At 43.5% G+C, this 72089-nt stretch overlaps 1 protein-coding gene across 1 annotated transcript; it reads right to left on the bottom strand.

The window, feature by feature from the left end:
• Window positions 1–20807: 20807 nt before the first annotated feature.
• On the bottom strand, window positions 20808–40221 carry LOC311230971 (myosin heavy chain, fast skeletal muscle-like). The gene is made up of 40 exons (XM_084317426.1): window positions 40189–40221; window positions 39070–39283; window positions 38447–38590; window positions 38203–38359; window positions 37955–37982; window positions 37741–37855; window positions 37570–37662; window positions 36155–36218; window positions 35968–36066; window positions 35773–35876; window positions 34879–35017; window positions 34367–34485; window positions 34110–34259; window positions 33409–33579; window positions 33014–33323; window positions 32471–32532; window positions 32017–32104; window positions 31797–31914; window positions 31483–31606; window positions 31066–31202; window positions 29849–30104; window positions 29502–29744; window positions 29231–29407; window positions 29013–29158; window positions 28783–28873; window positions 28126–28515; window positions 27750–27876; window positions 27260–27378; window positions 26949–27145; window positions 26663–26846; window positions 26414–26579; window positions 26110–26234; window positions 25610–25918; window positions 24833–25036; window positions 24614–24739; window positions 24218–24388; window positions 24019–24123; window positions 23247–23342; window positions 21645–21776; window positions 20808–20920 (listed from the first exon to the last, which is right to left on the bottom strand). The coding sequence occupies exons 2-40, from the start codon at window positions 39268–39270 to the stop codon at window positions 20900–20902; spliced, it is 5808 nt and encodes a 1935-aa protein (XP_084173552.1). The 5' UTR covers window positions 39271–39283; window positions 40189–40221; the 3' UTR covers window positions 20808–20899.
• Between the last annotated feature and the right edge of the window lie 31868 nt (window positions 40222–72089).

The raw sequence follows: 72089 nt of genomic DNA, 5'->3' as shown, positions 1-72089 counted from the left end.
TGAGGCACTAAGATGTTAGTAAAAAAAAAAAAACATATGCCAATGACAGGAAGTAACGGTATATGTATGTGTGTGTCTGTGTGTGTGTGTGTGCACTGTGCATGAGTGCACATCTAGGGGCGGTGTGTAGATTTGGTCTCCCTGATGTTGACTCCTTAGCCACAGCCTTGGGTTGTTTAATACTGGACAAGTGTTTCATAACGGCCGTTGTGTGGGCCGGTGCGTGGGCCGGTGTGTGGGCTGGTGCGTCTGAATGTCCCGGGCTGAATTTGTGTCCCAGTCCGCCACTGCCGGTCACTGTCAAAATGATGTGCTTTATGTCAAACTGCCTCATTCTTTTTTTTTTTTATCCACTTTTTCTCCCATTTTTTCTATATTTTCTCCCATCCCAATTTCGTATCATCCAATTCAACCCTCCCCTGTCACGAACGCTGTTTCTTGCCTCCCACAAGCCGGCTGCAATGTGGACTAAGTCATACATAGCACAAGTCCCCTCCGGTACTTGAGGTAACAGCAGTCGCATTTTTTCACCTGCGCAGCTCGATCTCTCAGTGTCGAGGAGTAACGCGTGGGAGGCTCACGCTGCCCCCGACACTTCCTGATTCTACTGCGCAGGCGCACCAACCGACTTGTAGGAGTCGCTTGTTCACAACGCCCGATCCCCACCCATCAGTTTCCCTCCCCGTAATACGGCCAATGTGTATTACTGCGGACGACCAGCTAAACTGAAAACAATGTGGAGAGCTGGATTCGAACACGCGAATCCTAGCGTCTCCACACTGGTGGCGAGTGCCTTGCCCACTACACCACCTAGCCGCCCTTCAAACTGCCTCATTCTTTCAGTTTTTGCATGACTACGTCCTTGAGAATAACTGAAAAGTTGGATTATTTTTAGGCAATGTATGGTATTTTTGGAGTGTTAAATAAAAAAATAAATAAAAAACAACATATACCGAACAGAACCGAAAACCATGACGCCAAGACCATGATACGAACCGAACCGTGAATTTTGTGAACCGTTCCACCCCTACAGTAGCTGCCAATGAACAGAATGATGATTTCAGGACTGTCACATCGCTAGCTGCGCTAACGTTAGATATGGTGCTGCTGCAGTACCGACGTTAGTGCTGTTTCCAAAGACAGGTGTGTGGTTTGAGTTTAGTGGGGAGAGGTGAGGGGTTGCTATAGCTGGACACACCTCAGGCTCTGGAGAAATTACATTAGATTAGATTAAAATGTATTGTCATTATACAGCACAAGTACAGTACAACTAAAAGATATTTGGCATCCAACCAGAGTACAAATGTAGCAGTAAAGTGCAACAGCAATATACAATGTACAGGTGATTAAACTGGGTATAAAATATACAAATTAGTACTACTGAGTGTAGTGTTAATCGGATGTATGTACAGAGTTGTAGTATAATATGTGATACAGTGATACAGGTGTAAAGACAATATGGTAGTTAGGGATGGGTACCGAACCGAATTAAGGGTACCGACCGAATCACGTCGGTACTACCGAGTACCACATTTCGGTACTTTGGTTTTGTCCAATGACGTCAATGTGTCGTTTACCGTGAAACTAAACCTTTTTTTTTGTATCCACTTTTTCGCCTCTTTTTCTATTTTTCTCCCATCCCAATTCCACTGTGCCAATTCTTCCCTCCTCTGTCTTGAACGTTGCTCGCATATGCCCCCCACTGGCCGGTTGTAGGGAGGATAGAATCCTTGCATCACGTGTCCCCTCCGATACACGAGGAGGCAGCCTGTCACATCTTTTCACCTGCCAGCGCGGACTCTCATTGGCAAGGTGTAACGTGTGGGAGGCTCACACTACCCCTGCCATTTCCTGTCTCTGCTGTGCAGGCGTCCCCAACCGACCTGTAGGAGTCGCTGTCCACAACGTCCAGATTACCACCCATCGACTTCCACCCGCTAACTCTGCCAATTGAGTTAGTATGACGGCTGGCCCAAGCCGGAGGCAACGCTGACAGCCAGAGTCGAACCCGGTGTCTCTTGCGTTGGTGACGAGCGCAATGTCCGCTGCGCCACCCAGCTGCCTATGTAAAACGAAACCTTATGAAGTGTGCCGCACGTTCACACGCACAATACACGCTTACCTAGGATTTTACTTGATTCAACAACAAAGCAGTCGGGGCAATGGAAAGCCGAAAACAGTCGCAAGTGTTGTTACTGTACACTTTACAAAGCTAGATACAGACAACGCTTGCTGCAATATTATATATTATATACAGTACATATTAACAAATTGTTCTAAATAAATAATAATGCTAATAAATTATTAGAATTTTGGATGGTAGTACTCATACTGGCCAGCAGTGTACTAGTAAGAGTAGCATATGTACAGATATACAGTAGAAACTATCTACATATATGTAAAAGGATACATTATAGTAATCCACAGTATAATAAATTACTATGTAGCTATACACACACAGATTAACTTTGTATTGCTTTGCAGTGACCCTTTGATCTAAGTGGACGCAAACGATGCCAAAAACAGTATGATGACTTGATATGACTTGATATGACTGACCATATCACTGTGGTTTTTGCATGACTAAACTCTCAAATGTTAAAATGTTCTGCAACCCTACTGATATCACTCTCTATGCAGTCTGATAGTGCCCTGCATTGACATTCACCTTAGGGAGTTGCTTTTCTGTTTTTCCTTATGTATAGCGCTAGCACGAGGATCACGGTCATCGACTGTGCGCTTCCGACCACAGTGTCTGACCCTGGTGGCTTAGGTAGAGGAACCTGACACTCTCCCTCTCCAGTGAGTCCACTTGCACATGCCTGAATTACCGCAATAGCCCCGGACCACCAGAGGCCCTGGGAGCCCCAGGTTTGTGTGCAGAGCATCTCTCAAATTTCATGCAAGCATGATTTTATTTGAAGAGGGCCTCAGTATACTCTAACGTACAGGGCCTCAGTATACTCTAACGTACAGGGCCTCAGTATACTATAACGTACAGGGACAGGGCCTCAGTATACTCTAACGTACAGGGACAGGGCCTCAGTATACTCTAATGTACAGGGACAGGGCCTCAGTATACTCTAACGTAAAGGGACAGGGCCTCAGTATACTCTAACGTACAGGGCCTCAGTATACTCTAACGTACAGGGCCTCAGTATACTCTAACGTACAGGGACAGGGCCTCAGTATACTCTAACATACAGGGCCTCAGTATACTCTAACATACAGGGCCTCAGTATACTCTAACATACAGGGCCTCAGTATACTCTAACATACAGGGCCTCAGTATACTCTAACATACAGGGCCTCAGTATACTCTAACATACAGGGCCTCAGTATACTCTAACATACAGGGCCTCAGTATACTCTAACGTACAGGGACAGGGCCTCAGTATACTCTAACGTACAGGGACAGGGCCTCAGTATACTCTAACGTACAGGGACAGGGCCTCAGTATACTCTAATGTACAGGGACAGGGCCTCAATATACTCTAACGTACAGGGACAGGGCCTCAGTATACTCTAACGTACAGGGACAGGGCCTCAGTATACTCTAATGTACAGGGACAGGGCCTCAGTATACTCTAACGTACAGGGACAGGGCCTCAGTATACTCTAACGTACAGGGACAGGGCCTCAGTATACTCTAACGTACAGGGCCTCAGTATACTCTAACATACAGGGACAGGGCCTCAGTATACTCTAACGTACAGGGACAGGGCCTCAGTATACTCTAACATACAGGGACAGGGCCTCAGTATACTCTAACGTACAGGGACAGGGCCTCAGTATACTCTAACATACAGGGACAGGGCCTCAGTATACTCTAACGTACAGGGACAGGGCCTCAGTATACTCTAATGTACAGGGCCTCAGTATACTCTAATGTACAGGGACAGGGCCTCAGTATACTCTAACGTACAGGGCCTCAGTATACTCTAACATACAGGGACAGGGCCTCAGTATACTCTAACATACAGGGACAGGGCCTCAGTATACTCTAACGTACAGGGGCAGGGCCTCAGTATACTCTAACATACAGGGCCTAAAGATCCGTTTAAGGTAGATAAATCTTTTTTTAAATGCGATTACTTTGCGATTAATCGCGAGTTAACTATGGACAATCATGCAATTAATCAGATTAATCGCGAGTTAACTATGGACAATCATGCAATTAATCAGATTCAATATTTTAATAGATTGACAGCACTAATAATAATACATTTAACATGTATAGCACTTTAGAATTGCAGCCAAACAGTGCACGGTGGTGTAGTGGTTAACACTGTCGCCTCACAGCTAGAAGGTCCTGGGTTCGACGATTCCTGCTTGGGGACCAGGTTGCCACGTTGCCAGGTACCAAGGTTTGCATGTTCTCCCTGTGCTCGCAAGGGCTTCCCCTCCCAATAAGATAAACCCAATGGAAAAACATGCCGAACAGATCGTCCCTGGCGAAGACAGACAGGAGCACTTGGATTGGTCCCCGGGCACGGCCCACGCCGCAGCCCATGTCTGCTCCCAGCTGCCCTTGGGGGGGGGGGGGGGGGGACTGGATGGGAATAGTGCAGAAAGACATTTCATCTGCCACTCAGTGCGTGTGTGTGTGTGTGTGTTGCCCATCTCGCATGTGTGTTAATCTGCATGACAATTAAAGACTTCTTCTTCTTCCAAAGTGCTTCACAGCAGTAAAATAGCATGAGCATAAAAAGGTTAAAAGCAGTGCAGGTAATAACAATAATCATCAAATATCATTACACCTGTGGACTAGATTAGCTGCGTCTTCACACCCAAGCCTGATGTGGTAAATGGTAAATGGACTGCATTTATATAGCGCTTTTATCCAAAGCGCTTTACGATTCATGCCTTGCATTCACCCATTCACTCACACATTCACACACCGACGGCAGAGGCAACCATGTGGTGCCAACCTGCTCATCAGGAGCTCTTAGGGATTAAGTGTCTTGCTCAAGGACACTTCGACACGCTGCAGGGAGGAGCCGGAATCGAACCAGGAACCTTCCGATTACCAGACAACCGCTCTACCTCCTGAGTCACTGTGTGACCCAATGTGGAATAATGAACTACCTGTCAATTTCATTACCTGTGGACTAGAGAAGCCACTTCTTAACACCCAAGCCTGATAATAAATGGTCAAAGGAGCTTGATTCTGAAACTGCTTCTGGTTTCATTTGAGTTCCAGCACATTGGAGCTTTTACTGTCGGTGCGGAAGTGGCTCAGAAGGTAGATTGGTCACGTGGTAGTCGGATGGTTCCCGGTTCAATTCCCGGGCAGGATGTCGATGTGTCCTTGAGCAAGACCATTAAATGAAAGTGAGAGGCTTGGATAAACGAGTTAACGAGTTTGAACTTGTCCTCTGAGGATTGCCTGTGAAATTACAAGGGTGAAAATGAGTCATACTATGTATGTATCTATCACAATGTGTATGTATTAATAATATATATAGCGAGTAAGTTGTTTTACATATTTTGTTGGCTATAATGATCAAAACAGAAATTCCCAATGGACTAAAGACCATGCACTCATACAGGACAGAATAGAGCTCTGATGTGTGAGATGACCTCTGAAGACTCGAACGCTGGTGTCAGTATGTGGTGTGGGTCTTTGCTGCGTCTATTTCCATTACAGACTGCCAGCTGTGCAACAATATAGCCCTACTGTTCGCTATGAAGCACACATACATGTAAACTGTGAGGTCACCAAAGACTGTCAGTATCATTATCACCGTTAATAGAAGATTTGCAGTTATGTTGACCTAGTCAACTGATATCAGTGAGAGGGGGTTTATGACATAACGACCATGAGTTATGAACATGGACGTTTTGAATGGGGAACCTACACAGTCGACTTGAAGTAAGTTGTTTACAACCCCTCCACCAAGTCTGGACCAAATCAGACGAGAAATGAGAGTTATATCACGGGTACAGACAAACACCAACAGAGTCGCTCACCCCCTTGCGCTTCACACTGGTGTCAAATCAACTTGGATTTTAAATGTGTGTTACACTGCCTAAATTGGGATGAATCATTCAAACTCATCACCATTAAATGTACTGTATGCAGTGAATCCCACAGCCCCTCCCCCTAACAAATACTTATACATACTGTATATTATAAAATAAAAGATGTTGACATAAAAAATGGGCTTGCAAGTTTATTTCTGGTTTCACACAACAGCTTGACAAAAGAAAATCATATTTTATGATTTGTTGATACTGTTTGTCATCTAGATCTGGATGCTCATTCTTCAACCGGCTTCCCCTTTAGTGTGAATACAAAAGAGACACAAGTCAGTGGTTGGACATACTGTATGCATCACCCATTGTATAGCAATAGATGGATATAGCAAGATAGCATAAGGATATATAGTATAACTGTATATTGTATATGTAGCAGGGTGGATTATCCCTGCTTAGTGGGAACGGTTGCTGGCAGTCACAAGGTAGCTGGACACAGTAGAACTCCATCTGACTGCACCCTCGTCTTTGGGCCTGGAGCGTCAAACTGGAACCCGGTAGTGGGAGTGAATGGGGCCCGGGGTTTACCAACCTGGTTTGGTACTCTGGTCTTCCTCGCCTCTCCGGGGCGGTCAGCAGTACTCCCCAACTCACTCTCACTTCCCTGTTTACCTCCGTGGACCCTCCCACACCTAGTGACTGATATGCATAAATAGATTCGCTCCCCCCGCAAGCAGTACCCTCCCTCGACGACCACTAGAGACCTTAATGACTGGGAGGAGAAAGGGTCAAATAATAATAATATCACCCGCATCCAAAGGGTTAGGGTTAGACTCAATAACGGACACGCACACACAACAATTCCCGTCTTAGTTCATTTAGTATTACTTATACAGGGCAGTGACAAGTACTACTGGCAATGAGTCAAATGGCATACACTATCATTACTCCTAATTACTAATAATTAGAGTAATAACATATATAGCACTTATACAATAATACCTTCGACCCCAAGAAGAAACAGTTTGAACGAGACGGGCAATTAAGAGGCATGGCCATACACGTTATTACGCTCAAAAGAAATGAAAAATGTGTGCCCACAGTACCTAACAGAAGTCCTAAACTAATGCCGGCATGTATCGTTTATGGGGTACCCCTGTGAACTGTAGTTAGCAACGTTAGCTTCGCCCGCAGGCTGCACCACACTGTGTACTGTGTAATAGATCCGGAGCATTGATGCTCGATTGTACTCAACCAAAATGGCGGCCTCGCCGTGCCACCACCGTCCAGGTAGCAAGATGGCGTCGAACGCTCTCATCGCGGGCGCTAGCAAGCGGGGCTGGAGCAGAGGGGCAGAAGCTGGCTGAGAGCGTGTGCTGGGTGATGGCGACCTCTGTTGAAGACAGCCGGTGCAGAGCCGACGTTGACGCCGGTGAAGACTGGTTGTGGAGTCGACGCACATCCATACCTTGCCCTCACTGACACTGCAGCTACACTCTGGGTCCCAAACAGCCCTCCTGCTAGCCGTGCTATATAATAATGCAGGGTGTCTCTAAACACCGGTCCTCTTCACGCCACGCTGGCGGGGCACCTCACTAGAGGGAATATCTTTAACTTAAGCCACACTTGACTATACCGCCTTTCTTCTAGGATAACTCGTTGTATATCACTAGGGTTATTCAGTGGGGAAAACATGCAATGCTCCACTACGATTACTTTTATAGGATAACCCGTCACATACTCAAGTTCAGTTCGTCCGCCCGTGTGCTTCACAACGGGGCTCTCCGAGACACGTCTGTTCACAATAAAGTCCCAACTCGAAGAGGCTCGTCTTTCCTCTTCCGCCTCCATTCACTTGCTTCCCCGGCTCCCTCGTACGCTCTCTGCCTGCCACCGCCCCCTGCTGGACGCCAACTAGCCACACAGGGAACCTGGATGAGTGAATATGGTCCAGTGATACTGTTCATAATCCATATTCCAGCGGATAGAACAAGGAGGAGCCTGCGTCATTGTTCGAGGGAATATTAATGGAAACTAATTAGTATGTCTTGGTGCACCAGGGGAGATAAAAAGGCAAGTCAGCACTTCTGAATAATAGCCATATTTTCAGGGTGCTACATATAGTATAGTATTGTATAGTAGTGTACATAAGACCCAGTGCCTCATCTGTAGCTTAACACTGTATTGCAGGACCTTAGCATGTCTTTTACCATGCATTTTAAACTTTATGTACATTATACCTGTTATGTCTTATTCTTATTACTTGTATTATTGCACAATCGCTGCGGGCATGACCACCCGCATTTCACTGTATGCCCTGTATGCCGTGACAAATAAAACTCTTGACTTGACTTGGGAGTAATGCAGTTTCCATACATACTACTGCACCTGCTAACATGCTATAGCTGTTATTATCCTATCATCATTATTATCAGCCTACCTTGACGCTTTCGCGACTCTTTGCCCTCAGCTTGTTGACCTGGGACTCGGCGATGTCGGCGCGCTCCTCTGCCTCCTCCAGCTCATGCTGCACCTTCCTGAACTTGGACAGGTGAGTGTTGGCGTCCTGTTCCTGTTCAGTGCAATTAAAGGACCATGTTTAACCTTCTGTTGTTTAACGTGCGAGAAGGAGAAGCACCAGAACCAGAAACCATGGTGTGCCATGTGGCCCGTCATTAGGCACCAATATTAATATAGTGTTTATTTAATATCTAATAACTCTTGTTACAAATGTCATACGTCTTCATGGCATGAACAATACTTACACAATCCTCAGCCTGTCTCTTGTAGGCTATCACTTTCAACTGAAGTTTGTCCACCAGATCCTGAAGTCTGGCGATGTTCTTTCTGTCCTCGGTCTGGAGACAGTAGACAGACATTATCTCTCAGAAACTGCTTCTGGTTTCATTTGAGTTCCAGCACATTGGAGCTTTTACTGTAGGTGCGGAAGTGGCTCAGAAGGTAGATTGATCATGTGGTAGTCGGATGGTTCCCGGTTCAATTCCCGGGCAGCATGTCGATGTGTCCTTGAGCAAGACACTTAACCCCTAATTGCTCCCGATGTGCAGGTCGGCACCTTGTATGGTTGCCTCCGCCATCGGTGTGTGAATGTGCGTGAATGGGTAAGATGTGAGGAACAAAGATTGTAAAGCGCTTTGGATAAAAGCGTTATATATAAATGCACCATTTACCATTTTATTTATTGCACCTATTCAAGAAATAAAAATAAAATAAAAAACATTTCCAGAAATCAATTGAATCCTTCAGAGGAAGAACCATATACATAATTGGGAGTGGTAAATTGGAGTGTTGTGTACATTTATCATTACAAACAGTAGAGGTTGAGTACTTTATGTTTCGCATTCATGCTCAAAATGATTTCGATTAACTTTAAAAACCTGCCATTTTTTCTTTTTTCTAAATGGACATATGGTTCTTCATCACAAGGGTTCAATTGTGTATTTGATTTGCAAAGAAGTGGAGCGTGTCTCCCCAGATTAGCGGGGGAGCAGCTGCTCAGAGAGGTGAATGTAGAGCACCGTATGTTGCTACACCGACTCTTGTCTTATAGATATTTCAAGCGCAGAGTTTAAAAAAGAACACCCTTTGTTAGATGTCAGATCCGTAGAGAAAACAGTGTGCCGTATAGCTTCATGGTATGTCTACAAGTAGTGAACGGGCCCCTTGTCTTGTCTCCAGGGTGAGATGTATTTTTAGTCCCAGTCTCTTTAATGGTGTTGTTCTCTTGTGCGGGTTGACAGATGAACCCGAAGACAAGCCTTCCAGCTTGACCTTCCCCAAGTCAAGTGTTTGTTTGTCTTCTAGGTGGTAAGGAGAGGATCGTGTTCTACGCGCCATAATAGATGGCATTCTTTCCTTCTTGAAAGATGACTCTGAACTGGCAAAGATGGAGTGAGGGGCATTAGCAACCGAATACTGGGGACTTTGCATGATATAAAATAGCCATAAATATTCAATAAAATGTGATACTGGATCTCTTATCGTTTGGTGTGTTCTTATTTGGCTGGGAGACAGATATAGCTCTCTCTGTCAGAGCTGAGCTCACATCTTATTGTGCAATTGCCTTTTATTCAAAACTGTCTCCTTCTCCACTGTGGCGTCTGTTTGACAAAGGGCTATGTTAGTCACAGATATAGATATAAATGTAGCAAATTATTATAAATGTATAATATAAATTAAATTAATTAATATGTCAGTTGAATTTGATAATTTCTAGAAACCAAATTTCTATATCGGCTTACTTTCTGAAGTTACAGTTAATAATTCTGCATTGCATCTGCCTATGGTAAGTTATAAGTTGACTTAGTTATTATTATTATTATTATTATTATTATTATTATTATTATTATTATTATTATTATTATTATTATTATTATTATTATTATTATTATTATTATTATTATTATTATTATTATTATTATTATTATTATTATTATTATTATTATTATTATTATTATTATTATTATTATTATTATTATTAGTATTAGTAGTATTAGTAGTAGTAGGCCTATCTGTAAGAAATGGCTTATTCATATGGCAGAGAAGGATAGTATTTCTTTGGTTGTCTTATAAGTCTTATGTCTAAAATAAAAGACTGAAATGAGGGATTGAATATACAGAGCAATGTGAGCATCATAGACCATATGAACAGTGAGCATCATAGACCATATGAACAGTGAGCATCATAGACCATATGAACAGTGAGCATCATAGACCATATGAACAGTGAGCATCATAGACCATATGAACAGTGAGCATCATAGACCATATGAACAGTGAGCATCATAGACCATATGAACAGTGAGCATCATAGACCATATGAACAGTGAGCATCATAGACCATATGAACAGTGAGCATCATAGACCATATGAACAGTGAGCATCATAGACAATATGAACAGTGAGCATCATAGACCATATGAACAGTGAGCATCATAGACCATATGAACTCAGCATCATAGACCATATGAACAGTGAGCATCATAGACCATATGAACAGTGAGCATCATAGACCATATGAACTGAGCATCAGACCATATGAACAGTGAGCATCAGACCATATGAACAGTGAGCATCATAGACCATATGAACTGAGCACCATAGACCATATGAACAGTGAGCATCATAATAATAATAATAATAATAATAATAGATCAAATTTATATAGCGCCTTTCATAGAACCCAAGGTCGCTTCACAATCGGGACAAAAAATAGGGCAAGGAAAAATAGGGGGGGGGGGGGGGAGAGGGGATGAGGGAAGGTAAGGGATAATGGACCTAATCTAAACTAACTGATGGGGAAAAGCCTTGGTGAAGAGGTGTGTTTTTAGAGCGGATTTGAAGGTGTCCAGGGTTGGGGCGTTGCGGATTTCGGGGGGGGGGAGAGTTCCAGAGGGTAGGGGACCATAGACCATATGAACTGAGCATCATAGACCATATGAACTGAGCATCATAGACCATATGAACTCAGCATCATAGACCATATGAACAGTGAGCATCATAGACCATATGAACTGAGCATCATAGACCATATGAACAGTGAGCATCATAGACCATATGAACAGTGAGCATCATAGACCATATGAACAGTGAGCATCATAGACCATATGAACTGAGCATCATAGACCATATGAACAGTGAACATCATAGACCATATGAACAGTGAGCATCATAGACCATATGAACAGTGAGCATCATAGACCATATGAACTCAGCATCATAGACCATATGAACAGTGAGCATCATAGACCATATGAACTGAGCATCATAGACCATATGAACAGTGAGCATCATAGACCATATGAACAGTGAGCATCATAGACCATATGAACAGTGAGCATCATAGACCATATGAACAGTGAGCATCATAGACCATATGAACAGTGAGCATCATAGACCATATGAACTGAGCATCATAGACCATATGAACAGTGAACATCATAGACCATATGAACAGTGAGCATCATAGACCATATGAACAGTGAGCATCATAGCATCTCATGAATAAGTGCTCATTTGCTTTTCCTAAGTCGACAGATTTGTATCTTAGAACTGAAAGTTGAACGTAGAGTATCAATACATTTAAAGGAACACTGCAATTTTTGGGGAAATTAGCTTATTGCCATCTACCCCAGAGTTAGACAAGCAGATACATACCCTTTTCTTCTCTGTGCATGCATTCAGAGTAGGCAACACCCGCACTGTTAGCCTACAGTAGCTTAGCATCATTCACTGGAAGTAGGGCTGCCCAGTTAGCCTAGTTCCCAACAGTCACGAAATACCCTCCAAATACAACTCGTTCCTGTAAACATGTTGTGACCTGTGTATTTACCACGTGGAAAAATTAAATAAAAAATGAATTAGACATCTTCGTTTTCTAAGCAGATATATACTCAGATTTCTTTTTTGCCGAAACACTGCTGTCTGGGCACAGTGATTTCACGCATCACCTCAAAAGCCCCGTTGTAACTATAGAAACTGTGGCTAAACAATGAAGACACTTTTATGCTATTTTCTTTGGTCATAGACCTGTTCATATAACCTGAAAGAGCATAAATCTGTCTTCATTGTTAATATAAGCAAATTTCCCAAAAGGTTGGTGTTACGAAGGATCAGATTAAACCGAATATATATATTTACTGATTGATATATATTGCATAATATTTGTATATCGTCTGATATCCCTTGTGTATTCTTTGTACATATACACGGAATATCCCTTTAACCTAGTACAGACCATAATATTTCGTTCTCCTATTGGACAGCGGTCCCTTAGGCGCCATTGCCATACCCCCAGGGTCTAGTTCAAAGTCACCGTCAAAGACATGCCTGGGCATGAACGGCTCTGCGCAAGGATACGAGACAGGAATAGGACTGGTACTAGTTTGTTCACCTAACGTATAAATACGGCGCAGGTGAATACAGAAGTATGTTACCCAATAAGTTGAAGCCTCACCCACGATACAACGTGCGGTGAAGTATGGCCTGTTTGGCCCCAAATAGAGCATTGAGACCGCGTGCGAATTAATAGCTGAAGTATCAGAGTTTAACGCTGTACCGTCGAGTTCGACCTATTCTATTATTTCAGTAATAGTCTATTTACGTATAGTGTATCGTGCGGCTACCGTTCTACAGTGACCAGCATTACCAACGCTTCCCCGCACCAGCTAGTGTGCTTATCCAGGCTGGGCAGCTTAACCTGGCGCCTTCACCCGAGGAGCCCTAGACGAGGACCGTGTGGATTATGTACACTGGATAACCTACCCGACGACTACATAGCCCTTTTCGGCTGGATTATATTTTGCTTTGGTCCTGTAATTGATGGAGCGGAGAATCGCCTACACCCACAATTGTGTGGGATTTACCCTGTGAGGAGCCCGCCTCTCAGAAGCCTGAGGCCGGCTAGCTTTCTTCCATGCGGAGCTGCATGCCACGGAGAACAGCTGTATTCGTCTGCGGATCAAGAGATTATTGCACCGTCTCCTGTACTTGGAGTCTCTCTATTCATCGTTGACCCAGACTCTACTACCGACAAATCCTCTCCCCTTGCTGGCTTACAACCGGAGGGACCCGACCAGTATCTCCCGCTACCTTACTAGAGTACCATAGATATAATTCCTAAGATTCAGGTTGTATTATTATCTCCTGCGTAATATGAGAATGGACATACGTTATTGATTTGCTTACGCACATTCCTTTGCCTTATAAGCGCACCTTAAGTAAAGTATATTATGTACTATCATTGCTGCTAATAAATACTTAAACCCAGTTTTGTGTGGAACCGAGTCATTGTGGGAAGTGTTCATCATAAGATACCTGTGTACTGTATGGCCAGTAGTAATGTACATAAGACAGTAGTGGTTTAATGATACCATACTTATTAATACAGTCAGGGAATTGTACCCCTCAGTTACAATTGGTCCTTCGAGCCGGAGGGTAATTAGCGTAATATTAATATAATATTAATATTAACATGGCCGATGATGAACACTCCACAAACGGTTCTCCTAAGCTAGATCGCCCGGAGCGCAGACGGCAGCCACCTCTTCACCTAGAGGACTACGTTGTCAGTCCAATACCTAGCTTTAAAAATAAGTTAAATACGGATAAAGTAACTAAGGCGGATAGTAAAAGTATGCCAAACCCTAACGACCAGGCGACCCCGCCAGTAGAGACCCTAGTGGGTTCTAACGTAACTGACCAAGCTCACGGGGGGGACCAGGAGGGACATGACATGACTTTACCCCCCGACAACGCCAACGGGACAGTCCCCGGAGAGCTCCAGGATAAAGAAAGCGCTCCAGGGACGGAACCCGACCCACTACCAGAAGAGACGCACACCCAGGAGATGGATCTCCTCGGAGCGCGACAGGAGAACGGATCTCCAACGAGCACTGCCAGAAGCCGATCACCTCCGCCTGTGTCTTCCCCCAGCGAAGCGGACAAGATGCTGGCGCAGGCACTCATCGCCACCCTGGCAGCCTCCACCGAGCGCGAACGAGCTGCAGACCAACGAGAGCGCCTTCACGCGCAACTCCAAGCGCAAGCCCTCAGTGAACGCGAACATTCTGCAACCGAGCGAGAGCGCTTCCAGGCGCAACAAAGGAGTGAAGACGACCGCATAAGACTGGAGACCAGACGCTTTCAGACGGAAGAGAACATTGAAAGAAGCCGCGCAGAGGCGCAGCACGCCGCCGCCAATGCGCAGCGCGACGCCGCCAATGCCCAGCGCGAAGCAGCGCGCGACGCAGCCCATGCCCAGCGCGAGGCAGAGCGCGACCGGCTGCAGGCGCAGCTGATGGACAAATTGGTTGCCATGGCGACACCCCCTCACTCCGCACGGAGCTCCCGGAGATCGTCACGACAAGGGTCTAGGACACATTCCCCTACCCGACCAAGCGACCCGGGACCCCGCCAACAGGAGGATCCTGTCCACGTCTCCGAACCCCCTCCCCGGCCGGTCCATACGAGACCCAGCAACCGGGAAGAACCGGACCACGCCGAGAGACTGAACAGAAGACTCCGAGACCTAGCAGAGGAAGAGGAGGAGGAAGAGGAGGAATGTCAAGCCGACCAGCAGCAACGTACTCTGGACCAGGAGGCCCAGTACAGCCCCGACCAGCAGCAACGTACTCTGGACCAGGAGGCCCAGTACAGCCCCGACCAGCAGCAACGTACTCTGGACCAGGAGGTCCAGTACAGCCCAGACGTCAGCCCCGAGGCCCTGCGCTACAAACCCCCGACTCAACTCACGGGTGAGTTTGAGGCACCGCCAGCCCCGAGGAACAGCACCTGGGTACCCGACCTTCGGTACCCACCAAGTACCAGCCCAAGACGACACGCACGGGGAGACTCGCCCAGGAGGCCTCTCCCCCAACGCTCACCGATGTGCCAGCCATCCATGGCATCGTACCTTGGCACACCGACGTTCCCGGACTTCACACACGAGAACAGAGCACAGTACACAGAGCTACGAATGTGCTTAGAGACAATGATGTCCGATGTACCGGATGAAACGTACAAGTATGCTATCCTACTCAAGCACCTGAAGGTGCCCAGAGCGCACAATATAGCGCTGGCATATTCCAACTCTACTACCCCATACACCGCGGCTCTAGTAGCCCTCGACCAACGTTATGGACGCATATGGGACTACGTGATACAGGAGATAAGAGACATTGACCGTCTCCCCCCAGCCAGAGACAACAGAGCATTGGATGACCTCTCTATCAAGGTACAGTCCCTGGTAGGGATGCTGGGGGCCCAAAAGGAAAAGGGGATATACGAACTGTACGCTAACTCTAATGTAGAGAGAATATTAGAGAAGCTCCCTCCCGCCCGACAAGAGCGTTTTCGGCGGCAGAGAGACCACCGCGACCCCAACGGTCCAGAGGCATCCCTCCTAGACTTGTCTGATTTCCTCGCCAGGGAGGTCAGCAGCCTACGACTGGACACGTTCGTATGGAGTGGACCAAGCCCAAGACCAGGACCTCGGGGATCAAATGATAACCGCCGGTCGGTGACCGTTATGCACCAAGCCGAATCAGTACCGCAGCACAAGAACCACAACACCCCCTCGACGAAAGAGGAGTGGAAGATTGAATGCCAGTACTGTGAAGGAGAACATCGGCTGTATCAATGCGACACTTTCGGGAAGCTGACCACGGATGAGGTGAGCCAGTGGATCAAGGACCACCGCCGCTGCTTCCGCTGCGCGCGCAGCCACCTGGCAGCTGAGTGCCGCTTGAAGAAGAAGTGTAGCAGGTGCGGCGGCACCCACTTGGAGGTCCTGCATGACATCAACAAGCGTCCGCCAGGACAACAAAGTGGGCCCGTCACGGTAATGTACCAGGCCGAGGCGGTGGCACCAGTACCAAAGATCCACCAGACCGCTCCCTACTGTCCCGACTGCTACAGCAGACACTGGGAGTCACGGTGCTACTCGGACGACCGCGAGTCGGCACCACTCCAGAAGATCCAAAGCAACTGACTAACAGGAGTGCTCCACATTGACCAGCATAGCGGGACCCCCCGAGTGCTCATCAAAGTGGTCAGAGTGCTCCTGAGCTACGAGGACAAGGTCCTGGACACTTACGCCGTCCTGGACGATGGGTCTGAAAAGACTCTCCTCCTCGCTTCCGCCGCAGCCCAGTTGGGCCTGCGGGGTGCCAAAGGTACCATGACCATACGCACCATCAGAAGGGACCAGAAGACCATAAAAGGTGAAAGGGTCTCCTTCAAGATAGCAGCGGTGGACCAGCCCGAGAAGCAGTATAGTATAACCAACGTCTTCACCAGCCACGACATAGGCCTGTCTCAGTACACCTACCCCATCCCACAGCTGATGGCCAAGTATGTGCACCTACGTCAACTACCTATACCGCTTATCGACGGCGCCACACCGACCCTGCTCATCGGCTCCGACCACGCGGACCTCATTCTCCCAATTGCGGCGGCCCACATCGGACCCAAAGGATGCCCAGTCGCGGTTCAGACTCGACTGGGATGGACGCTCCAGGGCCCCCTCTACGGACTTGACAGTCAACCCACGTCTACACGCTGCCTACACACAAAGGCGAGCGACACCGGCCACTCCCTCGTACATCCCGTTGAGAGGCTATTGACATTAAGCGAGAGGCCTGTGAGAGAACCGTGGGCACAAGAGGGAGTTCGGAACTCCACCCCCCTCAGCTGCGCTCCAGACGTAGCTGACCTCGAACCCAGCACCCCAAGCGACTCCTTGACGGGGCGGCCAGAACCGGCCCCTCCTCAGACGGGGTACAGAGCAAACAAGAGAAACAGACGGAGGAGGAGGAGGCACAGCCAAGCACAGATCAAAGCAGTCTCAGGCCCGCTTCCTCCTAAACCCCCCTTCATCCCGTCCAGTCGTCATGATCATAGACCAGTCACTACCCCGAGCTGCGTGGCCGGCCGGCCGCGTAAGCAAAGTGACCACTGGTGCCGACGGAAAGGTCAGAGCGGCAGAAGTGCTCGTCCAAGGGCGGACATACACCCGGCCCGTGGCGAGGCTGATAGAGTTGCCAAGGCTCCCCGACACTATTCATGACGACCATGACCCCCTGACTTTGTGAACTGCCCTACCCTCACAACAGACATTGAGTAGTGGACAGTGCGGTTAATCTGTCTCTGCTTATCTAATTAGGTGGGACTAATTAGGAGGCGGCTGTTACGAAGGATCAGATTAAACCGAATATATATATTTACTGATTGATATATATTGCATAATATTTGTATATCGTCTGATATCCCTTGTGTATTCTTTGTACATATACACGGAATATCCCTTTAACCTAGTACAGACCATAATATTTCGTTCTCCTATTGGACAGCGGTCCCTTAGGCGCCATTGCCATACCCCCAGGGTCTAGTTCAAAGTCACCGTCAAAGACATGCCTGGGCATGAACGGCTCTGCGCAAGGATACGAGACAGGAATAGGACTGGTACTAGTTTGTTCACCTAACGTATAAATACGGCGCAGGTGAATACAGAAGTATGTTACCCAATAAGTTGAAGCCTCACCCACGATACAACGTGCGGTGAAGTATGGCCTGTTTGGCCCCAAATAGAGCATTGAGACCGCGTGCGAATTAATAGCTGAAGTATCAGAGTTTAACGCTGTACCGTCGAGTTCGACCTATTCTATTATTTCAGTAATAGTCTATTTACGTATAGTGTATCGTGCGGCTACCGTTCTACAGTGACCAGCATTACCAACGCTTCCCCGCACCAGCTAGTGTGCTTATCCAGGCTGGGCAGCTTAACCTGGCGCCTTCACCCGAGGAGCCTTAGACGAGGACCGTGTGGATTATGTACACTGGATAACCTACCCGACGACTACATAGCCCTTTTCGGCTGGATTATATTTTGCTTTGGTCCTGTAATTGATGGAGCGGAGAATCGCCTACACCCACAATTGTGTGGGATTTACCCTGTGAGGAGCAACGTCGAGCCCGCCTCTCAGAAGCCTGAGGCCGGCTAGCTTTCTTCCATGCGGAGCTGCATGCCACGGAGAACAGCTGTATTCGTCTGCGGATCAAGAGATTATTGCACCGTCTCCTGTACTTGAAGTCTCTCTATTCATCGTTGACCCAGACTCTACTACCGACAAATCCTCTCCCCTTGCTGGCTTACAACCGGAGGGACCCGACCAGTATCTCCCACTACCTTACTAAAGTACCATAGATATAATTCCTAAGATTCAGGTTGTATTATTATCTCCTGCGTAATATGAGAATGGACATACGTTATTGATTTGCTTACGCACATTCCTTTGCCTTATAAGCGCACCTTAAGTAAAGTATATTATGTACTATCATTGCTGCTAATAAATACTTAAACCCAGTTTTGTGTGGAACCGAGTCATTGTGGGAAGTGTTCATCATAAGATACCTGTGTACTGTATGGCCAGTAGTAATGTACATAAGACAGTAGTGGTTTAATGATACCATACTTATTAATACAGTCAGGGAATTGTACCCCTCAGTTACAGTTGGCGTGTTCCTTTAAATTACCAAATCTTCTTGAACATGTCCTCTGAGGATTGCCATCCAGAGAACACTCCTTTCATATTATACTATATGCAAATCCATATAATAATACAGTATATGCAGTATATGTACTGTAGGCGGCACGGTGGTGTAGTGGTTAACACTGTCGCCTCACAGCTAGAAGGTCCAGGGTTCGATTCCCGCTTGGTGACCAGGCTTCCGCGTCCCCCAGGCCTTTCTGTGGAGTTTGCATGTTCTCCCCGTGCTCGCAAGGGTTACCGATAAGAGAAACCCAATGGAAAAACAACAGATCGCTAAAGCTGTCGCATCCCTGACAAAGACGGACAGGAGCACTTGGATTGGTCCCTGGGGCACGGCCCCACGCTGACGCCCCTATCTGCTCCCGGCTGCCCTTGGGGGGAAGGATGACAGGATGGGTCAAGTGCAGAGACTCAATCGTGTGTGCCGCCCATCGCATGTGTGTGTCTGCCTGTATGCCGAATAAAGACTTCTCCAAAGTCCAGTTATTATGATTATAAAATTATATACAAATCCATACAGTACTATATACAAATCGATATAATACTATACAAATCTGTGAAATTACAAGGGTGAAAATGAGTCATAAATCAAATCAAATCAAATCAAATGTATTTGTAAGGCCCGACAACACACGTTAATGTCCCCATGGGCCGGACACGTCTTCTTTAAACAAGTCAAGAAGAAACATCACAATAAGTCAAGAACAAAACAAGAACACCATAAAGTCCACATTTTTTAAAATAAATGCAAATAAATAAATGCAACACTCCCAGACATACCCCACGCAAAGGTAAGGAAAAACTCATTTTTAGAGCATTAACTCTTTGGAATGGCCTGCCTCGGAACCTCTGCTGCATTTACAGTAGATTCACTTTTTAAAATAATCTTAAATTGTTTTTAAATTGTTTTTAACACTGTAAAGTAATTTTTTGTTTTTGTTTTACACTAATGTAATTGTAGCTATCTTAATTGTTACAGTAGTTTCATTATGCATTGTGTGTACTGACTTTTAATAATTTTGTTTTTGCAATAGTGATTGTTTTTGTATGTTTTTTTGTGTGTGGACCCCAGGAAGACTAGCTGGTTGCTATCGCACCAGCTAATGGGGATCCCTAATTAAATCAAATCAAATCAAATAGAGCTCTGATGTGTGAGATGACCTCTGAAGGCTTGTGAAGAGTCGAACGCTGGTGTCAGTATGTGGTGTGGGCCTTTGCTGCGTCTATTTCCATCACAGACTGCCAGCTGTGCAACAATATAGCCCTACTGTTCGCTATGAAGCACACATACATGTAAACTGTGAGGTCACCAAAGACTGTCAGTATCATTATCACCGTTATTAGAAGATTTGCAGTTATGTTGACCTAGTCAACTGATATCAGTGAGAGGGGGTTCATGACATAACGACCATGAGTTATGAACATGGACGTTTTGAATGGGGAACCTACACAGTCGACTTGAAGTAAGTTGTTTACAACCCCTCCACCAAGTCTGGACCAAATCAGACGAGAAATGAGAGTTATATCACGGGTACAGACGGACACCAACAGAGTCGCTCACCCCCTTGCGCTTCACACTGGTGTCAAATCAACTTGGATTTTAAATGTGTGTTACACGGCCTAAATTGGGATGAATCATTCAAACTCATCACCATTAAATGTACTGTATGCAGTGAATCCCACAGCCCCTCCCCCTAACAAATACTTATACATACTGTATATTATAAAATAAAAGACGTTGACATCAAAAATGGGCTTGCAAGTTTATTTCTGGTTTCACACAACAGCTTTACAAAAGAAAATCATATTTTATGATTTGTTGATACTGTTTATCATCTAGATCTGGATGCTCATTCTTCAGCCGGCTTCCCCTTTAGTGTGAATACAAAAGAGACACAAGTCAGTGGTTGGACATATGCATCTCCTGGAAGTAATGCAGTTTCCATACATACAGTACATACTAGGGCTGACCCCGATTAGTCGAATAGTCGACTAATCGATCGAAAGGAGCCGTAGTCGACTGCCAACCTCTTAGTCGAATGCAATTTTTTTAATAAAAAATATATATTATAGTTTTTTTTATTATTATTATTTCCAAAAGCAAAGAGGCCTAGAAGCGTGGCTAATGCTAATGGCGCGCCTACCAGAGAGGCTAACTGCCTAAGAAAACGGGCACAGAGGCACTGAAAGAGGATCTCACCCATTTAATGAACACACTAGACTAGACAAATATCAAGATGTATCCATCAGTGGACCAATTGCATGCTTTCGCAGAGGACAAGAAGCCTTCAGTCGACTCCTTCAGACATTAAGCACCCCCCACAGCCCAAATGGAATGATAAAAAAATAAAAAAAATATTTATAATCTTTTCTTTTTTCTCTTTCTTTTGTATTCTTTGGGGTAGTCGACTATCGGCAAATTTCGGCCAATCAAAGTCGACTATACAAATCCTTAGTCGAGGTCAGCCCTAATACATACTACTGCACCTGCTAACATGCTATAGCTGTTATTATTACTGTATCCTAGCATCATCATTATTATCACTAAGAAGTTTTCAGTACTAGCAATGGAATATATATAGCCTACTACTATACCTTGACGATTTCGCGACTCTTTGCCCTCAGCTTGTTGACCTGGGACTCGGCGATGTCGGCGCGCTCCTCGGCCTCCTCCAGCTCATGCTGCACCTTCCTGAACTTGGACAGGTGAGTGTTGGCGTCCTGTTCCTGTTCAGTGCAATTAAAGGACCACGTTTAATCACACACAAAAGGACCGTCACACACAAACGGTCAATTTAAACACAATGAAAAGGACACTTTAAAGGAACGAGGGAAAAAAAGGTCACTTTAAGGAAATAACTGTTGTGGTTCTTGTATACCGGTAGTATAGTTTAGAAATAGCAAGTATAGCATAAGGATATAGAGTAAAACTGTATATTGTATAGTAGTGTACATAGGACCCAGTGCCTTAATTCATAGCTAAAATTGTATTGCATTTATCTCAGGACTTTAACATGTCTATTTTATCATGTCTATTTTATGTCTATTTTATTATCTTCTACTTATTTAATTTACTGTTGTATTATTGCACAATCAAAGCCACCCGCATTTCACTGTATGCCCTGGTATTAGGGCTGGGCGATTAATTTGAATGAATGATTTAGGACGATGTCAGTATCACCGACATCTAAGAAGGGAGATCCCCCCTTGAATGGCCCTTCTAAGGTTTCTCTCCTCCACACTGCCTGTGGTGCATTTTTCCCTATTGTTAGGCTTTAGTGAGTTTTTCCTTACCTTTGCGTGGGGTATGTCTGGGAGTGCTTGCATTCATTAATTTATTTGCATTTATTTTAAATTTGTTGGACCTTATGGTGTTCTTGTTTTATTCTTGACTTATTGTTATGTTTCTTCTTGATTTGTTTAAAGAAGACGTGTCCGGCCCATGGGGACATTAACGTGTGTTGTCGGGCCTTACAAATAAATTGTATTTGATTTGATTTGATTTTGATATTTTTTTATCGATTTAAAAAAATACAAAAAAAACGTTTCAATAGTCACCTTTTATTTTACAAAAAGTGATGTTTGGTGAAAGTTAGATTTGCACTTTATTAATCCCAATAGGGAAATTCATTCTTGTTTGATGATCAAGACTGAGGCACCTTTTATGAAGTTTGGTGAAAAAGCAAGTTATTGCACTATTAATCCCAATAGGGATATTCATCTTTGTTTGATCAAGAGTAACCTTTTATATGTATTATAAATTTCTTTTTTTTTAAGTGAAGATTGGTGAAAGTTAGGTTTGCACTTCAATCCCAATAGGGACATTCATCTTGGTTTGATAATTTTTTTGTGTCAAATAAAAACAAAGGTTACCGGTATTTGAATGATTTCCTTGGCATTTCTAGTTTTCAAGAGAAAAAAATCGATTAAAATCGTAAATCGGATTTAAAAAATAATAATCTGGGATTTTATTTTTAGGCCATATCGCCCAGCCCTACCTGGTATGTATGCGACAAATAAACCTCTTGAATCTTGAATCTTTAACCTTCTGTTGTTTAATGTGCGAGAAGGAGAAGCACCAGAACCAGAAACCATGGTGTGCCACATGGCCCGTCATTAGGCACCAACATTAATATAGTGTTTATTTAACATTTAATAACAAATGTCATACGTCTTCATGGCATGAACAATACTTACACAATCCTCAGCCTGTCTCTTGTAGGCTTTCACTTTCAATTGCAGTTTGTCCACCAGATCCTGAAGTCTGGCGATGTTCTTTCTGTCCTCCTCGGTCTGGAGACAGTAGACAGACATTATCTCTCAGGGAGGATTATAGAAGTAAGATGAGTTAAGACCTGGGATTATACCGCCTCGTTTGGTCTTAATATGTTAGCAGCCTATCAAGGGCACATTTGATCACAGCGTAGTCACAGCAGAAAACATGAAGACATCAAGTGCAACCAAAGAAAAAGTCCAGATATCATGAAGACAGGAAATGGACATGACAGGTACAATTTGCATTCGATTTTTAGTAGCTGCAGTTTGCTTCAAGGGGACATTGTGCTGTGTTGCGAATCTTCTTTATAATACAAAGTATGCATGGTATCCTCTTAGCAAGTTGCCTAGTGTGGACACAGTGTGTTTAATAGTTCCTCCTCTCTCTCCACTGACTCCTAAACCTACTCATAATCAGTGTAGCAAAGCAACGGTATTGCAGTCACAATGGTACTGTGTGTTTATTCTTAGCTCTGTTGTGTGGCATCACATGTCCTCAGTCTGCCTCGCTGTCGAGGGCTTCAGACTCATATCACGGTGATATATGCCCTCTAGGGGTTTGAGACACATTCTACAGAGACTGAAGTCAGGCAGTCATGGTATATGAATTCTGTGGTATTGGTCAGTGTTCCCCTTTAAATTATACACTCTATTATACCGATTTGAGTCTTGGTTTCTACTATCCTTTATGTACCTGGTAGGTGAGTTCCTTAACCCTCCGTTCATATTTGCGGGCACCTTTCACAGCCTCCGCTCCGCGCCTCTGTTCGCCCTCCACTTCAGTTTCCAGCTCGCGCACCTTGGCGATCAGAATTCCAGAATTGAACGAGTGATAGTGGCATAGATTTGTGACAATAATAATAAAAATGTAGACACTTTTCTGTATAGATTACCCTAGCTTCCAGTTTCTGGAGCTGCTTCTTGCCACCCTTCAAGGCCAGGTTCTCAGCCTCATCCAGGCGCAGCTGCAGGTCCTTGACGGTGACCTCCAGGTTCTTCTTCATCCTCTCCAGGTGAGAGCTGGTATCCTGCTCCTTCTTCAGCTCCTCAGCCATCATGGCCGCCTGGATATTATTGACAGAAGTGATCATATAGTGGGTCAATAAAAGGAATATCTATTCAAAACCTAATCCTTAAAGCAGCACTGGGCTACGTCGAAAACTGCGCTAGATAGTTTACTGTTTGATCCAAATTTAAAATGTATTTTTTTACTTTAAACACATTAATGTAGCTGATATAATCCAAAATAATTGAACTGGATACTTGAATAGTACGGACTGAAAACTCACATCAGTGATGGCCTTCTTAGCCTTCTCCTCTGCATTCCTCGCTTCTTGGACGGTATCTTCAACTTCACCTTGAACCTGGACGAGGTCAGCCTCCAACTTCCTCTTAATGTTGATGAGGCTGGTATTCTAAAACAAAAAGTTATTTTAGTTTGTTTACTGTATACGTACTTTCCAAAAGCGGTCAACGTTTGCTTCGTCTATAAGACGTGTTATTAGTACCTGAGAGTGCAGCAGGCCCACACGCTCACTGGCATCGATCAGCTCCATTTCAGCCGTCTTGCGGCTCCTCTCCGTCTGCTCCAGGGCGCCTCTCAGCTCCTCTATCTCAGCCAACAGCAGGATGTTCCTGCGCTCCACCATGGCAACCAGCTCCTTCATCTCATTCTGCCCTCTCAAAGCTTCGTCCAGTTGGATCAGAGCATCCTACGTTGAAAGAAATAAAGAATGTATGTTTTGGCCCTCCTGTGTATTTGGGTCTTTTAAATGAATTACATTTAGTTTAATCTGTAAACAAATATTGGGATTTACAGTATGACTAATGTAAATAAAGGAGTGAGTGGAAATGTGCAGGAAGAGTAAGAAGCACAAAAGGTCTTCCCCTTCAGAGACAATGAATACAACCAACGATTGGTCGATGTGGCCAAAATATCACATCACAAAAATGTTCTTAGTTTTGACAGTATTTCGTTTTTCATTACAAATTACAATGTGATTTTGTATTGCCTTTATCTTGTAAAACAGTTGTCATGGTACTATTTAATTAAAATTGTTTTAATTTTCTTTGACTTTTTTTTAATACCACTGCAAGGATAAAAAAAAATTATTAACTTTTTAGATTTTCTTATTAGAAATATACAGTATGTATATGTTGTACAATATGTATATGACGGCATAGGACAATTCCATACCTTTGCATGGATCCCTGACAGTATACCTCTCAGCCCTAATCAAAGGTTAGACGGACAGAAATCATTTAGAGTTTGCACTGTACAGTACCTTAAACTGTCCCTGGATATTCCTCAGTTGTTTCTGGGCCTCAGAAGCCTGGCGGTTGGCATGGCATAGCTGGATCTCCATCTCATTGAGGTCTCCCTCCATCTTCTTCTTGATTCTCATGGCATCGTTTCTGCTCCTGACCTCAGAGTCCAGAGCGCTCTGCATGGATTCAATGATTCTCTGGCTGTTCCTCTTGATCTGGTCGATCTCCTCGTCCTTCTCTGCGATCTTCCTGTCAACCTCACCTTTGAGCTGCGTGAACTCCAGGTGAACACGGATAATCTTTGACTCTTCGTGCTCAAGTGTAGCCTGAGAGAAACAAATGAAAGACTCAATGAACTGTCGTGCATCATTCTGAAGTTTTCTCATGTACAGTGTACTGTTTGGTCATTAGCAAGTCCACACCCTGTCTGTTGACCAATGAATCTAACTGTAACGAAAATGCAGAATGAGAAGTTTCTCTTTTTTATTATTTTCTGTAGATATGCCATTTTGAATACCTCTGCCTCCTCCAGCGCTGTTTGGATATCTGCCTTCTCACCCTCTACTGACTTCTTCCCTTTCTCCAACTCATGGATTGTCTTTCCACTCTCGCCAATATGCTCAGACAGATCAGAGATTTCCTCTGTTGAGACAAATTAACAGTATACAACCATGTTAGATTCATATAGTATAAAAAAAAGAGTGTATCCTCATACTGTATATGCTTCAATTTGTGCTGTAAGCAAACACTAGAAAGCTAGCCTGGCCCTCAAGGGCCTGCAGGATTCAGAAAACAATGTGGCTCAGGTTAGGCTCCCATACGTTGCAGGTTCTTGTTCTCCCTCTTCAGGGTCTCCAGGTGGTCCAGGGCTTCTTCATACGAGTTCTTCATCTTGAACATCTCAGTGCTGAGGGAGCGAGCCTCTTTCAGAGCTCCCTCCAACTCCGCCTGGCTCTCCTCAAACTTCTGCTTCCACTCTGAAAGAATCTGAAACCACAATGAAAATAATTAGTCTTCAATTTATTTTCTGGTCCATTTGTATCGATCCACTGGCCTGAATAAAAACGAACCTTGTCAAAGTTCCTCTGCTTCTTGTCCAGGTTGGCAGCCAGAGCGTTGGCTCTCTCCACATCAATCATGAGGTCTTCCACCTCACCCTGCAGTCTCTGCTTGGTCTTTTCCAAAGAGGAACACTTTGAGTTCACAGCCTCAATGGACTCCTCTGCATCCTGAAGACGCTGGGCAAGCTTTTTCCTGTACAAATACACGTTTAAATCAGACTGTTGGCCTATTTTAGATGAAGTGACTTTCTATTCATGACAGTACTCCTATAATATATGAACTATGCATCAGTACTTGGCCTCCTCAAGCTCCTCAGTGCGCTGGATGGCATCAGTCTCATATTTGCTTCTCCACTGAGCCACCTCACTGTTGGCCTTGGACATTCCACGCTGCAGCTCAGACTTGGCCTCCTGCTCCTCCTCGTACTGCTCTCTGAGCAGGTCACAGTCGTGGCGAGATGATTGGACAGAATGGGCCAGGGCATTCTTGGCCTAATCATGACATAATCAGAAAATCAGAAAATCTGAAAATAATTTGAAGCATGTACACAGTAGAAACAGTTAATGGCTTTCACCACTACCCCAGAGCAGAAGCTGTCACTGTACCTTTACTTCCTCATCAAGGTGCCTCTTGAGTTCATCAATCTGTAGAATATAAGCTTGTTTGCCTCTGGTGAGCTGCGAAACAAGAGAGTCCTTCTCCTCCATTTGACGACCAAATTCACCTGTTTGGACAGAGGTTCATGGTAAATGGTGCATTATCCAAAGTGCTTTACAGTTTTTCTTCCTCACATTTGCCCATTCACTCACACATTCACACCGACGGCAGAGGCAACCATGTAAGGCACCAACCTGCTCATTGGGAGCAATTAGGGGTTAAGTGTCTTGCTCAAGGACACTTCGACATGCCCAGGAGAAGCGGAAACCTTCCGATTATCAGACCGTTCTACCTCCTGAGCCCCAAACATGTGCTTTCTCTAAACTTTCTATTGAATGAATGGTTTCTAGGAAACTCTGTTCTGAACTTTTAGAGGAGCTTTTGGACATTTCTACACACGTAATTGTATCCTTACGATCGATTTGTGCCCTTACTCACCGTTTTCCGTCGACAGACGTGCTCTTTGAACACTCGTGTCGTGGAGTTGACGTACATGCTCGTCGTTCTTACTCTTCAGTTCACTCAGCTGATCCTCGAGGGAACGGCATATTTTCTCCAGGTTGCCCTGCGGACAAACGTTGGTGACTTTACCGCAACATGTTTAAGTTGACTGAGCAATATCATAATATATATATTAATATGTATAATAAAGGCCCCATGAAATCAAAATAGATATCCACAACAAGTCCCTCCCTAGCTTCCTGTATTTACAGGAAACACATAAATATGTGGAATTAAATAGCATTCTGCTAGCCGTTTCATGAGGACTTTAAGTTTTTGTTTGTTTGTTAAATCATGTGTTTGTAAATGTTACCTTTGACTTGGCGACCGCCTCCATGTTGCTTGAGAGATCATCAACCTCCATCCTGTATTCACTCTTCTCTTTCTCCAGTTTCTGCTTGACGCGCTGAAGGTTATCGATCTGCTCTCCCAGTTCTGCCACACTGTCGGCCTGCTTCTTGCGGAGAGCTGCAGAGGTGGCCTCGTGCTGAAGGGTGGACTCTTCTAGATCACGACGTAGCTTCTGGAACTCGGCCTCACGCTTCTTGTTCATCTCGATCTGAACGGACGTGGCTCCGCCAGATTCTTCCAGCCTCTCGCTGATCTCCTCAAGTTCCCTGGAGAGATCAGACCTCTGCTTCTCCACCTTGGCCCGAGCAGCGCGTTCAGCCTCCAGCTCTTCCTCCAGCTCCTCAATACGGGCCTGTGATGCAGAGTTGTTACATCATCAGTTTAACATAGTATACTCTTCTGTATACTGTAACAACCATTTAATCACTCCTTCATTAAGAAGTCACATTTGTCCTTTAGGTGGTCATGTGACATGGCGGTTTTGTGTCTCTGAGTGGCAAATCCTGATATTTTGAAAAACAACTATGCCAATTGGTGTAAATAATGATATTCTATTGTCTTATCTTTTTCAACATTGTATGAAAGCAACATGAGTTTTATAGATCTTCCACAAAGTTACCTGCACTTCCTTGATTTTCTTCTGATGCTGAATTCCAAGTAACTGTTCATCTTCAATCTTGCTGAGGAACTGGCTGGTCTCAAAGTCCTTCCTTTTTATTACAAATATAACCAGGTGTGTTACAGTTGCACAATGTAATGTAAGTATGGAATATACAGTACAGTATGAAGGAGCTACTGTATCATTAAGTCCCACTTGAATGTTTTTTGTTTTGTTTGTTTTTTACGTACTTCTTCAGTTTCTCGTCAGACTGCTGCCTGTCGTTCTCCAGATCCATTATGGATTCGTGGGCCAGTTTAAGATCTCCTTCAAGCTTCCTCCTGATTCTCTCCAGATCCATGCGGAGCTTCTTCTCTTGCTCCAGAGAACCTTCCAGCTATTTCAACAAATATCAAGTATTATTTTCTGGTTTAAAATGTAATTCACATTATGGTGTTATTGGTCTTACATCATCCACTTGCTGTTCCAGCTTGCTGTTGGCCTTGGTCAGAGTGTTGACTTTGTCTTCCTCTGCCTGGAGATCATCAAGGATCTGCTGGTGGGACTCTTGGAGGGCTTTCTTCTCCTTGGACAACTTGGCAATGGTTTCATCTTGAGAAGTCATTTCCTCCACAAGATTTTTAACCTATAGAGGTGACATAGCAAAAAGTACTTTGATAGACTGCAGTGTTTAACACGTACATGTATGTAGTAATAAACCATATGAATGATGTACCAACCTTGTTCTCAGTGGCATGTTTCTCCTTCTCCACTTTGGCCAGGGTGAGCTCCAAGTCATCGATGTCTTTCTTCAACTCGGAACACTCGTCCTCCAGCTTCCTTTTCTTGGCAGTCAGCTCAGCATTGGCTTCCTCTTCGTCCTCCAGTCTCTCTGACGCCTCTTTGAATTTGGCCTCCATCTGGATCTTACTCTTAATGAGCCCCTCACACCTTTCTTCTGCATCAGACAAGGTATCACCTTCCTAAAAGTTATATAATGACAATCACATGAATTTAGAATTATTTGTAAATGTCTTGCCAGGTTTTAAACAAAATGACAACATCCTCCTCTCTCCGTTTGACTCACAGATTGAATTTGTAGCTGCAAGTCATTCTTTTCCTGTAGAAGGGAAACCATTTTCTCCTCCAGGTCTTTCTTCTTGGCCAGAGCCTTTGCCAGATCCTCCTTCATTTTCTCAAAGTCCTCCTTCATTTGGGCCATCTCCTTCTCAGTCTCTGCACTCTTCAACAAAGGCTTGATCCTGAAGTAGAGCTTCATCCATGGCCAGTGTTTCACATTCACGAATGAGCGGATGTTGTATTGGATGGCGTAAATAGACTCTCTTCGAAAAACCAAGAAGATATGGAGAATGTTATTGGTGCACGTTTATGTGGAATAAATGGCTTCTCTGGTGTTAATAGACACAAGATCAAGAGCAGATATTGAGATGTATTTGGTCAATGGCTCAGTTAATTAGGACAGTTGGTATTGGACCAGGCTAAAACATACAAAAAATACAAAATAGAAATAGTCAGAAATAGACAAATATTTTATATGAAAGACACCCTATGAAAGAACCCCTTTCCACTTTCTATGACATTAAGTGTATATCTAAATATATCAATATTAATATATTGCTCAAATAGCTGCACTGTTGGTGTGTTAATAATGTCACAGCAAGTGGAGAGGAGTGTGTGACTTTTTATCAGTTGAACTCCCACTAGTCAGCATGTCATTGGTGTGTGTTGTATTAGCCTACTTTATTTATTTTTAATTTTTTTTTCATTCTATACATTTTTGGGGTTTTTATGTATTTTTCACCAATCCCAATTTATTGATTAGGCCAATTCCCTTCTTGGTCGTTGCGCACATTGCCCCACTGTCGGCCTGAGGAGGGCGTAGAACTCCTCAGATACATGTGGAGTCGCCAGCCGCTTCTTTTCACCTGACAGCGAGGAGTTTCACTGGGGGAACGTAACGCGTGGGAGGTTCACGCTATTTCCCCCAGATCCCCTCCCTGCTGAACAGACCGACCAGTAGGAGTCGCAGTTTACAGCGACCAGGACACACACCCCACTGGCTTCCCACCTGCTAACACTGCCAATTGTGTTAGTAAGGATGACTGACCAAGCCGGAGGTACCGCTGACAGCTGGATTAGATCCCAGAGTTTCTGCGGTGGTAGGCGAGTGCTTAGTCCACTGCGCTACCCAGCCGCACCTTTATTAGCCTACGTTTAAAATGTTTTACATGCCCCAGAGGAAAAAGTTAATGAAGAGGAGGTCTAGAAGAATGGTAGAGTTACCGTCTCGCCATCATTTTCTGGAATTCTTTCCTCATGACGTAGCCTCTGCAGAGAGCTTGAGTCATTGTCACCAGCTCAACCAGCTTCTCGTCTCTCATCTCCTCCAGGAGACCCAGTATGCCAGCTTTGAAGAACACCTTGGAATAGATTTGACAATAATGGCTTTAAATTTTAGTTATTTAGTTAATTATAGTTTTCTGTAGCACTGCTTCAGGAGGCACGGTGGTAACGATGACCTAGGAACTAAACGCTAACAAAACCGTTCATTATCGGTTACTCGTGTCTCAGACCTGCCGTCTGAGAACAGCTTCCAGAATGGCTTAGATGTGTCCCGACGACACGTTCAGTAAAGGAACAAGGACACACGGTGTAATAGATGTGAGTGTTGCCTGATGACAGTTAGGTGTGTTGCTTTACCTTGGTGTGTCCAAACTTGTATTGAGTGTGGTCCACGTCGATGGAGCTCAGGAGCTTCTCTGAGGCCTTCTTGTTGTCAATGAATTGTCCCTCAGGGATGACGCTGGCGTTCAGTACTTTGTATCTGACAGAATTGACAGAAGGATGGATATTGTTTCAATCTGGAAATTATGATATCTTCACTTAAAGGCATCCACCGTACATTCACATTTTCACCTAAATAAACATGTGTGATACACAATGTCCGGGGACCTCTTTTCTCCTACTGTGCGCTATAGGGCCAGTTTCACCAACTAGTGGTAAAAAACTCCTACCTCTGCTTGAAGTCAGCATAGAGGATTCTGCTGGGGAAGCCCTTCCTGCAGATCCTGATGCCCTCCAGCACGCCGTTACACCTCAGCTGGTGGATGACCAGGAAGTTCTCCATGAGACCTATGATAATAATAACAAAACAAAAGTTGTGAGGAATATGACAAATGAGAACAACGCTGTATGATTACATCAACATCAAACATTTGACATGTCGGTGCCTACCTGGTGTTTTTGACTCATTGGGAATCAAACAGCGTACGAAGTGAGGATGAGTGCTCCTCAAATTGGTCATCAGCTTGCCCAGGTTTTCCTGTTTAAAGGTAATCGAGTCGCAAACACCTTGTTTAGAGCATCAGCATATGTCACTTGCAAGTCTTACAATGTTCTAAATGTTCTATAAATATGATGCCAAAGTTGTGCTTTCAGACAAGCAGCTTCCCCAAATGTCCCCAAGGGGATCAATAAAGGAATATCTTATCGTATCTTAAGTCATACAGAACATATATGTTATGTGTATAGAGCCCTTAGTCCAGATCAAGAGAGTCCTTAAAACAAGAAAGCTTTAACACATACTCCTACACTCATTATCTGTGCATACACATTGCAATTGGAAGAGGCCATTGTTAGAGATGTCATCTTTGAAATTTACAAAAGAAATGATGAGTAAATGAGTTACCCTGAACAGAGCCGACACCGTCTGGAAGGACCCGCCCTTCTTCTTACCAGCCTTCTTCTTCTCTGAAAAATGTATTTACTGTACAGTTATACACTGTAGTATTTCACAAAGTTCCCTTCCATGGTATTACATTCTACTACAGTACTTGTGATATCTTAATTATCTTTTAAACAATTGTAATCTAAAGTAGACTAGCTAATCTAAAGACAGTTGAGGCTGAGTTCTTTTTGGTGATGTATCACATTCACACTCCAAGTGATTTGGATTGACTTGCAAATTCATTATCTCAAACCAACCAAGTATTGGATCAAACCAAACCTAGTCTCTATGGTTCTACATTTTAATACTTGATTGATTGATTGATTGATTGATTGATTGATTGATTGATTGAAAACGTTATTAACATATTGCAGAATGGGTACAGTACAGCTCAATACATACAATTGTTAAGGGGATTTAGACCAGAGAAAGACTTTCGTCTTGTTTACATCAGGGTCCCCTATTTGAATTACTTGAATGATGAAGATAGGGGAGAATTTTTACCATCTGCTCCACCGGCGTGGAATGCATAGAGAAGAGCCAACAGTTTCACTGAGGACTTCTGGTAGAGCTGGACGACTGAGTCATTCAGGGGGTCCTTGTTCTTGTCCAGCCAGCCTGTGACGGTGTAGTCCACCGTCCCGGCGTAATGCACCAGAGCAAAGGTGGCCTCGGCCTTGCCTTTGGCCGGCTTTGGCTTCTGGTAACACGCAGTTTTACCCAGATGCTGGTCAATAAGCTTGTTCTTGAAGGTGGTGTCTGAGGCCTTGGGGAACATACACTCCTCTTCAAGGATGGAGAAGATGCCCATTGGCTGTCACAGTGGAAAGGATTATATTAGAAACAAAATGTAATTGATTCCATTACCACCTTGTTTTACAGTGTAGCCTGTTACCCACCTTCTCAATAAGCTCAATGCAGGCAGCCAGATCCATACCAAAGTCAATGAACTCCCATTCAATTCCCTCTTTCTTGTACTCCTCTTGTTCCAGGACAAACATGTGGTGGTTGAAAAACTGTTGCAGTTTCTCGTTGGTGAAGTTGATGCACAGCTGCTCCAAGCTGTTGTACTGGAGAAACAAAGATATGCAGGTTGAGTCTATTCATCAGCACTTTAACTAAGAATGGACATAGCTGCACTTTGATGGTGGGAATGACTTAACAATTCTACAATATAGTTTGCCTCAGGGGTTTGTTCTAGAACTTTTGCAACTGTGTTTATTTCCAGGAACATGCTGGAAATGCCGGTATTGTTGTATTCATCCACTTTTACTTCCATCAAAGATTTAAGTTTTGGTGATTGGGTGATTGCATAATGATAAATGAAGACCTGAAATGAATGAAAATGGGGGACCCTGATGTAAACAAGACAAACGTCTTTCTCTGGTCTGCATCCCCTTAACAATTGTGTGTATTGAGCCGTACTGTATTGTACCCATTCTGCAATCTGTTAAATAAAGTTTTCATTAATTCATTCATTCATTCATTCATTCATTCATTCATTCATTCATTCATTCATTCATTCATTCATTCATTCATTCACCTCAATACAAATGTAAATATTGTTTATAGTAAATAAACATTGGATCATTATACTTACATCAAAGATCTCAAATCCAGCGATGTCAAGCACCCCGATGTAGAACTGCCTGGCCTGCTTTGTGTCCAGCATCTCGTTGATACGGACAACCATCCACAAGAACATCTTCTCATAGATGGACTTGCAGAGAGCCATGGTTGAGTTGTGAACCTAGATTCAAAGAGTTCAAATGAGTTGAGAATAATACAGAGGGTTTATTGTTGAAATATGTATTCATTTATTTGTATCAGAATTAAAGTTCCTTGTGTAGATTTTACCTGCGGCACAGTTTGACCTTTGGTCACCATTTCATTGCCGACCTTGACCCTTGGATAACATAAAGCCTTGAGCATCTCAGCAGAGTTCAAGCCCAAGAGGTAGGCGATTTTATCAGCCTCTGAGGAAGACAAAAGTATGGAGGGCTCCAGAATCATTCAATTGTGCCAGGATGTTTTCAATGGCAATGAACAGTTCAAATGTAAAAAGCTATTTTACAAAAATAAGTAAATAAATAAAATAAATTCTGCAGTAACATTTCTCTCCTTGGGGGTCACCGCTTATCCATTTGAACTCATTTGGAGTTCAGGACAATATCTATATTCTGCATTTCTTGCTTACATTTTAAAGGCATTTTAAAGGCAAATTTGGCCCCACCAAATGGGTTCCAGAGAATTATTAGATATTCTATTTGGTCTATTTTTGATGCAATTTAACTATTTCAGAACATGTATCTTTAAACTAACCTTCCTACTACAAGGTACAAACACAGTGATGAGACATTGTTATGTACCCTCGTTGCCGTCAGGCTCGGCCTGCTCTTCACGTTGCTTCTGCTTGAACTTCATGTTACCGTGATGCATCACGGCACCGGTCAGCTTGTAGATGCCTATCTTCTCCTCCGCATTGAAGCCCAAGATGTCGATAGCCGCCTGTGGGGTAAATCAAAAGAAACAATTGAACTTTGCACTGAAGAACTGAAGTCTGTTTTGAAATGTATTTGTAGTTTTAAAATCCACATCCACTTGGAGTGTGAATGTGATATATCACCGGAAAGTACTCAGCCTCTACTGTCTTTAACTATGAATGAACACAACACTCTAACTTCCCATCTTTAGATACTAAAGTACTCAGCCTCTACTGTCTTTAACTATGAGTGAACACAACACTCTAACTTCCCATATTTAGATACTAAAGTACTCAGCCTCTACTGTCTTTAACTATGAGTGAACACAACACTCTAACTTCCCATATTTAGATACTAAAGTACTCAGCCTCTACTGTCTTTAACTATGAATGAACACAACACTCTAACTTCTCATCTTTAGATACTAAAGTACTCAACCTCTACTGTCTTTAACTATGAATGAACACAACACTCTAACTTCCCATCTTTAGATAATAAAGTTTGTTTATAAACATTGTTCCTCTGTAAATGTCAAACAGACTTATATGGTTCTTATTTTGTTTAAAATGTTCCACTGATATTACCTTTGCGTTATTTGCTTTTAAAATCTTTTAACAACAATTAATACTCTTAATATAATACTCCTGACAATATATTAGGCTGATTTTATAGGTATCACATATGAAATACTATTATATAGTATTGCTGTATTACTGACTGAGACCCTTTTAAAATAGCATTTTTCTTTTTAATCTTTTTGTTTGTTTTGCCCTTACTTACATCAGTAGCAACGAACTCCTCAATGTCATCAATGCTCTTGACACAGATCTCTCCCTGACTGATCATGTGATAGTCGTAAGGGTTCTTGCTGATGAGAAGAGCATCTAAAAAACATGTATTGGAACACATGAGAGACCGGGTACAATGTATTAAATGTAAAGATGAAACGTCCTAGTTCTCATCAACAGTCTTTACCTATTAGCTCAGGTTTGTGGCCAGTCATGAGCTGGTAGAAGATATGGTAGCTCCTCTCAGCAGACAGCTGGAAGGTCACTCTAGACTTCTCCAGCAGATCTAGAGAAACACAGGGTTTTGTGATACAGGGTTTAGAGTATCTACTGTATCTCCATGGGATAATCACCATGTAGTGATGGATACTTACATGTTTCAATATCAGCTGAAGCCAACTTTCCACTGGTTGCAAAATGGATTCTGATAAATTTACCCTATAGGGAAGAGTGAAAGATCAATGAGTATGAAGACGACGGCTCAGCCTGCGTATGTAAATACTGACTGTGTCATACCCCCCCTATCTCTTACAAACAGGTCTCATGGTATTTCCTAAATAGTATCATGGTATTTCAAAAATAGTATCATGGTATTTCCAAAAAAGTATCATGGTATTTCCAAAAAAGTATCATGGTATTTAAAAAAAATGTATCATGGTATTTACAAAAAAGTATCATGGTATTTCCAAAAAAGTATCATGGTATTTCCAAAAAGGTAACATGGTATTTCCTAAACGCTTATCATGGTATTTTCAAAAAAGTATCATGGTATTTCCTAAAAGCTTATCATGGTATTTCCTAAAAGCTTATCAATATCATGGTATTTTCAAAAAGGTATCATGGTATTTACATTATTTTACGGTAGTGAGCAAAAGAATGATGTAAATAGCATGATACCATGGTTATACTTGAATATTTTATACAATGGCCAGTACCATGGTCATTACCATCAAACTACCATTATACCTTTTGTACCATGGTCATTACCATCAAACTACCATTATACTTTTTGTACCATGGTCATTACCATCAAACTACCATTATACTTTTTGTACGGGTCTAATATGAATGCATTTGGTTTTGTTGAAAAGATAATCGTATCTTTCACGTGAGCATATTTTCACAGAGTTGACTTTTTTGCCGTGCCCATGCTCACCTAAAATCATAATACTTTTTTAAGGCTTACTGTGACCACAAAAAATATCACAGGCAAATACAGTATTGGACATTGGTGACCTACATGTTGCTTGGTAATTTCTACAATGTTAGAGTGTTGCTCCAAGTATTTACAATGCAAAACAAACAAGCAAGAAAGAAAAATAAATAATAATAATAATAATAATAATAATAATAATAATAATAATAATAATAATAATAATAATAATAATAATAATAATAATAATAATAATAATAATAATAATAATAATAATAATAATAATAATAATAATAATAATAATAATAATAATAATAATAATAATAATAATAATAATAATAATAATAATAATAATAATAATAATAATAATAATAATAATAGTAATATAACTAATGAGCTAGCCCCTCCCCCCAAAACTGTAAAAAAGAAACAATCATAAAAAATAATTAATGTAACCATGTTGCATTATTATTTATTATTTTAGTTGTTGATTCAGGAGTGATGTTAACTTGATATTTCAGAGAATTTATTTCGTATTTAGTTGATTCAGTAAATAAAAAAAAACCAGGAAGGTTCCTTTTTGAAAGCAAGATGTTGTAACAAAAACAAGAGGAAAAAAATATTTTAAAAACTTACAAAGCGAGATGAGTTGTCATTCCTCACTGTCTTGGCGTTGCCATAGGCCTCCAGCAGGGGGTTGGCTGCGATGATCTGATCCTCCAGTGAGCCCTGGTGTTAGAGGACATCTGTTAGTAAGCTGGAACTTAATTTGTCACATAATACTATTATAATATATACCATATTTACCTGCATTTTTCCAGCAACTGGTTCTGATTTCTTCGCTCCACCAGCTACTGCAATTGTCGCAAAGTACTGGATGACACGCTTGGTGTTGACCGTCTTTCCTGCACCGGATTCTCCACTGGAGAACAGATGGATACAGTCATTGTTAGTCCCATGGGAGACAGGTACTGTATGAAGATACATTTTCTCATATCAGCTGACTTTAGATCAGACTTACGTAATCAGGATGGACTGGTTCTCCTGGTCTGTTAAGAAAATGTCAAAATGGGAAAACATTATTGCACTGTACAAAATAAATCAAGGCTTCCCAAACTTTTTGTCAGGCTACTAGCTAATGTAACCTTCAGCACGGACCCCCCCATCCTCCGACCCACCTGACCCCCTACTGGGTCCCAACCCATAGTTTTAAAACCACTTCTGTTTTGAAAACCATTGCAGTCATATTGTGTCTCTGGACCTCCGTACCTGTGAGCATGGCCTGGTAGGCATTGTCAGAGATGGAGAAGATGTGAGGTGGGGCCTCGATCCTCTTCTTCCCTCTGTATCCTGACACAACCACAGAGTCGTACACCGGGAGCCACTTGTAGGGGTTCACTGTGACGCAGAACAACCCGGAGTAGGTCTGTAGGATACAGTAGGAGGTGATTCACGTTTTTAGTTTGTTATAAAAAAAACATAAAAAAAACCTTGTTTGTGATTTGGTACTCACGTAGATCATCCATGCTGCGTAGCGCTCTTTGAGGTTATACAGCACAGCAGGTTCGTTGAGATGCGTCAACATGGCCATGTCCTCACTCTTGTCATACTTTGGAGGATTCATGGCGAAGATCTCGTCCTCTTTCACAGTGAGGGTCTGCACCAAGGAAGAAAGAATGAAATAAATTAGTGATGATCAAGAGGAACATGATGAATGAATGAACGATCATTGCATTTATATAGTGCTTTTCTAGACTCAAAGCGATCCCCACAATGCACGGTGGAAATTGCCTCCTTCACCACCACTGTGTAGCACCCAACCTTGGGCTACGCAGGCTCAATGGCTGCCATACACTGGCACCAGGCACACATCAGGTTCGGTGATGTCAGAGACCTGATTGGGAATTTGGCCAGGAACGTCGGGGGATCCCCCTACTCTTTGCGACAGGCAAAAGGCCCTGGGTTCTTTAACAACCAAATTCAATCAGGACCTCGGTTTAACGTCTCATCCAATGGACGAAGGACATATGTGAGCACACCATGATTGAATTAAGTGTGACGATTAGGTTAGTCGAGAATTCTGGTGATGAAAATTACACTGTATTTTCCATTTTAGTGTTACAAATGTCCACTAACCTTATTGCACAGGGTTTTCATGACGACTTTGCCGCCCTCTCTGTTCTGGAGCACCCCTTTGAGGTACATCTCTTTGGGTTCTGACACAAAGTATGCCGTTTTAGCATCGAAAGGGGTGTTCTGGGCCTCCATTCTCTCCCTTTCAGGTTTCCTGAGGTAAATGGCCGCCGGCCCATAACACTGCATCTCCGCGTCCCCCATGATTGCTCTGTGCCTAAAATCAAAACATAATTTTACTTTGGCAAAAACAAAGTGAACATATTCAAAGAAATAGGGATACCCAAGGATACTTTACAAAGCAACAAAAAGACAAATAAAACAAACAGAAGAAATAAAATTATATTAGTTACAATGATGGACAGGGAGACAACTAGCGGCCATAAGCCTTCGAAAGCATTATCTTACACGCTTTATATCTTAAGCATAATCTAGCAAGATAGATATACCATATCTTTAATACAATCCAAAGCAACTAAGTATTGCAATAACTTAAAACATACTGGTATATCATATTAGGCTAGTTTAACTTAGGTATATTAGGCTAGTTTAACTTAGGTATATTAGGCTAGTTTAACTTAGGTATATTCGGCTCGTTTAACTTCGTTCCCCATGATGTAGATGGAACAATGACCACTACAACCTTTGCCCTCATATATTTTAAAGGAAGATGCCACCCAAAGAAACCAAGAAAGGTCTAACTTCCTACTAAAGTTAACCCTTCAGTTAACCCGTTCACTACCACACTACAAAGGGTTAACCCTTTCACTACCACACTACAAAGAGTTATCACTTTCACTACCACACTACAAAGGGTTAACACTGTCACTACCAAACTACAAAGAGTTAACGCTTTCACTACCACACTACAGCAGGTTAACCCTTTCACTACCACACTACAAAGGGTTAACACTTTCACTACCACACTACAGAGGGTTAACCGGCTGTAGTGTGGTAGTGAAAGGGTTAACCTTATATAGTGTGGTAGTGAAAGGGTTAAAGTAGACAAATAAGATATTCAAATATAATGAAATGCTTTGCCTTCCATCACAGGGATATCAAAATGTATTAATTCAGTGCTTATTATCTTGCAAGCAGATGCATGTGCAGTATATTACTTACCCTTCCCGAAGCCGACTGGCACAGTTAGTGTGATGATACCTTGAGAAATGAAATGCAAAGCGTCATTCAGACTAAAATATTTATAACTGTTCATAATCTTGAAGAAGAGAACTGATGCCCAATCGAAGAAATAAATGAAAAGATCCTTCAGCCACTGAAGAAGTCTCACAATGGTCTCTCTCTCTCACCTTTGATCGCTGTGTCAGTTCAGAACTTATGTGTCGTCTGGGCCTGTGTCTTTTATAGAGGGGTTCCCCGGGCCACCCAGAAGCAGCCGTCCCGTTTTGGTCATTGGGTTTATCCTGGATGAACTTTTGGTCATGGATGTCGACCCCATCTCATCACCAGGACGGGTGTCACCCTATACTCACAATTGTAAACAAACTTTGACTGAAAGCCAAGACACAAATGGAAGCATCTTGCCAATTTTTTTTTAACATGAGCCACGTGCAATTAACTGCACGATGATATCGTTGAAGACGTCACACCTCGCCGCACTTTGCATTGTGCAAATTTGCGCAGCTATGTTGAACAATTGACACATATTGCTCTTGTGTTATAGGACCGCTTCATCTTTCCCCTCTGGGAAGTACGAGGGTGGGGCACGGGGGGGGGCGGGGGGGGGGGGGGGGGGGTGTATTGTTCCAAACATACTTTGAGCAAAGGAACAAATGGTCGCTTGGCGCTAATTTAAGAACACATTATGGCCCATTATGCCTCCTCTTCTTCTAAATGATAGATGACAGACACTACCTTTCCCTAACGAGGTTGCAGTGTTAAAAGTACTGTATTCTCCTGTGGTATGATTGAGTTGCAATAAAAGGTGATATTCGATATCTCTGGCCTTTCTTTATGGTCTTATTAGGACTTAAAACAAATATAGCTTCCAGCTCATTCATGCCCAAGCACTTACTATTGATATTGATATTGTTGAAAAATGCATCGAGCCCTTCTGTTAATTATGGTCCGGCCTTTACAGCATCCAGTTACTTAAACACTAACTTATTTCTGGTTCAGACTATCGGTATTGTCACAGACTCACAGGCTCACAGAATTCACTTTTGTTGAGTCGAGTTCTGTTCCTTTACTTGGTGAGTCACACTTTGTCTTACAGTCAGTGTGTTTCTCTACACAGTTAAACCAGTAGTGCGTGGCACTAAAACACTGTATTACAGTCAGTGTGTTGATGCTGCTGTGTGCCTCTACACACAGTTAAACCAGTAGTGCATGGCACTAGAACACAGTTCCACTGGGGCCTCCAGCTAGAAATGCATGCATCATTCATAATTTATTGTAGGGCGTTTTGGATAAAATTGTGACATCAAAGGATGGACACTGTTTGATGTGGATGTATTTAGTTTCTTATCATGATCTTATGATTATAAATTAGGTTCAGCGTGTATAGTGTACAGCTTAGATTCCATCACCTAACAGAAGGGCAAAGAATGCAGTGCTATTTTAACACTCGTATGTACTGTATGCATCTATCTTGATACAGACTCGGACACAGAGCCTGTATAGAACGCTCATCTCAAGAGCCTCTGTTCACTGAGTAGGCTTAGGCTATGGGCCTTAATAAATGAAGAGCAAAAGCGCGTGAATGCTAATGATAACTCCAGTGGTGCTACGTCAGGTGGTGCATCAGCCATGTCTTCACAATTTCAGGGAAATGTGCAGGATAACTCCAAGTCAGTGGGAGTAGAAAGACCAAGCACGTGGAGTTGTTACAAATGTGGGAAAGAAGGCCATATTAAACTGCATCAACAGCCTCTCCTTTACAAAATAATATCACCAGGCCTCCTATATGTTATTTTGTCCCACAAAACATCGATTGGTTGACAATAGTGGTGGTCATAGTCTTATTTACCATTCATCTTTAGGTAGTCTTTCTTTATTTTTTTTATTTTTTTTTATCTTTTTCCCCCTCCTTTTTTCCTCCAATTTTCTCCCATCCCAATGTTAGTCGTTATGCCAATTCCCAATCCCCTTCCTGGTCGCTGCGCACTTACCCCCCACAGTCGGTCTGGGAGAGTGGAGGCTATCACGTGCTTCCTCCAACACACGTCTAGCCAATCAACCGCTTCTTTTCACCTGGCAGCGCGGACTCTCACTGAGAGGGTGTAACGTGTGGATCACACTACCGCCCTTAGATCCTATCCGCGCTGAGCAGGTGCCCCGACCGAACTGTAGGAGTCGCTGTTTACAACGACCCGGACCCACCCCGCCAGCTTTCCCACCCCTAACACTGCCAATTGTATTAGTGTGAACGGCCAGCCAAGCTGGTGACAACGCCGGAGCTGATTCGAACAGGCGAATCCAGTGTCTCCGGTGTTGGTGACGAACGCAATCTCCGCTACGCCACCTGACCGCCTTTTAGGTAGTCTTTCTAATCCTCTAGAAGCTGATATTCCTAAATATGTGAAATACATATAATAATAAGGTCAAACTCGCCATTACCACTGCCTCCAATCTACACCATCACAAGCGCTAACCTGTGGGGACTTGATATTTTGATTGTGTGACTTTGGTCGGAAGCTCATTCCACCACTAGGGGGCCAGGAGGGAGCGGAGCCGGGGCCGGGTCACCATAGGGAGGGGAGTGCTGGGTGTCCGGTTGCTTCCCACAGGGCTGGGATGTGATGCAGGGCTGAACCGCAGCCTGGAGGTAGGGAGGTGTGGCTCCCTTTGGCAGCCTTGTCGGCCAACACCGGGGTTTTAAGTTTCATCTGATACTTCAACACAGGGAACGAGCACAGGGAACGAGCACAGGGAGGGGAGTGACGTGGGAGAATTTGGGGAGGTTGAAGCCCGGTCGGGCTGCAGCATTCTGGATGAGTCGGACTCGTAGGGGCTGAGTTGAGGACTCAGTCAGTGAGTCTACTGATTGCAGTAGTCAAATTGGGAGACATCACTAGAGTTTGGACAAGGAGCTGGACTGACTCTCTTTGCGAGGAGGGGTCTAATTCACTGTGCTATGGCACATGCTATACACTGTGGTATGGCAGCAATGTGGGCTTTCTATGACAGCTGGTTGACTGTAATCACACAAGGGTCTTGGCATTCTGAGCAGGAGTCACTGCCGTATTGTCAATTGTAAAAGACTGGTCTTTCAAAGGGCAGGACTTAACCGGTAAGAACAGGAGCTCAGTCTTTTCAAGGCTGATGGGCAAACATCCATCTGGAAATGTCATCTAGGCACACAGACGTGCAAGCCTCTGCCGTACATGTGTGTCAGAGGGCGGGAACGAGAAGTGTAGTTGAGTGTCGTCGACATACAGTAGGAATGGTAGGAGGAGAACCCTTGTGATGTGATGAAAAAGCCAAGGGATTTGGTGGAGATAGACAACCTCTCTGTGATACCTGGCAGAAGATCCCGAGGTCGACACAAGTAGCTAGTAGCAGCTACAGTAGTGGCCAATGTGTCGAACTCAGCAGACAGGTCTAGGAGGATGAGAACATGGGAGTGAGATGCTCTATTTACGTGCCGGCGCAAGCGCTGACACGTTGGCATTTTGGTCCGATTATTTATGCTTGGGCATGTTTGCCAAATTCGTGGCTTGAAGAGAACCCACTTGCGCAGATATGGGTGGGGTGGTGGAGCTGGGGGTGTGTCAGGACAGATCCGCCAGAGGCTGTACAATTTTGGTATCCGCTTTGGCATACAACCACGTCTAAGCGCAGACGCTGGTGATCTGAGCTGTTTTCGTGACAGTAGTTGGCCAAATTCCAACAAGCCTTTATTATTGATGTTAGACTGTGCATTTCATCCCACTTTGAAGTAACTCCATTAGATTCGATTCGATTCTATTCAAATGTATTCATTATACGGCACAAATACAGTACAACAAAAATAAGTTTGGCATCCAGTGCAAATGTAACAGTAAAGTGCAACAGCAATATACAATGTACAGGTGATTAAACTGGGTACAACAACATATACAAATTAGTACTACTGAGTGTAGTGCTAATCAGATGTATGTACAGACTTGTAGTATAATATGTACAGTGGTACAGGTGTAAAGACAGTATGGTAGTAGTCATACTGGCCAGCAGCAAAACTAGTAAGAGTAGGGTATGTACAGATTAGGGCTGACCTCGACTAGTCGAATAGTCGACTAATGAATCGATCGAAAGGAGCCGTAGTCGACTGCCAACCTCTTAGTCGAAACAATTATAATATATATTGTGACGAGCCTGGTTGTGTTCAGTCTCGTCACGGTTCAAAAACAAACTAATTCAACTGTCCACACAAGTGCAATTTCAATCAATAACGGATATTGATTGAATAGGGCAGAATGTAGTCCGATGGGCAATTAGAATGGTCGTAATACAGTCCAAGGTCAAAAACACAAAACAGGCTCTCGTACAAAAAAGGGATTGTTCAATACTCAGAGTTGTCTTCCGGTCCAGGGTCAGTACACAAGGGGGTTTCTCAGCCAGTCTAGGGTCCAGTACACAATGAACACCTTCTCGCCTTCACCTCTCCTCTCCACTACCTCTCACCTCACAAAACTCCGTAATAACAATCTCTCTCTCCATACTTCGCTCCTACCTCACCTCCTCTCAACTAAACTATGTCTGTCCTAGTGTTTTATGTTATGTGTGTCTGGTGTGTGTGCGTGTGGGATGTGGGTGATCTCGTGGTGCACAGGTGTGTTCTATCAGTCCTAATCAGCTGCCTAATTGCTTCTCCTCTCCTCCTGTGGCAGTAGTATCTCCCATCCTTCACGTAGCCATTGGGATGGCATCTGCCACAATATATATATTTTTTTTTGTATCATTCTTTCCAAAAGCAAAGAGGCCTAGAAGCGTGGCTAATGCTAATGGCGCGCATACCAGCGAGGCTAACTGCCTAAGAATACGGGCACAGAGGCACTGAAAGAGGATTTCACACACTAGACAAATATCAAGATGTATCCATCAGTGGACCAATTGCATGCTTTCGCAGATGACGAGAAGCCTTCAGTTGACTCCGTCAGACATTAACACATTGGTTGCCGTTCACGTAGATTTACGTTTCTGTGGCCCAGCGGTTGAGTGCGGGAAACGTAGATCTACGTTTTTGTCTCGGTTTTCCTTTTATTCGCTATTACCATTCATAATCCATCCAGGCACCTTGTGCATGCTGTACTGAATGTGTCTGAGATTGCAGACGGTCAATACCGCCGCCTAACGCCTTGCGGCCGGTATTGCACTCCATTTTAAACGATGTAGTTTGTTTTTTCTACCGAGTTGCGGCGTGGGGGCGGGTTCTAAAGACTCCGGCAAGACAAGCGGTCACCACGGTTGCCTCGATGAGTTCATCCGCCCGCCCGTCCATGTGCAATGCTGGATAACGTGGAACAGACTACCGTGACCAGTATTTGGAATGGCAATCAGATAATTGGATTATTCTTTTTGCAGTACACCAGATACAAGGTAAGGACTATATATTACCAATCTTGCGTTGATCCGATATTATTTTGCCCGCGATCGAAGCGTGTCTGTGTGTGTGTGTGTGTGTGGCGTTGGTCACATCACAGCACAGAGATGCGCCCCGCTCCAACCCCCCTTTCATGCGTGCATGATGAAAGATAATACCGATAATCTAGCGTTGATTTCAGATTGATTGTTGATCCAAGTGAGGAATGGCACGAGTTTATTGAATTACACAAAAACGCTGTTTTCGCGTCTTTTCCTGGGATTACTCAGAATCACTCAAACTATACTCATATTCACCACGGTATAAAACGGAAATGTATAGATGAAAAAAGTATCAGTTTTTTGCACGTTGACCGGAAGAAACCCACTGACAATCGACGGCGTTATTAGATCCATAGCTATAATATAAAATATAGGTTTCAGTGTTTCCCCTGCCGGACTCTGCCGGAATCCATATTTGTGCGTGCGCACGTGCCACCGGAATCCATATTAGCGCACGCTGCCGGAGAAATGACTTAAAACTGCGTTCGAATTATTCGAGATAGGTTATTCATGTTCATGTTCATGGAGTCATGTGCGTGTGAATTTGCTAGGATGTTTTTGGTCTGATACTAGAGTCCTCTGGAGGCCCAGGCAGCTGCATATTTGTACACTGCAAAAAAAGAAATCTTATCAAGTGAAAATATCTTGTATTTGGTACAATAAGTCCAATATTGAGTAGAATTATCTTGAATTATCTTATTCCACAGATAATTTTGCTTATTTCTTTCTTGATTTTGGTCAATTTAATCTTGTTTTAAGAAAATGTTAATCTTGTTTTCTTAAAACAAGATTAAATTGACCAAAATCAGAAAAAAAGCTAAATTATCTGCCAGTGGGATAAGATAATTCAAGATAATTCTACTCAATATAGACTTATTGTACCACATACAAGATATGTTCACTTGATAAGATAAATAGTTTTGCAGTGTAGTTGTAATCAAAGTAAATGTCAAGATTAATGACATGCCTCAACACTTTTTGTATTGAACATAGATATAGATGATTTAATAGATAATATAAATACTAACATACTAACTGTCTAACATACACAAATCATAACACTACAACAGCACTTTACACCTAAGAAGTCTCAGTGGCATAGGCTACATTCTGCCTTAGAGCATTACATTTTCCTGAGCTTTTGAAAGAAAAGGGCTCTTTGGTGGGGACTTCACTGGTAGGGGCCCCATTGATGCTGAGACGCATACAAGTGGCCAGATGGTCTCCCTGCAGCCTTTTCCCCAGGTTAGTCTTTTACATTAAGCACCCCCCACAGCCCAAATGAAATGATAAAAAAAAAAAAAAAAAATGTAATAGTCTATTCTAGTTCATAGCAGCGGCGGTCCTAATTCAGCAGCGGCGAATTTTGAGTAAATTTTTGAGAATCTTTTTAGTTAATTTTCATAACGCGATAATTTGCTGTGTAATTAATTAATCTAATTAACACGATAAACTGACAGCCATAATATATATATATATGGTATATACAGCATTCATTTACATGCTATCATACAGATCTATGGGTTATATGCCGGTGTATAAGTAAGTATATCCGCTGAATGTAACCTTCTAATCAGTTAATCACAACAATCTATGTAACCTTTACACTTTATTATTGATTTCATGTGTGGATCAGAATCAATCAATACACATTATTATTACGGATGGAAAACATCACGGTGAACCGCATTCTATTACAGGTATTCAATCGAATGCCAATGGTGAAACAATCTTGAGATTTTTTTATACATTACAAACAACATTGATTTTTTTTGTGGTTTTGTGGTTGCCTGGCCAATAGAGAACATAAATACTTAATCTACAAACAATATTGATGTAACTAGTTAATTTGCAGATTATAATTTTTTTATGCATAGGTTTATAAAACATGAAGAGGTAAAAAACAGTCCAAGTTTTGTCAACAAAGAAAATAAAATAGAATAATAACAGAGATGATTGAGTAGAACACCATGAATCAGAGAGACAACAACAACATGAGGACTGAGGACAGCAAGTAGGCCTCGCAGTGTAGACATCTAAATAAAGGTAGTCTAGGCAGAGACACTATGGGGGTCGTCTTCTAAATTTATGATATGCACGCAAACAGACATTTCTGCTCATTTAAAAAAATATTGTTGAGCAGCACAATTAGTCTACACATGCAAGTCTGCCTTGGGGGCCTGCCGGGCGGACTGGGGACTGTCAATCGTCAGATGTAGCCTATTATAGGCCACTGAGCTGGCTGGAAAAGATTTATAGGCTATAAATAATTAAGCATACATTCTCTTTCGCTTGTGGAGGGGGGACACGAGGCCAGCCTGTAGAATAACTATCTGCACGGAGTGCACGCTGCCTCCTATGTTGGCTCAATCTATCGAGATCATGGATTGCTCTTAAATATGATAACCGAATGAATTAATATGATGATTTCCAATAGGCTATGCAGTATGCACCACAAGTGTGTGATACGAAAATAAAGTACCCATTAATTCATAATTGGATGGTGTGGGTAGAGCCTATTATATAATATAATTGTCTACATACACATATTGCCATTGGATCTCTCTGGCCTTGGTTGAAGTTATTCCGATATAGCAGGCGCATATGGTTCTTAAAGGGAATGAGAGGAGCGGATTTGATTGGCCATAATTGAAGCCAGCCCCAGCTCCACCTGCTAATAACCGCTCTGAACTTCTAGATTCACGAATTTAGAGCCCTAGAGTTAAGGGCTTCACTGACAGCAGCAAGGATCGCAGTCTCGATATCCACACAGCTGTTAGCACATTAAATGTTTTGGCTGTAACACTGTATAGTACGTGTGAGAGAGGGGGAGAGAAAGTTTTGAGATTCAAGGTGTTTATGGGATGTTTATGTTGTTCATAAACTACTATGTGATAAATAATAGTATATAGTATATAATAGTATATACAGTATATATATATACACATTTTTTATTTTACATTTTATATACACATTTTTTAATCTTTTTAAATGAACTTCCTTTGCAGCATGAAGGCTGGTTCATCGGTTAACATGGGAATTAGAAATGTCCCCCCCCCCTACCCCCCCCCCCCCCCCCCCACCTCCAATGTACAGCCCCCACCCACCCACCCAACCCCACCCAACCCACCCAACCTCCTCCAATGTACAGTTTCTACGTCAAATGTATATACACTCTTTTTCTGGACACTTTTGTATCACAAACAGTACTCTATTTGCAAATCTGATATGTCATAAATGTATAGATGTTATGATGAATTGAAAATGGGGGACCCTGATGTAAACAAGACAAAAGTCTTTCTCTGGTCTGCATCCCCTTAACAATTATATGTATTGAGCTGTACTGTACTGTACCCATTCTGCAATCTGTTAATAAACTTTTCAATCAATCAATCAATCAGGCTGCTCCTGAGCTGTTTCCAGCATGGTGGAACCACCTGAGAAAGGTGAGTGTGAGAATATTTTATAGTCATAATCGGCGTCAAGTCACAGTTTACAGTAGCCTATTCAAAGCCACACCCCTTGTACTCAAAGCCACGCCCCTTGTTTGGGGGTCAGGTACAGTTTCTTCCCATAGAGTTAAAGTCAATATCTAGTACAAAGAAATGCCTATACATTTCTAAGTTTCATATCCTTGCGTGTACTTGGTTGATTGATGTGAAGCATCGACCAGTTCAGTATTTGTACACCATCTTTCAAGGATAAATCCCCTGGGATACAAAATAGCCCAAGGACAACATCTCATTTGGTGGGTGATTGATGATGTGACTAGCAAGGTTTGTTACTAGAGTTATGCATGTGACCTTCATGTTGCATGTATGCGGCAGCAACCATAGAAGTGATACGACTAGACTAGCAGGAGGCTCAGATGCCTGGATGTAAGGCAAAACAACAGTCAGTGAATTACAAATCACACGCTCTACTGTATAGTGATAGCCAATGACAATACAAAACATATCCTTAGGCTAAAACAAGCCCATTGTGATCTAGTGATCTACTGCTCAACAAGAATTAACACCATGCCAAAAGGGGCACCCCGGTTATAACGCATAGCAAACACAATTGCCACCCACAGAGCCAGCAACTACAAGGCAGGCCAGGCATCGAGATATGGGCGGTGGCATGCTGTACTGGAGAGGATGGTGCTGTGGTCTGCAGTCCATGAATGCTTGACATGCTCTCACCAACAAAGACAACCGAGCAGACAGTGTAAAAGCCAGACACAAACTCTTTCAGGTGAGAATACTACCATGCTATATGCTTGTATAGTAATTCATGAAAATCTGGATCTGGAGAAAAGCTTGAGTCTGACGACTGAGGGGTTTATGACTGACAGTATTTCATAGGGACCAACAAAACGGGGTGAGAGTTTCTGGGAAACGGACTTGAGTGGAAGGTCTCGAGACGAGAGCCAAACCATCTGACCTGGTTGGTAGTCGGGGGCTGGGGTCCTGTGGCGGTTAGCAAAGCGGCGATTCCGGTCAGCGGAGCGGAGCAGCACGGCTCTGGTGTCCTCCCATATCCTCCTGCAGCGGCGGAGGTGGGCCTGGACCGAGGGGATGGAAATCTCAGAGTGGGGAACAGCGGGGGCTGGTAGCCTAGAGAAGACTTGAAGGGGGACAGCGAGTTGTGGGCGTACTCGATCCATGGCAGGTGGACGCTCCAGCCGGAGGGGTTCCAGGCCGTGACACAGGACCATCTGGTTGGCCTGCTCAGACTGGCCATTGGTCTGCGGGTGGTACCCGGAGGAGAGGCTGACTGTGGCCCCCAAGGCTTGGCAGAAGGCCTTCCAGACCTGGGAGATAAACTGGGGACCTCTGTCGGAGCCAATGTCCACCGGGATCCCGCAAAGGCGGAAAACGTGGAGCACCATCAGGTCTGCAGTCTCTGAAGCAGAGGTAAGTTTGGGGAGAGCGACAAAGTGAACAGCCTTTGAGAACCGATCGACAATGGTTAGAATGACTGTGTTACCGTGTGAGGGAGGCAGGCCGGTGATGAAGTCCAGGGCGACGTGTGTCCAAGGCCGCCCGGGAACAGGTAGTGGGCGGAGTAGCCTGGCAGGTGGTCGGTGGGAGGACTTCTTCCGCGGGTGTCTTCCCTCATGCCGCTTCAGCAGGGACAGGGTTCAGTCGATTCCAGGATGACAGGCGAACCGGGAGGTATGGATCCACTGCAGCACCTGAGAGCGGACAAGGTCGGGGACAAAAAGCCGGTTAGGTGGGCCGTTACCTGGATCAGGCTGGGTGCGCTGGGCCTCTCTGACGATGGACTGGATCTCCCAGGTGGCGGAAGCCACCAAGCAGGTGGGGGGAAGGATGGTGTCGGGGTGAAGAGGGCCCTCTTCGGGGGCAAACTGATGGGAAAGGGCATCTGGCTTGACGTTCTTGGAGCCGGGCCTGTAGGTCAAGGTGAAGTTGAACCGACCGAAGAACAGCATCCATCGGGCCTGGCGGGAGTTCAGGCGCTTGTCCGTCTGGATGTAGGCGAGGTTCTTGTGGTCCATCCTAACGAGGAAGGGGATCTCGGAACCCTCCAGCCAGTGCCTCCACTCCTCCAAGGCCAGCTTGACCGCCAGGAGCTCTCGGTTTCCGATGTCATAGTTGACCTCCACCGGGGACAGGCGGCGGGAGAGGAAGGCGCAGGGGTGTAGCTTCTGGTCGAGGACGGAGTGCTGGGATAGGACCACTCCAACACCGGTATTGGAGGCGTCCACTTCCACCACAAACTGGTGGGAGGTGTCCGGCTGGACGCGGAGGTGAAGCGTCTACGCAGCTCCGAGAAGGCGGAGTCCACTTTAGCGGACCAGAAGAGGGGCACAGATGGCGACGTGAGTTGGGTGAGGGGCGTGGCGACCCGGCTGTAGTCCCTGATGAAACGTCTGTAGAAGTTCGAAAATCCCAGGAAGCGCTGGAGCTGTTTGACATTGGCGTGCCTGGGCCAGTCCACCACTGCCTTGATCTTCTCAGGATCTGCCCAGATCTGGCCGCTCTCGATTATGTAACTGAGGAAGCTGATGGAGGGAACATGGAACTCACTTCTTAGCCTTCACAAACAATTTGTTCTCAAGCAGGCGTTGGAGGACCCGGCGGACATGCTGGACGTGCTCGTTGTCAGAGCGGGGAAAAAATCATCCAAATAAACAAAAACAGAGTGGTTCAGGAAATCACGGAGTACGTCATTGACAAGGGCCTGGAAGACAGCAGGGGCGTTGGTCAACCCGAAGGGCATTACCTTGTACTCGAAGTGACAGAGGGGCGTGTTGAAGACTGTCTTCCATTCGTCCCCCTCCCGGATATGGACCAGGTGATAGGCATTCCTGAGGTCCAGCTTCGTAAAAATGGTGGCACCTTGCAGGGGCTCAAAAGCAGAGTTTATCAACGGCAGGGGGTATTTGTTCTTGACTGTGATGTTATTGAGACCACGTAGTCAATACAGGGGCAAAGCGAACCATCTTTCTTGGAAACAAAAAAGAAACCAGTGCCGACAGGAGAGGAGGAGGGGGTGATAATGCCCGTGGCCAGGGACTCATGGACCAATCCAATCAGCAAAGATTTGAACAAATGCTAATATTTTATCTTCTTTTTTCATTATCATGTAGTACAAGCCAGGGTTGTTCCTTGTCCCCACTTCTCTTCTCATTGGCAATTGAACCTCTCTTAATCACTATAACTGAACCCTGTTATAGAGGGTGTTATGGTTGAACAGGAAAAGCATGTAATTTCATTATGAATGAATGAATGAAAACGTTTATTTAAAATGGACACCACAGCTACATTGGACCAGCCACAGTGGAAAGACCAGATGCGTTGTTTTGCGTGTTTATAGAACAAGTGCTAGTTTTCAACACTAGTCCATTGAGGCTTTTCTAAAAGATATAATAAAATTAACAGTAAAATACAGAATTAAAATCACAAATCAGAAAAAATATTTTCCAGAGCAAGAGTCCATGATCAAAACAACAAAACCAGTCCGCGTCTACAATGAGTGGTTGTCTCATTGTGTTGACCAAGGTGGTGGATGTCTCGGGTCTTGGCCAAGATTGCAGTGACTGTTCTACGTGCACCACCGAGGTCATGGATCAGCTTCTTACCATCTTCTGTCCGTTGTCTGTCAACGTGGTTTAGAGTTCATTGCTGGGTTAAGTACTTCTATTCTATTCACATAATATGCTTGATTGATTGATTGAACATTTTATTAACAGATTGCAGAATGGGTACAATACAGTACAGCTCAATACACACAATTGTTAAGGGGATGCAGACCAGAGAAAGACTTTCGTCTTGTTTACATCAGGGTCCCCCATTTTCAATTCATCATATGACATACATGACATACAGATATACTGCTACATCTAGACATTTATGACATACCAGATCTACAAATACATACAGTACTGTTTGTGATACAAAAAGAGTTTAAGAAAGAGAGTATATACATTTGAGGGTGAAGAAACTGTACATTGGAGGAGGTTGGGTAGGTGGGGTGGGGTGGGGTCGGGGGGGGGGGAAACTGTACATTGGAGGTGGTTGGGTGGGTGGGGTGGGGGGGGGGGAAACTGTACATTGGAGGGGGTTGGGTTTCGACATTTACAGGGGCCAGTTTCGGATTGCAGTCTCCCTTAGGTGCTCTTTTAGAGAGGTTTTGAAGGTGGGTAGTGAATCACATTATTTTACAGCTGTGGGTAGGGCGTTCCACATAGTTGTTGCATAGTTGCGAAACGTGTTTTGTCCCTTGTTTGAGCCGAATCTGAGTTTAACATGATTTGTGGAGCTCCCTCTGGTGTTGTGTTCATGGTATTCACTGACCTTTGGGAAGTATTTTTACATGTACATGGGTACCTTGGTCGTGTAGTGTATCTTGTAGACCAGGCACATTGCAAATTGCTCTAAGCCATCCTAGGTTGTCAAAGTGGGCAGGGGTGAGGTGGGTTCTAGTAGTAAGGTCAAGCAGTAGTCTGACCAGTTTGTTTTGTGATGTTTGTAATTTAGTTTTTAGCGCCTTTGAGGTGCTTTGGTACCATGAGGTGCAAGCATAGTCATAGTACCCTTGAATGAGTGCTCCTGCTAGAGTCTTCAGGGTATTCTTGTTTACCAGAGAGGAGATCCGGTACAAGAATCTAGTTCGTTTGTTGACTTTTTTTATTACATTGGATGCCATTTTGTCACAGGAAAGATTTGCCTCTAGGATGGAACCCAGGTATGTAATTTCATCTTTCCTTGTGACAATATTGTCACCCACTGTAACTCACTACATATATCTATTCTATTCACATATATGCTTACCACTTGCATTGGTAAGCGGCTAACGTTAGCCGCTAACTAATGTTTACCTGATGTAAACAAGACGAAAGTATTTTTCTGGTCTGTATCCTCTTAGCAGTTGTTTGTATTGAGCTGTACTGTATTGTATTGTACCCATTCTTCCCGGACCCTCCCCAGTGTTTAAGAATCAAGAATCAAGAGGTTTATTTGTCACATACATACCAGGGCATACAGTGAAATGCGGGTGGGCATGCCCGCATTGATTGTGCAAAATACAATAATAAAATAGAATAAAATAGGCATAGAAAGACACAAGATATGCATGGTAAAAAAAAGACATGCTAGGTTCCTGATGTTCTGATGGTTGTAAGGGGACCTCAGTGGGTACATTTGTCGGGCTCTCCGCGTCCTGCTCCGTTCCTGTGACCCACAGAGCAGAACGAGATACAAGAACGAAATGTAACGAAGGTTATCCTATAACCCTAGTTACATGCGTTCTGCTCTCACTCACTGCGGACCCCTGATTGTCTTCCGAATGAAGGTCAAGACTCGGGAAGGAAGAAGCACGGCCTCGTTTATATGCATAGGCGGAAATGGGCATGGCCGGACAAGTGAAGGTGCATGTAGCAGAAGCTTTCAAGGTTACAATAGGTAACGATGAGGTCATCCCACAGAGCAGAACGCTCACAAGAACTCATGTAACTAGGGTTATAGGATAACCTTCGTTAAAAAAGATTTTAAATAAAAAACAACATATACCGAACCGAACCCAAAACCGTGACCCCAAAACCGTGATACGAACCGAACCGTGGCCTAGGTAATGTCCACAGACTAGTTGTGAGGGAGCTGCAGATGGCAGGAATGTCCAAGCCAAGAGCTGAGGCATTGGCAAAATTCTGTTCTATATCAGTGATAATTGGCAGTACATGCGCAAGTGTGTGGTCTGAAGTAACAATATTGAAAACAAACAATACTACCACCTCACAGCTGCTCAAACAGATACAGTATGAGATGAAAGGTTGCCATACGCTGCTGAAATTATCCTTACTGTAGGTCCTCGTTAAATGAAGATAAGATAAGATATTCCTTTATTGATCCCCTTGTGGCCGTCATAGAAGAAGTCCGGCAGCGTGGCAGCTCATGATCGGAAGATCACCGGTTCGAGCCCCGGTCAAGGCCGTTGTCGGAAAGTGGTATTTTTGTCCAGCAGGGGGAACTCTGTCCTCTGGACTAGTCAGTAACAATGCCCCTGTTACAGTGATAGGGACACCGTACAGCTGCGAGTGCCGTCCTTCGGATGAGACGCTAAACCGAGGTCCTGACTGAATTTGGTCGTTAAAGAACCCAGGGCGCTTATCGCAAAGAGTAGGTGGTTCTCCGACGTTCCTCACCAAATTCCCAATCAGGTCTCTGACATCAAGGCCACCTAATCATCCCTTCCCCTTAATTGGCTGATATCAATCCCTGTCTCCTAGGGGTGTAACGGTACGTGTATTTGTCCCGCGAATTTACGGTACGGCCGGCACGCGCACCCATGCGACGAATACGCCCCACAGCGCAAACACACCCACATGCAGGCACTCGCGAGGTCCGTGCGAGAACAGCGCACGTGGCCCGGCTGTTGAAAGCCTTATCGGAGCACGGAGGGTCGTTGATGAGCTCAGCGATGCCGCTCACGGCAGCATACTCTCCCCGCTGTTGAAAGCCTTATCGGAGCACGGAGGGTCGTGGACCCGCAATGCAGCCGCGAAGCCGAGGATGAAGCCCGAGTCGCGCGATTTTTTATTGGTTTGTCATGACAAACCAATTACATAATCAAACATATGTGTAAAGAAACAACATATTCCAGTTAACGGTATATTTTTTTAATGATTCATTACGGTATAAATTAGGTTAACTGGAGCTTAGTATTGCTGCCTGGCTGAGGGGCTTGTCGCGGCTCATGCGCATGCGCACGCTCGGCCAATCAGAGCAACGCGGAAGGGCTTGTTGCTTGCCGAAAGTATTCACGTGGCCAGGCCAGTCTAACAGCAAAACAATTAACACCAACTAAACACAAAAGCAATAACACAACAACAACCAAAGCAATCTCACAACAACAACCAGAGAGGAGGACGACATTTAAACAAAGGAAGGAAAAGCCCAGGATAACAAACAAGTGGAAATTAACTCAATTACATTTAACCAGACCAAAATGGCCGCCTGCACCATCTGGCGGTGTCCGCCAGATGGCGCCATGGAAGGAGGTAGGGAGTGTCCAGTGTTATTGTTAAGACCATTGAAAGGAGGTAGAGAGTGTCCAGTGTTATTGTTCTCTTTAACCCAGGCCCCACAGGACCTGGGATCGTTACATGAAGAGCCCTCTAGTATATCTATGTGAAGAGCCCTCGTGTGTATCTATGTGAAGAGCCCTCTTGGGTATCTATGTGAAGAGCCCTTTTGGGTATCTATGTGAAGAGCCCTCTAGTGTATCTATGTGAAGAGCCCTCTAGTGTATCTATGTGAAGAGCCCTCTAGTGCAGTGGTTCTCAACCTGTGGTCATTCATTCATTCATTCATTCATTCATTCATTCATTCATTCATTCATTCATTCATTCATTCATTCATTCATTCATTCATTCATTCATGTGGTACGCGTACCACCAGTGGTACTTGGGCCCCCTGCTGGTGGGCCCAAAAAGTTTATTTAAAGGTCCCATGCATTATAAATGGCATTTTCCAGTGTTTAACATTGTTTCCTATAAGGGGATTATATCAATGTGGTCTGTGTCGTTAATTATCATATTGACTCATCAGTCTAGTCTCGAGTTCACGAGATCTTCCCTCACTCAACTAAGCCGTTCTGATTTGACAGTATTGCTGACGTGAATAGGGCACTGATCTGTATAACTAACGCCCCCTCAACAGCAGAGCGAGTGGAAATACTTTAACTTCCTCAAACGGTGCCGACACACCCGCATTTTACACACAACCTGGCGCGCGGGGACAACCTGACCGGCGCGGGGGAAACACACACGCATTTTACACACAACCTGACGGCGTCCCTGGTAGAGAGAGAGAGAGGGACCGTGTGCAGGAGTGTGTAAATGTGTGTGCGCGGGGCTGGTGGAGGGACTTCTCCCTGGTAGAGCGAGAGAGAGAGAGAGAGACCGCGCTCAGGAGTGTGTAAATGTGTGTGAGCAGGGCTGGTGGGGCTTCTCCCTGGGATATCACTGTCAAAATATCTTTGCGCACGCTCCCACGCGCACGCCCGTATTCCGATCCGTACAATAATAGTCACATATATATATTGTATATATTGGTATATATTGTCATTTGAAACAAGTTACCAATGCATTGTCCCGTGGGATTATACGAAATCAATTAGTATCCCCATCAATCTCTCTCCATCTCTCTCTGTGCCAGTCGCAGACTGTGTGGGTCACTCAAAGCGCTTATGGGCGGAGCCCAGCACAGACAAATTATGCTTTTGAGTACTTGATTAAAAATAAAAATAAATAATTTTTTTTTAAAGAAACTTTATGTGTTCCATAGACTCACAGGAATTGTGTAAAGTTGCCCAAATAGTGCAAGGAATAGCAATGCATGTCCCCTTTAAGTTTATTATTTTTTTTTTTTTATAATGAATTTTTTGTCCGCAGTCATGCCACTGAACTTAGAAGCAGGCCAGGCCAGTGTTTCTAGTTGCGGCGGTGCGATAGTTAGATAACCTAAGTGGGGAACAACCAGGAGATCACTGTGACAGAGAGTAATGCAGTCTAAACAGTCATACATATTTTTTTTTTAAACTTAAATTTTTATTGAGACAAACAACACAACATATACAATAACTTCAACAACACTATTAAACAGACATAAATAATAAAGAAAAAATTTAATGCCCAAAAGACGAAAAATAAAAATACTGACTTAAAAAAACATAAAACAATTGTAAAACATTAAGTGTGTGACATGGGTTCAGAGACCCTCTTTGAACCTCTTTCCTCCTTTACCCTTCGCCCTCTTGTGATGTATTTGGTTCTTCCTCTGTGATGTCGTTTTCGTTCCCCTTGTAATCCTCCCACTTTCCCCATCTCTCTCCAAATTTCTCTTCCTGTAACCTCAGCATGTGTGTTATCCTCTCCATATCCTGTATCTCTTCCACTATTCCTACCCATTGTGCTATTGTCGGTGGGTCTTCTTTGTACCACAGTCTTGTTATTGCTTTTCTGGCCGCTATCAACATTATCTTTATTAAATATTTGTCCCCCCCTTGTATTCCCTCGTGTGTCAGGTCTCCTAAGTAAAGCACCAATCCTGTTTGTGGTAACCCGTATCCTAATATTCTGATCATTGCCTCCCCTATCTCCTCCCAATACCCCTTCAGCTTCTGACATCCCCAGAATATGTGCGTGTGATTTGCCCCCTCCTTCCCACACATCCTCCAGCATGCTCTTTGTGTTGGTGCATATTTTCCCTTCAGCTCTGGGGTTATAAAGAATCTGATTATGTTTTTCCATCCAAACTCTTTCCATATCCTCGATCCTGTTGTTGAATATTGCACCTCGCATATGTTCCCCCATTCCTTCCCTGTTATTTCTATCTCTAGTTCTCTCTCCCATTTCTCCCTTATGTAATCGGTCGTGTGTCCCTTGCTGTTCATTATAGCTCGGTATATTGCTGATATTACTCTTCCTTGCCCCCCTTCGTATGCCCATACTATCATCTTGATTATTCCATTCTGTTCTTCGTCTTTGGCCCCCCTTATTTCTTTGTTGTAGTAGTCTCTAACCTGTAGATATCTGAAGTGGTCCCTGTTTTCTAGTCCAAATTTCTCCTTTAATTTTTGTAGTGTCTGCATTTCCCCCTTCTCTATCATTTTGCATATCGCTGTTGCCCCCCCCCCCCCTCTCCCACCTTCTGAATCCATGGTCTAACCTCCCTGGTTTGAATCTCTTGTCATGTGCTACCCATCTCAGAACCCCTGACTGCTTCTCCAATTTGTGTGTTTTTACTACTCTGTTCCATATGGTCAAGGTGCATTTGGTGATTGGATCTAATAGTCCCTCTTTTTCTTTAAATAGTTCCCTATCTCCCACCAGAGCTTGTACCTTGTATCCCTCCCCTTCTTTTTCAATGTCTTTCCATCTTGCCTCATATCTGTTGTTACACCAGCACGTCACTGCTCTCAGTTGTGCTGCATAGTAATAATCTTGTAGGCTGGGTACTGCCATCCCTCCCTCTTCCTTTGGTAGTTGTAGTGTTTTATATCTGACCCGTGGTCTTCTCCCCGCCCATATGAACCTCGATATCAGTCTGTCCCACTCCCTGAATTGATTCTGTGGTATTTGTATCGGTAGTGACTGGAATAGGTACAGTAACCTTGTTAGTATGTTCATTTTAATGACCTCTATTCTTGAATTGAAGTCCAAGGGCATTACTGTCCATCTCTCTAAGTCTCTCTTGATGTTCTGATTTATCTGTGTATAGTTCGCCTCAAACAGTTTCCCCACCCCTCTCGTGATGTTCACCCCTAAGTATTTAATCTTGTCCATGTCCCATCTTATCCCGTACTGTTCCCTAATTTCCGTCGTTGGGGTATAGTTCCATGCTGTGGAATATATGTATGAACTACGCCCCCTTCCTCCCCTCCCCTTCCCCCACTCCCCCCATTGTTCACCTGTTACTTAACTGCTCCCCCAACTGGGGAACTAGATCTTTTTACCTGACTGACGGAGCTGGTCTGTTTAGGTAAGATCTCCAGCCATACTCTCTATTGTTGTATTGATTTGATTTGATCTGGTTAATAAACCTTATTATCTGGACCCTCTGAGTGAGCAAGTCATTTGACTCTATTCCTATTTGAATACTATTATTATCCTACAATTTGGCGTCGCGAATTTCGAATTTTGTGCAGACTGATCTGTTCTCAGGTGTAGAGAGAAAAGGATTAGTTTAGGCCGGCCGGTATCTGGAACACATTGGTGTGATCCCCACTTCTCTCTACACAAGGTGAGCATTTACTGTGTGTTTTAATATTCGAGACTATGGCTGGACAATAGAATAAAGTGTGTTGAATATCTGGGCTGTATTGGGATTCGTTACGGGGGAAACGCGTGTACTCCGGTCCTATATCAGGAGGTTCTGGTAGGATTTGCTATAGGTTGAAGTGCTATTCCTGGTCGAGTCGGAGCCGACCAAAAGCTAAGGCACACAGTAAGGTTGTCAACAAAGGAAGATACGTGAGCTTATTAGAGTGATATCATTGGAAAACGCGACTCTCTTAGAAACTATTCTATGATTCTTGTGGCAAAGAGGCGGGACGCTAGGACCGAGAAGCTGTTATAATCTAATTAGATTTAACAGAGTAACGATATATATTCATAGATACAACCTTAAAATAAGCTCACAACCTCTTCCATTCCTGAAAACGATATATTTGGATTGAATTAATCAATTAATCATACAGAGAGCGGGAAGGAAAACCGGCGGTGCCTCGACAGTACGTAAATGTACATTTAACGGGACATTAATCGCTGGTTGAAGGGACCGAGACTATGATTAAAAGGTATATATAATCTAATATATCGCTATTAAATTTCGAAGTTCAGGATTCGGTCGTTATGCTTTAATAACGGTGTATAGTGTATATCAAGGGTATAAATGCCTTATCGCAGCAGGGTGCTGGGCGATTAAACGAACAGCGATCCAATACAGACCAGGTATATACACACGTTAACTTTTATGTATTTTCGTTTGTTTGTCTGTTTGAGTCTTGTTTGTGTGTGCACAGTATTATAACCCGCTGAGGTGTTTATTGAGTTAAGAACGAACCGGCTGATATCGCAAAGCATTGAGTTAACGTTATACGTTATACGTTATACAAGGAAGCCAGGAAAGTGATTTCCGGTAGTGATTTCCGGTTGGGAATTGTAGTTTTGGTTCCACTTCCGGTTTCACGATAGGTAATGATAACGGCGCTATAAATTACATAGTGATAACGATACATAAAGTAATTGGAATAATATGTATAAGGATTCAACATCTAAATTAGGTATAGCAGTATACAACTGAAATACATATATCTTAGAATCAGACCTGAAAAATTAACTTTGACTTGAATGAATACCTAAATTGGTTCTCTAGAACAATATAGATTGCTACAGTTAATAAGCTATAATTAAGATACCAAGTATATAAAATAAGTTATAATTAAGATACCAAATATATAAGATTGAGTGTCTGGTCTCCACCTTATATACAATTATTTAGTTATAACTAAAAATAGGGCATATGTTCTAGTTTTTTTGTCTGTCTATCTCTGTCTGTCTATTTCTCTCTCTCTCTTTCCTCCTCACTGTTTACCAGTCTGATCATATCAGGGACGTTACATCGAGGGCAACGCGGGGCATATAGCTGGTATCATGGGGCGTTCACTAAGCAAAAATGACGTTACCGGCAACTCTCCGTGCGACTTCATGCTAACAAAATATGGACCTATAGCTGTAAAATATTTGGGATTGTGGTCAAAATGGACAAAAAACAACTGGCCAGTCCTAGGGTGTTTTCATAACGGGAAACTTAGAGGCGTACGCGAAAGTTTCCGTGAACATGCCAGATCGTTTACCGTGAGAAAACAAAGTCGTATCGAACATGCATTGGTTTTGTGGCAATGTGAAATTGATTTGAGAAATATGACACGTTTAAAAGAAGAGGCGGAAAAAAGTATTATAACGCAGTCTCAAACTAAAACGCTTGACAACGGAAAAGACAGAAAAAGTAACACAAGGCCCAATATCAAAAATGTTAAAGGCCTATATCCAAGCCTGACCGCAAGCGTGGTAGAAGACGATTCAGACGATGACATATCCACAAGAGTGACGTTTAACAGAGACGCACATGTGGTTTTAGATAGGAACCCAGACGAAAGAGAAAATGTAGAAGCAGGACCATCAAGGAACAATAGACCTGCTAGAACACAGGACAGTTCACCAACAGTGCAACCACCGTCACCACCAGCGGATAAAATAGAAAAGGTTAAAACACCTCCGGAACCATCACAAATGGTCACTAGATCCGAGAAACCGACCAGCACATATCCTATGAGGATTGTCCCACTAGGCGAAAATGTAAACGCTACAGTTTACCGACCATGGTCACCGACAGAATTAAAAGGACTCGTTGAACAATTTCCCAAACCCGACAGAGACCCAATGGGTTTTATCGAACAATTGGATTTAATATGCCATTGCTATAGCCCGACCCCTAGGGACATGAAACAGCTAATGTTGGGATGTCTAGGAAATAAATATCACAGCGTCTCAACGCAAATGGCTATTCCAAGCAGTGATGCCTGGAGTGAAAACAACACTAGAGAACAGTGTATTACTGCGATAACAGCCGCGGTACAAGGTTTGGCAAGGCGAAATGCATGCATGTCAAATATCACAGCTTGCGTTCAAAACGAGTTTGAAACAGTCGATGCGTTTTACAGTAAATTCAAAGCGGCTTGGGCCGCGAACAACGGATTAACGGCAGACGAGGGACTCGCAATCCAGGTATCCTATTTCGTTAACGGCCTCCTACCACACGTTGGAAAACATTTGAAAGCCGTCCAGTTAGATTGGGAGAGCTCTCCTATTACAAACGTTAAGAACGCAGCCATCAATATAGAACGACAGCATCACGACAAGAAACGTGTCATCAAAGACATCGGAGTCTTTGTATCTCGACCAGAGGTGGTAAAAGAGGAAACAATACACTGCTATCCAGCTAGAAATTATTACCCCCAGGGAAACAACCAAAGGGGTGGGGGTGGGAACACGCGAAACGGGCCTCCACAGAGGAACGGGGTACAAACATGTTACCACTGCAATCAACCAGGACACCGAATACAGGAGTGTCCCCATGTAACATGTCATATTTGCCAACAAAAGGGTCATGTGGCGTTCTATTGTCCAAAGGAGAATAGAAACAATGGGAACAAAGGGGAATATATGCAAAGAGACTCACGCAGGCCCCACAAACCCCATCCTAGCGCCCCACCATATGCAGATTACACTATGGCGGATCCGTTCAAAGGAGACGAGGCGACGAATGTCGCATAGAGGTGCCAACAGGAAGAAAAGATCTGTCTGGAGAATGTTATGCAAATATTAACAGCAAATCCCGAAGAGGAACCCAAAATTAACTTAATGATAAATAACAAAGAAGTTACTTTCATGATAGACACCGGGGCCACACAATCATCAATTGATGAGAGCACAATGGCATTACCCTTGTCTGGACAGTCTGTATTAACAGTCGGGATAAGCGGTGTCCCACAGACAATCCCTTTGTCTATACCAGTTAAAATAGAATCAACTAGCGATTCTTTTTCAACTGAACACTCTTTGTTATTAACATCTAAAGCAGCAGTTAACCTTTGTGGACGAGATTTGCTTTGTAAAATGAACGCTAACATTTACTGCTCACAAGATGGAGTCTTTTTACAGCTACCAGAGAAGGGAGAAAGAATTGAAATGCAACAGATGATGTCACAACGAGTGGGAAATGTGATAGAATACAGATGGAAATTAAATAATGATCCTATCAATGAGTTTGTTTCCACAGCATTGAAAGAAATAACAGAAGCCGACACAGGAGTGAACGCGAGGTGTTTACAGATGAAGTTCCTGGCCGAACACCACGTAACAGCGTCCAAATGGGATACAGACGTACCAAAAGTATATATAGAAAAGGTAAAATCATCCATTGGTAAGACCACACTGTTTCCAGCATTCTCAGAAATATACATCTCCCATGAGGGCATTGCAGCCACAGTAATCTTATCAGAAGTTCAAAGAGTGGCAATTCATGACTCTGATTATACCCCACACATAGCAATCGCATTCGACACGGCGGAAGGAGAACAGGACTTGTCCCCCATGATGAAGAGACTACAGACAGACAAAAGAACAGCTACCTCCCACACTGTTAAGATGAAAAATGGGTGGAATTTAACTAGATTGAAAGATGGATACATAATAGCCACACCCCCATTCATGATTGAAGGGCCATTGATATGCATACCAGAGCCCCCACACGCTGTTTTCCTTCCTGAAACTTCATTGTCTAAGGTACCCCATAAACTGTGGGCATCACACTCCACTGAAGTCGGGCTAATGACATCTGCAGTCCCCCACAGAGTCACACTGAAACCAGATTGTACCCCTCCCAAACTTGAGCAGTATCCGCTGAAACAGGAAGCCATCGATGGAATAACACCAGTAATAGAATCACTGCTATCACAAGGCATTTTAAAACACTGCGAAAGTCCTTGCAACACACCAATTTGTCCCATTATAAAGGCTAACAAACGTGATTGGCGATTTATACAAGACTTGAGAGCCATAAATCAATGCGTGATCCCCATCACCCCATTGGTTTCTGATTCATCTACAGTAATGGCATTAATCCCCACAACAACAACACATTACACAGTAGTGGATTTATCCAGTGCATATTTTAGTTTCCCAATCCATGCCGACTCACAATATCTTTTCGCTTTCGAATTTAATGGTAAACAACTGACGTGGACGAGAGCACCACAAGGATACACAGAATCAGGAACATTGTATAGTCAAGCTTTGCACCACGACCTAAAAGATATACAGTTCCCCGGCGGAAGTACACTGTTAATGTTCATAGATGACCTATTGTTGTCATCCCCAAGTGAAGCAGCATGCCACACAGACTCTGTCATACTATTGACTGCCCTTGCAAACAAAGGACACAAAGCGTCATTGCCAAAACTACAGTTTTGCAAAACCAGAGTAAAATACCTGGGACACACACTCGACGGTTCGAAACGGGTAATATCCCACACCCGAGTACAAGCTCTGCAAAACTGCCCCAATCCAAAATCAAAGACAGAAATGCTATCATTTTTGGGAGCAGCTAATTTTTGTCGCCAACACGTGTTCAACTACGCCGCATTAGACCAGCCTCTTCGTGCACTAACGTTATCTGACCAACCCAAACAGATCGCATGGACTCCGACACTACAACTTGCGTTCCAAGCAATGAAAGAAGCTTTAACCACAGCGCCCGGCCTTGGCATGCCAGACTACAGTATGGAATTCTCACTTTTTGCCGCAGAAAGAGAAGGCTACGCGACAGGGATCCTAGCCCAGAGAAATTGCGACAAGATGAGACCAATAGCATACTATTCACAAAGACTTGATAGTGTAGCCTTGGGGTATGCTCCGTGTCTACGGTCAGTTGCTGCAGCCGCGTTCTGCGTATCGAGAAGCGCCAACATTACTCTAGAACATCCAGTAACAGTCTACGTCCCACATTCTGTGTGTATTATTTTACAAAACGCAGCTACACAACACTTATCAGCATCCAGACACACTACATACACAGCGATCCTATTGGCAAACCCAAACTTGACCATAAAACGTGCACCGCCAATAAACCCAGCAAATTTTGTTCCCCTATATGAGGATAACGAAATGTCACATAACTGTATTGATACAATCTCAGCTGTCACCTCACCCAGAGCCAACTTACAACAAACACCACTAGTTAACAGTGATCTAGTATATTATGTTGACGGTAGCGCGTCAAGACACACTAATGGATGTGATTTGAATGCTGGATACGCTGTTGTTGATGACCATGTGATGATTGAAAGTGCAAAACTACCTAATAATTGTTCAGCACAGGCAGCGGAGATCTTCGCTTTGACGAGAGCGTGCGTGTTGGCCAGGGGTAAGTCTGCTACAATTTTCACCGACTCAAGTTATGCGTTCAATGTAGTGCACAATGTGGGATTAATATGGAAACACAGAGGGTTCATTAAGACATCAGGCATTCCCATCAAACATGCTGTATTAGTCACTAACCTACTAGAGGCGTGTTTACTTCCTAATATATTGGCTGTTGTAAAATGTGTTGCACATTCTTCTTCTCCTTCTCTGGTTGCAAAGGGAAACGCCAGAGCGGATCACTGTGCCAAAAGGGCAGCGACCGTCCCCTCCCTGTTGGTAAAACAAATGGCTATCACAATCGCCAATGATAATACTCCCACTTTTGATCATGTCGTTTCATTACAGGCAGAGGCGACATCTGAGTGGCCAGTATGGACGTCAGCAGGTTGTTCCAAAATGCCAGACGGCATGTGGAAACATGCTGACGGTAGAGTTGTAGCTCCAAAACAACTCCTCCCCCTGTTAGTAAGATTAGCACATGGACTTAGCCACGTGTCAAAATTCGCAATGGTGGGCAGTATCACTTCACAGTGGCACGCGCCAGGTATCACCAGTTTAGCTCACCAATACTGCTCAAGATGTGTTGTATGCAATCAACACAATATAGGTAAAGCTATAAAGACTAGACGTGGCGCCCACCCACCACCTTGGGGACCATTTGTTAACATCCAAATGGATTTCATCCAATTAGAAAAAAGCATGGGATACCAGTACGCGCTAGTCTTAGTAGATATGTTCTCTAAATGGGTCGAAGTCTTCCCATGCAGACGCAACGACGCTCAAGCAGTAGCTAAGGTATTAGTCAGAGAAATAATTCCAAGATTCGGGTGTCCACACTCCATAAATTCAGACAGAGGTACGCACTTTACGGCACAACTGATAAACAACTTATCTACCGCATTAGGCATGAAAATACACCTGCACACACCCTACCACCCTGAAAGTGCAGGTGCGGTAGAAAGACAAAACTCAACCATCAAGAACCGTCTAGCTAAGACATGTACAGAGACAGGCCTTAAATGGCCCGACGCCCTCCCCTTAGTATTAATGCAAATGAGATCAATGCCAAACAGAGGAACAGGATTGTCACCTCACGAGATATTATTTGGACGTCCAATGTCGACACCAACCACAATGCTTCCCCCGTTATCACAAGTCCAGTTATTGCTAGCAGACGAAATTGCTATTAACTATTACAAAGCTTTGTGTGCCCAGATGAAGAGGCTCCACCCCTTAGTGAGGCAGGCACAACCACAACCACCAACAACACCATGTCATGGATTGAACCCAGGTGACTATGTATATATAATGGTGTTCAAAAGAAAAAGTAAACTAAACCCCAGATGGTCTGGTCCATTTCAGGTGCTGCTAGTAACGGACACGGCAGTAAAGTGCGACGGAAAAGCATCCTGGATCCACGCATCCCACTGCAAAAGGGCAAATCTACCATGAGACCAATAACAATAGGAAAAATGACCACCAACTGGAACTGCTTAATCATCGCATGTGGCATAGCGGGATGCATTGTGTGGGCGACACTGGACGAACCTCAATCATGGATCAATGGGTTTAAGGGCGGTAAGGGGAAAGCAGTTGAACGCACCAAAAGATATGTTAACAGTCACCGCAACAACCTATATTTAAAGCTAAGCCAAGCAGTCGCACATTTTGCTAACCAATCAAATTGCTATGTATGCGGCTTAATACCCCATTCTACCGAAGATGGTTTTCCGTTAATGGGCCTCCCACTAACAGAATGCCACAAAGCCTCTCTAAACAAGTCCACAGGGACAGCTGAAAGTTGCACAAAATCAAACATGAAGATTCGACAAAGTCATGATACAAATGGAATACCAGTTTCTATTACCCCAGTGAAGTTTACAGAATGTGTATCTCAAAAGGGTTGGGGAAAGAATGTCGGGGTGTTGGAACATTGTGAAGTGCCCCAGGCGACCCGCAAACGAAGAACGATATCCCCCCGGACCAGAGACAATATCTACCCCATCCGCCAACAAAGATTAACACCACCCTGGGACAACATCCACCCTGTAAAGACACCACTGAAACCCACAACCAAAGAAACCCCCACCACCCAACGAACGACAACACCAGCACCGCCTGGGACCTACTGGATATGTGGCGCACAAGCTTACCCGTCCCTTCCACCCGGATGGAAAGGCACATGTGCATTAGGATATTTAGTGCCAGCCATGAGAGTGACACCGACCCTACCACAACACCCACTGACTAGAAAGACACGCCACGCAAATCACTTCCACACACATGACCGGGCCTGCAAGACATGCGACTTTTTCAGAGCACTAATCCCCTCCTATGGTGTGATGTCAGCCCTAGATCAAATCGCAGACCTATCCACACTGATAGAAGACTTAGCCAACACAGATGCTGAAGGACTGTCACTCGTCAGCAACGAACTGACATCAATCAGATTGATGACATTGCAGAACAGAGCAGCACTGGACTTCCTGCTATCTAGTACTGGAGGAACATGTAAACTAATCGGTCAAGAATGCTGTGTCTACATACCTGCAAACGACAACATGACTATACCAAGCATCATTGAACACCTGCACAACATCTCCAGAGCCGCACACATCCCGCCAACGTATACCATGACCGATTGGATGACCGAGAAACTTGGTACAATAGGAGCAGTGGTAGTTCGGTACATTATGTATGCAATAATAATATTTGTTATCCTAGTAGTGTGTGTGCATACTATAAAATTCGGAGTTGGATACATCACAAAAGTACTCTGCACAAACCAACCCCCCCCGATAACCATGATGATCGCCACGACCATGAGAGAAGAAACGCAAAACGAACCCACCAACCCCCTTGCACCATACTTCCACAGATACGCACTAGAATCCACAATGCAGAACCTCTAATGTTTACTATTTTAATTCATTTTATATTTCTCTTTAACATTCCTGTAAATTGTGTCATTCACTGAGCTGATGGTCATATTTGCATTAAGTCCTATTCCATTCATGTTTTTACCGTTTTATCTCATTGTTTACTATTCTAATTCATTTTATATTTCTTTTCATTTCTTTATCCAACCTTTAAATGATGTATATTTTACCGTTTTATCTCATTGTTTACTATTTTAATTCATTTTATATTTCTCTTTAACATTCCTGTAAATTGTGTCATTCACTGAGCTGATGGTCATATTTGCATTAAGTCCTATTCCATTCATGTTTTTACCGTTTTATCTCATTGTTTACTATTCTAATTCATTTTATATTTCTTTTCATTTCTTTATCCAACCTTTAAATTATGTATATTTTACCATTTTATCTCATTGTTTACTATTTTAATTCATTTTATATTTCTTTTCATTTCTTTCATTCACGTTTATATCTGTTTGCCAACCTTTAAATGCTTTTATATTTTACCATTGACCTGATGGTCATAGCCAGATGACAGTGTATATACTAAAGTAAAAGGTGTTGCCATCAAGTAAAAAGTAAAAGGGGCGATATTCACAACCCTAAAAATACACATAGATCTTAACCCACACTGTATAAATACTGACATTCAAATAATAACTCATTTTATCTTTAATTGTGTATTTTATATTACATTCATTTTATATTTACTTTGTTTATTTTATATTTCACCATATTCTATCTCATTTATTAATTCATTTTATATTTACTTTCATTCCTTTAATTGTTTATTTTATATTTCACCAAATTATCTCATTTATTCATTCCTTTAAATTGTGTATCTCATGTGTTTACTATTTTATATTTCTTTTCATTTATTGACCCTATGACCGAAATAGGTCACAACAAGTTTATAATTTTACTATTTTATCTCATTTATTATCTCATGTTATGCTGACCTTACCTATTCCAGTCATACATCTGAGAATACTTGTCCCAGCCACATTATAAAAGAGAAAAGGACCCAACTGTGGAATATATGTATGAACTACGCCCCCTTCCTCCCCTCCCCTTCCCCCACTCCCCCCATTGTTCACCTGTTACTTAACTGCTCCCCCAACTGGGGAACTAGATCTTTTTACCTGACTGACGGAGCTGGTCTGTTTAGGTAAGATCTCCAGCCATACTCTCTATTGTTGTATTGATTTGATTTGATCTGGTTAATAAACCTTATTATCTGGACCCTCTGAGTGAGCAAGTCATTTGACTCTATTCCTATTTGAATACTATTATTATCCTACAATGCTAAGGTCTGTGTCTTTGTCACATTTAGTTTGTATCCTGAGTAGTGGCCATATTCCTTCAGTAGATCCATCAGTGCCGGGAAGCTCTTGTCTGGTTGCCTCATGTATACTATCACGTCGTCCGCAAATAGGCCTAGTTTATATTCCGTTCCCTTTATCCTTACTCCCTTAATGTCCTCGGTCTGTCTGATCAGTTGTGCCAGTGGTTCTATGAAAACGGCGAAGAGCGTTGGTGAGAGACAACATCCCTGTCTGGTAGCCCTCTCTAATCTGATTATATCCGTCAGGCTGCCATTCACCTTAACCCTCGCTGTCGGTTCTTGATATAGCGCCTTGATCATCTTCATCGCCCTCCCGTTCAGTCCGAACCTCATCAATGTTTTATATAAAAATGTCCAGCTCACACTGTCGAATGCTTTTTCTGCATCTAGGCTAATCAGTACCGCGCTACCCCCTTGTTTTTGTATCTCCTCTACTATGTGTAATGTCTTTCTCACGTTGTCCTGTGTCTGTCTCCCTTTAATAAATCCAGTTTGATCTTCATCTATAATGTCTGGCATAAACGTCTCAAATCTCTTTGATATTATCGATGTATACATCTTGTAATCCACGTTGAGTATGGACACAGGTCTGAAACTACTACACAATTCTCTATCCTTCCCTTCCTTCGGTATCGTGGTGATTATGGCTTCCTTCCACGAGGGGGGCATTTTGCCCTCCTCCATCATGTGTCTGAACGCCGCCCCTAACATGGGTGCTAATTCCGTTCTAAATGTCTTGTAGAATTCCGATGGGAATCCGTCGCTCCCCGGAGATTTGTTGTTTTTAGCTCTACTAATTGCCTCTTGCAGTTCTCGTTCCGTAATTATTTTATTTAATTCTTCATTCTGTTCTTTCCCTATCGATGGTAACTCTAGCTTCTCCAGATATGCTTCTATTTCCTCTTCTCCCGCTGCTTTTGGCTATGTGTATAGTTTCTCATAGTATTCTCTAAATGTCCTCTCTATTTCAGCTGGGTCTCTCAATATTTCATTAGTCTTTGTATCCCTTATTGTGTGTATCGTGTTCAACTTCTGTTGCGTCCTAATTCTCCTAGCCAACAGTCTGGTCGCTTTTGGTCCCCCTTCATAGTATGTTTGTTTCATGAACCTCGCTTTCTTTTCTATTTCGGTCAATAATTCCCTATTTATCCTGGCCTTTACTTCTTTGATTTCTCCGAGCGTTTCCTGTTCTTTTGATATCTGGTGTCTCCCCTCTAGCTTCTTCAGCTTCCCTATCAGATTGTGATATGTCTCCGTTCTGGCCTTCTTCAGCATTGCTGTCTTCTCCATCAATTTCCCCCTTATCACCACCTTCAGTGTGTCCCATAGAATGTTCGGATCTACTGCCCCATTGTCATTTTCTTCCTTATACCTGGCTATCTCCTCCTTGATCTGACTCACCACCCCCTTGTTATTTAATATTCCTACATTTAGTCTCCAGATCGTGTTCCTCCGTCTCCCTTCTAGATCTACTGTCAGATATATGGCACTGTGATCCGATATGTCCGCTACTCCTATTCTGCTCTCCCGTACCCTGTAACTGTCCCCCGTCATCATCAAAAAGTTGTCTATTCTCGCATATGTCACGTGCGGGTGTGAGTAATGTGTGTATTCCCTGTCCATGGCGTGCATCCCCCTCCAAACATCTGTAATTCCCATTTCCGTCATCTGAATATTCATATATCTACTGATTGGTGCCCGTCCTTTTTCTAGTACTTGTGGTGTCTAGGTCGTGATTCAGTACTACATTAAAATCTCCCGCACATATCAATATCCCTTCTAGTTCCATCACTATCATATCAAAAATGGTCTCATATAAATCCCTCTCACTCTCTGGGGGTGCATAAACATTCACTAACGTAATCATTTGACCCTCCATTTTTCCCTTCACCAGAACAAACCTTCCCTCCTTGTCTCTTACTTCCTTGATCAATTCAAATTTGACTGTGTTTTTTATTAACGTGATTACTCCTCTCCTCAGGTTCCGTTTAAAGGAACTATAGTATGCATTTTCATATCCAAATATCTTCAGTTTCTCATGATCCTGTGCTACCAAATGTGTCTCCTGCAGAAAAATCACTTCCATCTCACTTTTTTTACACTTCAACATCACTTTGCCCCTCTTTATCGTATTATTCATTCCATTAACGTTTAACGACATCATTTTTATACCTTTAAC

This window comes from Notolepis coatsorum, assembly GCF_963971535.1.
Source record: "Notolepis coatsorum genome assembly, chromosome: 6".
NCBI lineage: Eukaryota > Metazoa > Chordata > Actinopteri > Aulopiformes > Paralepididae > Notolepis > Notolepis coatsorum.
Note: the sequence above shows the minus strand (reverse complement) of the source record. Positions and strands in the feature narration are given on the sequence as shown.

Excerpts from the sequence above, each read along its gene's own strand:
- LOC311230971 (XM_084317426.1), bottom strand. The coding sequence starts at position 39,270 with ATGGGGGACGCGGAGATGCAGTGTTATGGGCCGGCGGCCATTTACCTC. Across the intron at positions 31,607-31,796 it reads TATGCTGACTTCAAGCAGAG|ATACAAAGTACTGAACGCCA; the intron begins GTAGGAGTTTTT and ends CAATTCTGTCAG. Across the intron at positions 28,516-28,782 it reads AGAAAATCAAGGAAGTGCAG|GCCCGTATTGAGGAGCTGGA; the intron begins GTAACTTTGTGG and ends TCTGCATCACAG.